The sequence below is a fragment of the Sphaerodactylus townsendi genome, linkage group LG13 (assembly GCF_021028975.2).
Source record: "Sphaerodactylus townsendi isolate TG3544 linkage group LG13, MPM_Stown_v2.3, whole genome shotgun sequence".
Classification (NCBI taxonomy): domain Eukaryota; kingdom Metazoa; phylum Chordata; class Lepidosauria; order Squamata; family Sphaerodactylidae; genus Sphaerodactylus; species Sphaerodactylus townsendi.
The window spans coordinates 14,277,281-14,348,138 of NC_059437.1; the positions used below are offsets into that span (position 1 = coordinate 14,277,281).

Consider the following 70,858-nt stretch of genomic DNA (forward strand, 5'->3'; position numbering starts at 1 on the left):
GGGATTTCATTTATTGTTACCTTTTTAAAACAAAAATTATACCCTGCCTTTCTGCCCTCGTAGGGACCATCAAGTCAGCTGACAATTTAAAACATCCCTAACAAAATCATTTCTAAAAAATCATTAAAACTGACAAGAAACACCTGAAGAAAATAATTAAAACCGGATTTTAAATACCTACAAAAATGTGAAAGCCACAGTTAAAACACTGGGCTTTTAGGATGGAATGCCAAATGCAACAAAGAAGTCTTACCCTACTGGCAGAAGAGGGCAACAGAAGGGGACATCATTCTCCCTGAGGAGCACGTTCCAAAGTTTTGGTGCCACGACCAAGAAGGCTTTCTCCTGGGTTACCATCTGCATAATCTCAGAGGGCAGGGGCACCCCAAGGAGGGCCTCTGAAGATGATTGCATTATTCAGATATTTATACCCATCGTCTTTCCTCCTCAATGGTACCCAAAGCAGCACACAATGATGTTCTTGCCTCCTCCATTTTAACCACATGACAAAAGTCCTGTGAAATCAGTTAGGCTGAGAGAGTGACATGCCCAGGGTCACCCCACAAACTTACACGACAGAGTGTTTGAACCTGGTTGTCCCAGATCCCTAGTCTGACCCACTAACCACTATACCATGCTGGCATCATTCTGGCCCCACACCACAACCACCTCCACATATACTTGCTCCTGAGCCACTCATTGTAATTGCCCCTCTGACTCATCCCTTCCCCCCCCCCCCGGTACCTGAGCAAAAGTACAGAAGTGATCTCACTAGGACCACCCCCGCCCCCGTGGATATGTGACCCCCCTTTCCCTACAGAGCCCTTAAAATGGATCACAACAGGAGTGTATGACCAGAAGGGGGGGGGGAATTAAAGGGCTTGATACTTTTGGGGAGAAAAACATTTGAGGCTTAGGTAGAGGGAGAAGGGCAGGCAATGAGTGTAATAAGTTGAGTTGGACTGAAATGCTGCCGGTTGGACTGGCTGAAAACCTTCAAGATTTGAGGACCAGGTATGGATTCTTGCAAGAGTAGATTCTTGCAAAAGCGGAGGACTTGTTATTAAAAGGGGGTAGGGGTAAGACCAGGTGGGATTGACCAGGACTTTCAGAAGCTCCAGGACTAGGGGAAGAAAGGAAAAGGGAAATTTCAGCTGCTGCGTCACTTAGGTTTTATCTTGGGATACGGTATCATTTGCACTCCAGTAAGCTGCTGGCTGTAGTGGGTGTTGATCATAGCTATGCAGAAAACCACAGTGACTTCTGAATGACCCGAGACGATAGTAATCGGAAATACCTCGAATTAAACAACCTTTTCAAAGTTGGGAAGAATGGGGCTAACTCTCTGACAATGCTGTTGGGCTTTTCAGTTGGGTAACGGAACTATCTTGGCACTCCACTAGAAGTGAAGGTAAGAGCTGAAAAAAGATGATTAATATTCTTTGGGTAGCAAAATGTCACACACACCGGGGGGGGGGGGATGGGGGGCAGAGATCGGCTGATGGAAGCACTTCCAGGGATTTGTGCATGCATTTCTGCACGTTAGCAAAGCCACAGGCTGCCCACAAGGAGCGGAGAGGAGGAGAGTGACGAAAACCTCACTTAATAGTATCTCTGAGTGAGGACTGCTGTGTCAAGTAGGGAAGAAATGGCACGTTGCTGCCCCCTGACTGCAAATGCCTTGGCATTGCCCACGGAAAGGAAAGCAGCTGACTCCCTCTTGATTCCTAGAGGGACTTCAGTCCGTGGGCATCGCTTGAGGGCACAGTCAGCTCTGGTGTAATTTGATGAGTATTTATTACACTTACATAACCTCGGCTGGTCATTGCCCTCTCTGCCAGCTGCCTTCGTGCGCAGCAGAGTCAGAGCAAGTCCCTAAAATCCCCTGCTGTTGAAAGTCAATCTGCAAAGGGCTGGGAGGGGGCTGGAGAGCAGGTGTCTGCCTGCCCTGCTTCTACACAAGCAGAGAAGAGGGAGGGGCCGACAGAGTGGCATGTACCATCCATAGGAGCCAATGGCAGGCTGCTGGCCCAGTTCTCATGGTAACAGCATCCCTGAAGATACTCTGAGCGAAGTTGTTCCTTTTTGCCCATCGAGATGTAAGTTGCAATCCTTGCATTACTGTCAGTGCTGGGCTGAATTTTGCCACTTAAGCCCCTGCTTTGGTCTTTCAACCATTGAGGTTTTTCAAACCCAATGAAGCCCAAAACCCCAAAGAAGAGAAAGGATGATCTCCCAGTGAAGCAAACCTCAACAGCTTCCATTCTCTCCCCACCCCCCTATTTATTGGGATTTTAAAAACTAAAATATGCATGACAATACCGATGTAGTAGTAATTATAAATTAAAATACAGATAAAGGTTATAAGGGTGGGGAAAATGAAAATTAGATTGTTGTGCACATTTAATAATAAGCCTTAGGCTAGCTGGTATCATCAAGGAGACTCCAGATCCAAACAAGAAAGGCAAACAGTGGGACAGCGATGGCATGGTTTGGGAAAAGCTTTCTGAAGATCAGAAATGGATATCAAACTAATTTTTTTTAAAAAAAAAAATCCACCATTCCTTGTCCTTTTGTATCTAATGGGCAATTTTTGTCCACCACAATGTGGTCCCAGATTCAGCGTGTGTGTGACATTTTCTATTGAGATCTCACCAGTAGACTGACCATTATCAAAATGTTTATCAAAGTTTTTTTTTCAAACATAAGGATTCTTGTTCCTTTAGAAAGATACCTAACTATTCTAAGGTTGTTATTTTTCATTTGAAGAGTTTCTGCTTTCATGGTCAGATGAAGGTTAGACCAAAAGACTGTTTTATTATAAGGCAGCTTCAATTTTTTTTTGTTTTTTAATGTATTTTTTATTAATTTGAATTAAAATTATACACTCAACATAGGTAACATTTACAGGTCTATATAATAATCAAATGAAAGTAACAATATTTTCCATACATAAAATTAGTAATGTACTAGACTTCCATGATTTAAATCAAGAGTTATTTTCTTTAGCTTTACTTTCTTAAACAATAAACATCTTATTAAAATTAAATAGCATTATGTCATATTTTCTTGCGTGAGTAGCTACGAAAGTATGTAAGAGTAAAAGCAAAGAAAAAGAGAAAAGAAACAAAACTAAATAAATTAAAAGAATTTTTGCCGAGTTCAAAATCAAATTAAAAAGCCAATGGTAGTAACATAGTTATCTATTTTTAACTGTTTCACAATGCATAGATATTGCATAACAATAAGTATAGTAAGAACCAGAGAAGAGGAACCGCAAAGGGCTGGATATTGTCCTTTTAATTAAATTTGGTTAATATTATGATAGCATTGCTGATTGCTGATAGCTTGGTTGTATTGATATTTAGTGATTATTCATTCTTTTTTTCCCCTATGAATTGGTCAAAAGTCATCCAGGTATCTTCAAATCGAGTAATCGGTAGGTCCATTAAGCGGGTAGAGAGTTCATCTGTATTTTTGAAATCGATGAGAGAGGTCATCCAAGTCTTCAGTTTCGGTACTTTTCTGTTCTTCCAGTTTTTTAGCTAATTGCATCCTCGCTGCCGTGGAAATATATAAAAACAGATTCATGTTGTTAGGGGGGAGGTTATGTTGAAAGATACCTAACAGATAATTTTCAGGCAGCATTTTAAAGTTATATCCCCCAAAAAATTGTACCAGTTTTTGAATTCTTCTCCAAAATGTTTAAATCGGTGGACAGCTCCACCATAAGTGGTAGTATGAATACTTCTGGATTAGATTACTGTAATGTGCTGTGCACGGGGCTGCCTTTGAAAACTGTCTGGACATTATAATGTCATGATTTTAATGGGTGTGTTTATGTGGGTGACTTTCAACTGAGAGCTGGGTTGGAGGGAGAAAGGGGTGAGAGAGGAATGAGAAAGCGATATGATCAGTTGATTTAGAGCGGGCGTGTGGGAGGGCTGTGCTAAACTGATAGAGTGTGACGGGGTTTCAGAGTCAAAAGAGTCAAAAAGCTCTAGTCAGAGGGAGTCAAAGTTCTGTGTGAGCATGGCAAAATGTACTAGGGCTTCTGAGTGAAAAGACCCAGTGTGTAAAAGCTCTGTGTGAACAAGTCAAAGTGTGCCCACGCTGTGTGTGACCAAAAGAGTGTGCTAGGGTTTCTGAGGGAGAAATCAGAGATGGTCAAAGTTCTGTGAGAGAATTAGTTAGTGCAACAGAGTGTATACAGAGGAAGTCAGAGCCTCAATAAATTGTTAGACAAAATGACCACAGAGAGTCTGAGAGAACTATAAGAAAGCGAAGCTGTCAGAAAGTGTCAGAGAGAATTTATGTTGAGTGAAGTCCTCAAAGTATTTGTTGCCTCAGTTTGATTTTACTTTGTAAATACTTAGCTTGATGCCTTCAAGTTACCTATCAGTTATAAATAAAATCTTACTTTGTTTGAAGAAACACTGGAATCCCACCCTATTTTCCTTAGGACCACATAGAGACCACTTAGGACCACTTTGCCTTACGTGCTTGCACACAGTATCAAAAGGAGATAAAGGGGGATTTTTTTTTTGGAATTTATATTCCTGGTGGCAGCTACCATATGGGGAAGAATTAAGGGGACAAATATTAGTTGACACTGATAATTTATTTATTTATTTATTTATTTATTTATTTATTTATTTATTTATTTATTTATTTATTTATAAAAAAGAGGGGCATTGCATTTGGTGGCCACAGGTGGGATGGTCATTAAGAAGTGGAATTCGTTGCCCGAGACTGTAGTGATGGCCACAGGGAGAGAGGGCTTTAAAATGGGATTAAGCCTTAAAATGAAATTAGGTTTCAAACTGAGATTAGACAGATTAACGGGGGGATAGACCTATTGGTGGCTACGAGCCATGGTGACTAAAGGGAACCTCCACGTTCAGAGGCAGTGAAGCTCAGAATCCCAGTGCTGGGAGGAAACATCAGGGGATGACTTCTCCATGGCAAAAGGTTGACCACTGTATGAAACCTGATACTGGACTGAATGAACCCCCAGTCTGGTACAGCCGTGAAGAAAGTGTATTCATTCCTTTAAGTTTACCTAGAAATCATTCATCTAGCATGGCAAGCATTTGGTCCTTCTTGGCATGGCTAGGTCATACACAGTACAACTCTTGCCCCTCATTAAAGCTGTAAAGTGGGTTTGTGTTTACACAAACAGAAATAACCTTTTGCAATGACAACATTCTAAACTTGACAGGTAGGTGAATTACCAAGAGTGACCGGGTGAGAGTAATCTCTCTTTGAAGACTACAGGAAGAGATGCCATAAAAGCCCTGACAGAAGGCTAGAGAAAGATTCACATTTCACAGTTTCATTCAGACTTGCCACGAAGATCATTCTGAGATTCATGCCTTAAGCAGTATTGCTTTTATATGCTTGGAACGGTGTAGAGCTGAGAGAAACCTGCTTGTATTTTTTCTTTTCTTTCTTTTTAATAAACTTTTAAAAACTCAGCTGCTTGAGAGTACTTGGATCAAGGACCCTGTTTCTCAGTACATTACAGGAAAGAGGGCACCTGGCTCAGGGTAACCCCCCCCCCCTTTTCCTTCACCATAGCAGACCTATTCCTACATTCTTATACATATTTAACCCTGTCCAATGCTTCAAAATGACATACATGTTACGCATGCGCATTCTGCAAGTATTATGTGACCAGACGTCCCGGTTTGGGCGGGACACTCCCGCTTTTGGACAATTTCTCCCGCGTCCTGCGGGGTTTTAAAAAAGTCCCGATTTCCTCTTTCTCCCCAGCTGCTGCTTTTTCGCCTGCTGCTAATGCTTCCGTCGGACCACAGCCGAGCTCCCTCTCAGGTGAGGGGGAGGAGGAGTCAGGCTGTGGGTGGAGAGGGCCGTGCTTCCGAGTCCTCCCTCCTGCCTCCTCCCCCATTCAGGAGCAAGGCAAGAGGAGACCGCTGGCTCACCCATGGGAGCCTGGCCGGCACTTACACAAAGCAGCTAGCCAAGCCCCTGCCAGCCACCGGAGCCCAAAGCCTGCAGGGAGGAACAAGGAAGCAACTTACCCACTCACTCACTCACTCAGGCAGGCCGGCCAGCCAGCCAGCCAGCCGTGGGGGGGGGGGCACTAAGGAGGAGGGAAAAAGCCCTCGTTGTCCCCAGCTCCTTCCTTCAAGATGAGAGGGAGGAGGAGGAAATCCCTGCAGAGAAGGAAGAGGAAGGGAAAAGCCCTCCTCCTCCCCAGTTCCTTCCTTCCTTCAAGATGCAGGGGGAGGAAATCCCTGTGGTGGTTTCCCAGAAGAAAAGGTGCTCATTCTCTCTTGCTCTTTTTCTCCCCCCTTTGTGTTAGTAAGAGATTATAGGCTGGAATTGGAGGTGGGGGTAATGTGACTTCACCGGAGTCAGAGCCACTTTCACTTTCCAAAGCAGCCCCGGCATGTTTCCCTTTCTGCAAAGGACTTGTTACTGCTGGTGCAGGACTGGCGACCTAGAAATAGCTGCCAGGGTTGGGGAGCCTGCCTGGGAGAAGAGAGTTGCTTTGGCTGACATTTGTAGGCTCAGGAGGTAGGAAGATGTTTCCCTTTGCATTCCAAGAAGTCTAGGGAAAGTTGGAAGGAAGTGCAACCATCAATGCAGCAGAGTGGATTTATTGAGGGAGGAAGAGGAACCCCCAGCATCTACCCCTTCCCAAAACAACTGCCAGGTTCAGATCTCCCCCAGCCTTCTTGCTGGGGGAGCAGTGGCAGAAACTCTCCAATTTCCCCTATTAAGCGCTCTCTCACACACACACACATGCGCGTGTGTGTGTGTGTGTGTTGGGGTAGTCCAGTGGTGGCGAACCTTTGGCACTCCAGATGTTATGGACTACAATTCCCATCAGCCCCTGCCAGCATGGCCAATTGGCCATGCTGGCAGGGGCTGATGGGAATTGTAGTCCATAACATCTGGAGTGCCAAGGTTCGCCACTACGGGGGTAGTCCAACAGTTTGGATGCAATTCCACCTGTTTGCCTTTTGTCTGTGGTGTAACTGCATGCCTTAAAATCACTAATAGTACAGATTAATCAATATGTTAGATATGATTATGTCTCTGCAGCATATTAAGTTAGAAACTTGCATGATATGACTATTTGTTCCATTTTTTAAAAAGCCCCCACGCCTCCCTTTTTTGCAAGGCAAGTTGCCTGCTGGAGAACTGGGTTCAGCTCTTCCCGCATCCAGCTTCCCGCATCCAGCCTGATATTATGTTCTTATTGGGGGGTGAGTGGAGGCAAGAGAGGCTGAGGGATTGCAGCCTTCCCCAGACTACTTGGTGATTTGCTAAAAGTGAGTTGCCTCCTGGCCTGGCGTCTTTCCAGTAGTCCTTTGTTTTTAGAAGAAGAGTTTGGATTTATACTCCCCCCCACACCTTCTCTCCTGTAAGGAGACTCAAAGGGGCTTACAATCTCCTTTCCCTTCCCCCCTCACAACAAACATCCTGTGAGGTGAGAGGGGCTGAGGGAGCTCCTCGGTGAGCTGTGATGATCAGCCTCCAAGGTCACCCCAACTGGTACATGTGTGGGAGTGCACAAGCTTAATCTGAATTCCCTCGAGCAAGCCTCCACACCTCAAGCAGCAGAGCAGGGAATCAAACCCGGTTCCTCCAGATTAGAGTGCTCCTGCTCTTAACCACTACGCCACTGCTTTGAACTTTCAAAAGTTTTCCTGGGCATAAAATGACCTAATTATTCTGACAACAACCCTGTAAGATAAGCCAGTAGGAAAATGCTACTTTCTAGCCATCTCTGCCCCATTGGCCTCTTTCTCTACCCCTCCCCTCACATATATGACAGTTTTCTGCCTCGGCTTCATCACCTCCCCTTTAGAATGTGAAGGGGCACCTCCTCCACATTCTCCCCGGCGACAGGTGGTGGTTAGAAATGTTGCTACTGGCCACTAGTGGGAAAATGGTGCTTAGATAAAATGGCACTGAGTCTTGTCTGGCAAGGCAGGGGCTGGCTTATCATTGGACTTCCAAGCTTGTAGAATTGGCCATGTTGAATTTTTTGCTTGCCTTGCTGGATGGTGTAAGGCATAAGAGTCCAAAAAAACATGAGGCTATTCCTGTTTGCAGGTGGGATCTTTTAAACTGGGAGAGGGGAATTTGATCTCATTAAAATAATAGGGCAGTGGACTGACAGCTTCTTTCATGATCCCTTTCTGTGGCTTTCTCCTCTCTCTCTCCATCCTCTCGGCCCTGAGCTCATTTACTGGGAAAAAAACATCCCCTCACCCCCCACACATGGGAGATGAAACATTATGCTATTTATTAAACCATCCGAAAGAGCACAGCTATTTGAGTGAGCTTTGGAGTTGTTTGGAGCTCTGAATCAGGCCAGATGCTTAATAAAGAGTTCTGAGGGGTAGGAAAGTTGGTGTTATGCTGAGTGTGGTGATAGGACCTTGAAAGGTGGATTCTAGAATGTAGTATCTGTATTGTGCAGTAAATACAGATATGTTATGAGAGAATCCTTAAGATATGAACTCTTGGTGTTTTTACTGAAATGTTTATTAAGTCAAGAATAGGGTGCTGTGTGGTTTCCGGGCTGTATGGCCGTGTTCTAGCAGCATTCTCTCCTGACGTTTCGCCTGCATCTGTGGCTGGCATCTTCAGAGGATCTGATATTAGGAATGGAAAGCAAGTGGAGTATATATACTGTGAGGTCAAAAGGTGAGGCCTTCTGAATAGAGTAGCCTGGTATGTAAGTCACAAAGAAGTCTGTAGCCTGGGAGTAACAATGAAGATAGCAAGGTCAATAGGTGAGTGCATCTGAATAGAGGTATCCTGGTCTTTGTTTCCTTGGTTGCTATTGTCTATAGTTGTCCTGTGATTATGTGGAGCTGATTAGTCACTGTCTTGATTCTAGAGTTTTTCAACACTGGCAGCCAAATTCTGTTCATTTTCATAGTTTCTTCCTTCCTGTTGAAGTTGTCCATTTGCTTGTGAATGTCAATGGCTTCTCTGTGTAGTCTGACGTAGTGGTTGTCAGTGGTCCAGAATTTCTGTGTTTTAAAATAATATTCTGTGTCCAGGGTTGGTTTATCAAGTATTTTCTGCTATTGCTGATTTTTTCTGGCTGAAATAGTCAGCAGTGCCTTTTTGTGTTCTTTTTGATTTGTGTCTGAGCTGCCAAGTGCTTGATGGTTCCTTTGCTATGTAGACTTGTCCACAGTTACATGGCATGTATGTAGACTCCTGCAGTAGCTACAGGACCCCTCTTATCCTTTGCTGAACGTAGCATTTGTTGAATTTTTCTTAGTGGGTCTGTAGATTGTTTGTAGGTTATGTTTCTTCATCAGTTTTCCTATACGGTCAGTGGTTCCCTTGATGTATGGTAAGAACACTTTCCCTCTAGATGGCTCTTTATCTTTGTTCATGTGGCTTGTTCTTGGTCTTGCAGGGGCTGGAAACCCCCATTCTTTGCTAAGGAGATGGGGGCTACCCTTTTGAGGGTCCATAACTTTGGACCCCCTGAGCCAAACTGCACCAAACTTGGGGGATCCCATCAAGACAGTCTCTAGATGATATCCTGAAATTTTGGTGCTGGTATATTAAAAAATGCACCCCCCTGCAGGAACATCCCAGAAACTTGCCCAAGAATCTTTGTTCTGCATTGAGGTTTCTCCATTGCTGTCAATGGGGGTTGCAGGCTGCAGAGCTGAGGGGGCAGCTATTTCAAGGCACCATACCTTCTCAAACTTTCATGGTCTCATCAGGAGACTACCCTAATGATACCCCCCAGGTTTGGTGCAGTTTGGTTCAGGGGGGCCAAAGTTATGGACCCTCAAAACTGTAGCCCCATCTCCTATTAGCTCCCATGGAAACAATGGGGGATGGGGGCACCCCCTTTGGGAGTCCATAACTTTGGACTCCCTGAACCAAACTGCACCAAACCTGGGGGGTATCATCAGGGCAGTCTCCTGATGAGACCATGAAAGTTTTGAGACTGTGCCTTCAGAAATGTGCCCCCCCAGCCTGCAACCCCTATTGACAGCAATACAGAAAATTCAATGCAGAACAAAGATTCTTGGGCAAATTTCTGGGATGTTCCTGCAGGGGGCGCATTTTTGGATGTATTGGCACCAAGATTTTAGGGTATCATCTGGAAACTGTCCTGATGGGACCCCCCAAGTTTGGTGCAGTTTGGTGCAGGGGGTCCAAAGTTATGGATCCTCAAAGGAGGTGCCCCATCCCCCATTCTTTGCTAAGGAGATGGGGGCACCCCTTTTGGGAGTCCATAACTTTGGACTCCCTGAACCAAACCTCACCAAACTGGGGGGTAGCATAAGGACAGTCTCCTGATGATACGCTGAAATTTTGGTGCTGCTAGCCTAAAAACTGCGCCCCCTGCAGGCCAAAAATGGAAAACCACTAAAAATACCCAAAACCAAACCCTGCATTTTGATGCCCCCCACAAGGTGGTGCCCTGGGCAGATGCCCACCTTGCCCATTGGGCATTATGCCCTGATGCTGCATCATTAGAATTAGGTAAATGATGGTATTGGTATTGGTATTGGTATCACACATTCAGATGTATCTATTTTGAATTTAACACGGACATTACTTAATGCACGCATTTCGTATTTTTTTAGCAGGTATGATAAATAGGTGGTTCAGGCTCAGATGTTCAGGAATATAATTATCAGTTCGCCAGCATGGCCAATTGGCCATGCTGACTGGGGCTGATGGGAATTGTAGTTCCTGAACATCTGGAGAGCCGCAGGTTCCCTACCCCTGATGTACAGGGATTGTGCATGTATTCATTGTAACTTGTGAACAGAGTTAGTGTCTGGGTGTAGAGAGAACGGACTAACACCTATTAGCCTCAGTCCTGTCTATCTGTGCAACCAAATGTCTTCAGAAGGACCTAGGTATGTACTTGGGCTTGGTAAACATATTTGGGAATGCTAAAAAAGGAACAAAAAAAGGGGGGGGCCAATCATCCACACAAACCCAATGCATCTCCTTTGCACTTTTCCTGTTTCCTTCTCCTCTTCCCATCTCCCAGCCAAATTATCTTTATCACTACCCGCTACTCCTGTTTTTTAGCTTTCCCTCCCTCCCTCCTCCTGGCAGCCTCTCTCTGGTAAAAGTCTTGATCAAGTTGTACAGTACTGATGAATGGGGTGGGGCTGGGGGGCTGGTAAGGACTTGAGGGAGGATTTGTTTTTCCTCTGTATTCCCTTCCACACTATTTTCACTTTCCCTTTTCTTAGAATCCTTCATATCCTCGCCTTTCTTCTTCTTTTTTTTATTTTTGGCCAGACGACATAAAAAGCACCAGAAGACGTTCCAAACGACAGCAGAATTTCTGCTGTCTAATGATAATGTTTGAACTTTGTATCAACATCACGTGTCCCATCTGTCTGTTTGCTTTATCTTGTGGAAAGAAGTTAATTTCCCAGACGCAGAGAGCAGTAGGGTCTGGAACGCTAACAGGACTCGCCTGCTGGAAATTCAGCCACTGATCCAAGGAGCACCCTGCCCTCAGGTCCTGCCAGATGTTTTGATCTTTCTTCACAAACCTTAGGGAGGAGTAAAATCTGCAACTCAAAGAAGGCCATGGCCAACTTCTACTGCATTTTGGGGGTCTGGATTTCTCTTCTTCACAGTAAGTATGCACCGAGAGACACAGACATCCTTCCCTGAAATGTGGAAATGGGTCTTGCTGGCTTGACCAGGCTAGTTCTAGTGCCCAAATTTACTTGAAGAGTCTGGGGGACTGAGTGGACCAGGGTCCATTTGGCACATGATATAACAGTGGTGGCGAACCTATGGCATGGGTGCCAGAGGTGGCACTCAGAGCCCTCTCTGTGGGCACGCGCAGAGTCACCCCCCACCCCCCAAACGCATCTAGGCTGGCCTGGGCCACTGGGCTCGATTATTAGCATTAAACCTAAGACCTAGTTTTGCGGAAGGAGGGTAGGTAACCCTGTTAAGTGCTGTTAAACCCCACTGATTTTCATGCAAAGAACTAAAGCGTGATCCTTTACCTGGGAGTAAGCTCGGTTGCTGGCAATGGGGTTTGCTTCTGAGTAAACTCTCCTAGGGTTGTGATTCACCCATTGGAAGAGTTGCACGGTTGCTTCAAAGCAAAGCCGACTACCACCAAGCTTGCTCCCGAGTAACGCACACCTTGGAGTCAACCGTTTTTTCTAAACGAAAACCTCAGTATTCAGGTTAAATTGCTGTGTTGGCACTTTGTATAAATAAGTGGGTTTTGGGTTGCAATTTGGGCACTCAGTCTCGAAAAGGTTCACTATCACTGACCTATCCCATGGCTGTTTGCTTCACAGTGGGTTTTTCCTGCACAGGGATTCTCCTCCTACGAAGTGTCCCTAGCCTGGCCAAGCTGAGTGGCCATTTTGCCTGCATGCCACTCCCTTGTTCTTTCTGAGCTTTTGTTGTTGTTGTTGCCTTCTTCGGTCTAGCATTACGAAAGGAAGGAAGGAAGGAAGGAAGGAAGGAAGGAAGGAAGGAAGGAAGGAAGGAAGGAAGGAAGGAAGGAAGGAAGGAAGGAAGGAAGGAAGGAAGGAAGGAAGGAAGGAAGGAAGGAAGGAAGGAAGGAAGGAAGGAAGGAAGGAAGGAAGGAAGGAAGGAAGGAAGGAAGGAAGGAAGGAAGGAAGGAAGGAAGGAAGGAAGGAAGGAAGGAAGGAAGGAAGGAAGGAAGGAAGGCCCTTCTGATCATTCTGAAATGGTGGCCTGAAGAGTGGGAGGAACTGCTGTGATGAGGGCAGGGAAAGGCAGGTAGGAACAAGAAAACCCAAATAAAGCTTAACACATGGTACTCCTTCACTTTCCATGCAAAGGGAGAGAAAAACCGCACTTTATCATGTTTCGGAAAACACAGGGATTCTCTGATCTGAGTGAATGGTGAGCTCCAAATAGGAGAAAACATGTGCATAACCAAGAATCCAACCCGAAGAACATGTACACTTAATGTGACAAGACCACAAATGCATAAATGGCCATAGACAAAAGCTGTTGAGCAGGAGACTTCTCTTTGCCCGTCTGCTGATTCTCCCCCACTGTTCTTTATTTCCACTCACAGTCTGGGAGAGGAAAAAACAGTGGGGGGGAGCAGCCAGGGGAGGGATTGCAAGGGAAAGTCAGTGTGGGGTAGTGGCTAAGAGTGCCAGACTAATATCTGCAAGACCCGGGTTCAAATCCTCACTTGTACCATGGAAGCTCGCTGAGTGATCTTGGGCTTGTCATATCCTCTCAACCTAACCTAATTCAGAGTTGCTGAGTTAGCAATCCTTCCTTGTGTTAGCATTTCAGATTTTCTTGTAATATGTAGTTCCTCCCATAGATGGGCCAAAGGCAGTCAAACCAGAGCCGAATCAAAAATATCTGCAGGATCAAAGGCTGGTGTCTTCCTATAGCAGTGGTTCTCAACCTTCCTAATGCCACAACCCTTTAATACAGTTCCTCATGTTGTGGTGACCCCCAACCCTAACATTTATCCATTTTACAGATGGAGAACACTGATGCAGAGAGTCTTAGGTGACCCCTGTGAAAGGGTGGTTCGACCCCCAAAGGGGTCGCGACCCACAGGTTGAGAACCACTGTCCTGTAGACTTTGTTTGACCTGCAGTTCTGGGCACCACTTAGCAAGAGTGATCAAAAGAGCTAGTTGTTCACATAGCCAGAGTCAAAGCTGAAAGGGAAGGCAGCAGACAGGCGAGGAGGCAAGCAGTTCAGGATAGAAGGCGAGGAGGTAAGAGGTCAGATAAGGAAGGTCTGCAACAGATGGTGTCAACGAGATAGCCGAGGTCAAGGCCTGCCAAAGGGCTTCTAGTTCTCAAGCCTGAAGATGGCATTCCCTTTCCCCACTTCATCCAGCAGCCTACAATGACTTGAAAAAGGGCATTCGCCATAAAGGGAGCCCATGGACAGACCTGCTAATTGTCGGTTCAACTCCTGTCTGCCTAGAGAACTTGGCCCATGGTAGACCAGTCACATGCATTCTCAACCTATGGGGTAAATGCCAATTGAACTGTGAGCTGGATGCAGTCCAGCTGATCAATCATATGTTTCATAATTTGACAAATGCCCTTCATATCTATCCTACCTGCATACCAAGCCTAACAGGTTGTGTGAATGGTCTTTAGATAGACCCCCAACAGAGGAGTCATAAAAATCATGTCTTCTTTAATTCATGAAAAGCAAACTGTAGGCTCCGTAGTCACAGGGCTGTGTAGAGATGAAGTTTAACCTTTCAGCTAGGGTTGCCCATGCCATCCTCCAGGTGGTGCCTGGAGATCTCTCAGAATTAAAACAGATCTCTAGAAACAGATCTCTAGAAACAGGGATCAGTTCCCCTGGAGAAAATGGCTACTTGGAGGGTGGACTTCATAGCATTATACCACATTGAGGTCCTGGATCTCCCCAAGCCTTTCCCTCCCCAGCAGGGGTCTGCAACCTGTGGCTCTCCAGATGTTCATGAACTACAATTCCCATCAGCCCCTGCCAGCATTGCCCATTGGTTCATGCTCATAGCATGTGAACGGGATATGGGTTAATATGTAGGTATGATTATATGACATAAGTACTCTTTATATCTATAAAAGATGAAGTCTTTGTCTGGTTAAGGCAGGGGTGGGCAATTATTTTTTCCATGGGGCTGCATAAGAAACAGAAAATATTGTGGAGGGCCGGGCCAAAAGGCAGGGGCTGAGCTTTTGCAGAGAAGCCCACTTGAAAGGCGGCAGCCAAGGCAGCCCGGCTTCTGGCGGGGCTTTCAAACATCGCCTAAAACACAGCGCGGCAGGGGGGCCAGTCAGGGTCATCCGGCAGGCCGGATGTGGCCCCAGGGCCATATAATGCCCAGGTCTGGGTTAAAGTGTCTCTCTCTCTCGAGAGCACCCTGTCAGATATCTATTCTGCACAGTAAAATCTGTCTTCTATTTCAAAACTTTGATTCTTGGGTTTCTTTCCTGGACAGTCTTTATAGAACCCCGCTGCGCAGAGCCATACACTGGGTTGTGGCCTGACAATGCACTAATAGATTTTTAAAACAGTATTTTCATTGTTTTGCTGATAGTTTGCGTTGATAAGTATGCCAATTTGCAACTCACTGACTGGATAGACATTTACAGAGGAATGAGTGGCTGTTCAAGAACCAAATGAGCAAACTAGGTCAAATCAGATCAAAAGCCGACAGCTTATTCACTAAATCCAATACTTGCAGCATGGTAGAGGTGTTGTGTTTTCAAATTAGAGCCGAAGGATAATTCATGGACATTTCAAATTCTGATGGGATATTAGCAAAGCCAGCTCAGCTTGGCTTCTGTGACAGGAATCAAGAGATGTTAGCAATGAAAATAAGGCCTTGTCTCCACAATAAGTATATTACTGAATGCCTTGAAAACCCATTGGAGTTGCCATAAGTCAAAGGTGACTTGACAGTACTTTCCACCACCATATATCACTTTAGCAATCACATTTAGAAGAAGCATCCCTCCAGTTGGATAAGAAAGCCCAAACTTCCAACTGTTGCTTTCAAGATTAGCAAGAAATTGTTGCGGAGTTTAACACTGTCTGCAAGTGTTAAACTGCAAGGGAAAAAAGCCAGCTAGTGGCAAACAAAACCCCATCACAACAGGGAAGAGGAAAATGATATTAAAATATATACATTTTAAAAACATTTTTTTAAGTGTAAAAACTCCCAAACCCACAACACAGCAAGGGAATCTCTACCCACTTAGGAAAGAGAGATGTTAGAAATATATAAAATCAAAGTATATAAAATAAGAACCCATAAGGATCTGTAGATTGAAAATGGGTCTAACTTCTTCCTTCAAATCTGGTAAGCTCGAGTATTTACTAAGGGGTCTGTAGCTAGAACAGCTGAGCTCAAAAGGTAAAAATTAAAATATCCAGCTGCTGCCTTGCCAGCCACGTCACAGATTAAAACATGTAGGACTTAAAAACAGGGGGGGGAAAGAAATAACAGGTGTTTCCACCCAATAAAACCACCCGATACTTGAAAAACAGAAATTAGATTGTGGTGGTGGTGGTGTTATTGAATTAATAAATGTTTTTAAAAAGTTTAAGAACTAAATAAAAAGCTAGAAGGCCAAAGGCTAGATTCCTAATTAACAGGAGAAACTCCCCCGTGACACTGGAGGTGAAGTAGCTACTCCCACTCCAAGTCAAGGGGTGTTAAAACCTGTTTAAAAATCTAATTAAAATAACATTTAAAATGAAGAGCTCACAAACTGTGGCGTCTCAGTTGCCAACAAATCAAACTCTGTAAAATGATTCTTGGGTTTCTTTCCTTGTTTCAACCAGTTGAAGCCTTATAATCAACAGGCATTCTAAATAGGCAGTGAAAAACAGCTGGGACGCTCGTCTCCACACGCAAGTATTAAAAGGCTGTACCCTTTGAACAGTAAAAACATTCTAGATAACAAAATTACATACTGAAAGATAAATTGCGATAAATGCACCTTTTATTCTGTGTTGGATTATTTGGGTGTTTTGGGGTGGCTAACACGTTCTTGGCTGCCTTGTTCCCTACGCAAACAGGGTTTATATACACAAGGAGTTTTTGTCTCTCCTTCCTAGGCCATGTCACAGGATATCCCAAACAAAAAAACACTGGATCAGGAGACATCAGGAACTGCACGGTCACCCCTCAGGTGAGTTCTTAAAAACAGCTGGAACCAGGCAGGGCCTGCTACGTATGTGTGCCTGCATGGATCTGCTCAACTAGGCCCAGAATACAGAGATGCTGATGAACTGTGACAGTTCTTCCCAGAGGGTCATGTTAGAAACCAGCCGAAGCATTACAGGTGTACTGAGAGCATGAAAAATCTGGGAACGGGTTGGATGGTTGACCTGGCCAGCTTCTTGTCCTCCTCCACCCCATGCTGTGTTGGTTCTATTTGGTTTTGTTTTTCTGTGATGTCAGTATCTGCCTCCCACGGTGACCAATACGACTGAGCGACTGAGCGCCCTGCGGCAACGCATGCATTCCCACAACCTGACAACTTACATTATCCCCTCCACGGATGCCCACATGGTAAGTCAAAAGTTGTATTCCTTCTGTAACCTAGAATGGCCTTCTGCCCCACTGAAGTAGGGTGACGGAACAACATCCTCCTAGCGTTGTGACTCACATGGGTAATTTATAATGCATCTTGCTGCAAAATGCTGATTTTTTTTCTTTGAATTCCACTTTAGTTTCTCCGTTTTCCTCCAGAATCTTTTTACCCTTCATTCTTCCTCCACTGTTTTCCCAAGCATTTTAATCACTTTTTAAAAGTTTGTTTCTGAGCCAGCTTCCCTTGAGAGTGTGATCATGTAGAAACGGTCTTTAGTTCTCTGCCCCTTCAAACACTGGGCCCTTATCCACATCCCAGTCTGACCTTCAGCCATTTCTCCTCCCCGAGCCCTTCCATTTTCAAAAGGATTTAAAAAAAATATTTGCCCCCATCCCCCATTGTTTCCAATGGGAGCTAATAGGAGATGGGGGCTACAGTTTTGAGGGTCCATAACTTTGGCCCCCCTGAACCAAACTGCACCAAACCTGGGGGGTATCATCAGCACAGTCTCCTGATGAGACCATGAAAGTTTTGAGACTGTGCCTTCAGAAATGTGCCCCCCCCCCAGCCTGCAACCCCAATTCAGCAATGCAGAAAACTCAATGCAGAACAGAGATTTTGGGACAAATTTCTGGGATGTTCCTACATTTGGTGCATTTTTGGATGTATCAGCACCAAAATTTCAGGATATCATCTGGATACTGTCCTGAAGGGACCCCCCCAAGTTTGGTGCAGTTTGATTTAGGGGGTCCAAAGTTATGGGCCCTCAAAAGGGTAGCCCCCATCTCCTTAGCAAAGAATGAAGGATGGGGCACCCCTGGGTTAATTTGACCAGCTTTGTCAGTTTCACATGGAAATTGCAATCTTAACTTTCAGACTGATACAAACCAGCATGATCGATTGGATCAGCTTTGTCAATTTCATATTGCACTACCACTGTAACGTTAGGACAGAGAGTGATTTTGAAACTGCGGGGAATTGCATCAGTAATAGAACGCTGAGGTACTGGGACATTTGATAATATTACTATGAGTAAGTCCTGCATTTAATTGGAATGGTTGAGACACCTTGGAATTGAAAGTTCAAAATGTAACTGTGCAGTAATGCTTGAGCGTCTGTGCAAAAGAATACGTGAGGAGGGTTGTTCTTCTGCAGCACGGATGACTTCCCACCACCATCAGGAATAATATGTTTTCAGCAGTAGTTGAAATAAATGCAACTGAAGAGACGGGGTGGGGGTCGGGGACCAAAATGATTAAGGGAAAGGAGATGTGCAATACACATGCTCTGACTTGTGTATTGGGGAACTCTATGGTGATCTGTGCATGTGGAAAAGGCCCTTCTGTCCCTAGAGTATAGTCTCTTTGCAAAATGAGCATTTCCATTACCAGGAGGTTCTCCAGAGTTTTAGGTGAAGCATATTTAGCATACTAGAAGCTTTTTAAATAGAAAGACCTTAGGGTGCTTCTGAAACTGAAAACAGGTATTTGGTGATTAAACATTTACATGTGCAGTCTTTTAATATCACTATTTTTAAATAGTTGCATTACCTGCCTTGGATTTGGGAGGAGTATATAAACATTGGGTTGTCTTGACTAACCAGCAACCTTCATGAATTTTCCCAGCCACTCTGAGCAAATGTAGAATTTGATATTCCATAGAGAATTCATCATTCTAAGTATTTCAGCTTTTGTTTAGCCCCAGATGGCCCCACAAGATGCCCATAAGGTTGCAAAATTAGGACTGAAAAAATGTGGGCAAGTCTAGAAATTCACTTGCCCGTGGAGGATTTCCTTGAACCTGGCCCATCAGATCCCTTATAGAAGAAGGGCCAATTTGTATATGTTGCAATTGGTACCAGTTGCAGAATTCTTCTCTTTCAACAAATAATTTGGTTCTTTCAACAAATAATTTGGTTGCTTTTCTGTTTCCCAGAGTGAGTACATTGCAGAACGGGACAAGAGGTTATTCTGGATGACAGGTTTCACAGGATCATCAGGTGACTATACTTTCCAGACCTGCCATCTACCTTCCTTGATCTACCTTGGCTTGTTCCCAAGCCTCATGTACCAAGGCTGAATACAACTGCCGTTCCAGAGGAGGAACAGGTCTTAGCAACGGATTTAAATGCCAGGGGCTCTGTCCTGGAACAAGAGCATATCTGAGCATGTAGAGAGTGCCCTTCTGTTTCCATTGCAGAGCTCCCCCACTTCATCCTATGGCTCCGGAGCAAAATGTGGCCCTGTAAAGAAAGAAAAGTGGCTCTTTAAAAAAGAAAATGAACTCTAAGGAGTGAAGGAGGGGACGGAATGCCGGAATAACCAGTCTATGAAGGAACTGGCAAAGATTTCACAAACAGGGAAATGGTAGAAGTGAACAGTTGCCAGTAATTCAAAACTTGCACAGACCATCCGCTAAAATAATCACAAGGGTGCCCCTGTGTATACATATTACTTATAATGTCTTCCATTTCCAAATTAAAGACTGGCCCCAAGCAGTGTTTGGGCTGGGGAAACTCTGTGGATTATTAATCAATACAGTGGAACCTCGGTTTTCATTTATTTCGGGTTTCATCGGTTTCGGTTTTCATCGATTTTTTCAGTGAAAAATTTGTCCCTGTTTTCATCGATTTGCAGTAAGGTGCAGGGGTTTGTGGAGAAAAATAAACCGGACAAAGCTGTTGCGGGCCGTGTCTGCAACTTGTTTAATGACAATGTCTTGCCCCATTTCAGACAAATCTTAAAGAGGCGTCAGAAACAGACCTCTTTGGACAGCTTTCTGCTGCGACATTGGTCCACTGGCTCTGAAGCTGGTCCTAGTGTTATTGTTTGTTACTGTTTACAGCATTAAACACTATGTTTATTCACCAAAAAAAATGTGTTTTTGGTATGTTTTTGGAGTGCCTTGAATGGATTAATTGGATTTACATTGATTCCTATGGAAAAGTTTGCCTCCGTTTTCATCGGTTTCGGTTTTCATCGATTCTTTTCGGACCGATTACCAACGAAAACCAAGGTTCCACTGTATGTCCATTATCAGCAATGTTGTACAATATGCAAATAGGCTTTCTCATGCTGGCTGTTTGCTTCTCTTTTGCCCTGAATGTTGACTGTTTTTACTCTGAAAGGTTGCTGTCCCCTGTTCCATCAGGTAATTACAGCTCACCTTTCCCACCCCAGTATTTTGCAGGCAGAAGACTGGCTTGAACCCAGGCCTGGGCAGCTCCCCATTTTACGGAGCAAACACCCTTGCTGTGTTTCTATTCAAACACTTGGTTTGAGAGCAGCATATTGTGCACTCAGGGGTAAATATCTGTGGACGTAGATCTGAGAATCCTAAGAGTGGCACAGTTCTCAGCTGCATGTGCGCCCCTCCCAGTGTACATGTTTCCTGCAGAAACCACTGGTTTACATATCGCATTTGTGTTTGCTGTCTAAAGCGAGAAGCTGTAAAATGAGTCAGTGAGCACTTAGACTTAGGTGGTTTTCCTGAATGTCACTTAAATCTAGTTTTCTACTTTTGATAACTGTAATTTGAGTGTCAAACTGCCATTGGCTGAAATGGGCATTTTGTTTTAAAAGGGCTCTAATCCACTCTTTGTGACCATTAACAACGGTCCCAAGTGATACACACCCAATTTTTTTTAAAAAAAGAACATTTATCTTATCCGTTATGAAAGTATTGTTTGACTTCTTTGGAAACTGGAATGGATTAGAACCAGGACTCAGCTAGATCGAGCCCCGGATTTTTATTTCCGCAGACTTCAAGTGATAATGAATTAGCCCATTCCTCAAGCCAGGGGTCAGCAACCTGCGGCTCTGGAGCCGCGTGCGGCTCTTTCAGCCTTATACTGCGGCTCCGCGTGGCCTGGAGGTCAGAGGGTAGTGTGAGCATGTCCCTCCAGCCCTCCAGAGCAATGCTGGAAGGAAAGGTGAGTGGAGGGGCCGAACCGGAGGCAGCTCAGTGCTTGAGGGCGCCGCTTTTCGCGTCCCCACCACTCACCTCTCCTTCCAGCGCTGCTCTGGGGGGATGGAGGGACACGGCCACACTGCCCTCCGACCCCTGGATGTCAGAGGGTAGCATGGACGTGTCCCTCCAGAGCAGCCGCCATTCCCCCTCTGCCATCGCTGCAGCCGCCATCCCCCCTCTGCCCCACAGAGCAGGTAGCTGCCTGCTCCATCGGGCAGAGGGGGTTTCCCTGCCCAGCGTGCTGCCTCCCGCAGCACAAGAGCCGGCGGCAACAAGCAGGCCCTACAGAGCAGTGCTGGAAGGAAAGGCGAGTGGAGGGGCTGAACCAGAGGTGGCACCGTGCAGAGCCGCCTCTCCAGCTCAGTAGATCTTCGGGGCCGTGGAAAATGGGTCCAAATGGCTCTTTGGGTGGTAAAGGTTGCCTACCCCTGCTCTAAGCATGTGCAGAGCGCTGTTCCCTCACTAGTGGGTAAACACAGCCAGCAAGCGCATAGCTGAGATGGAGGCTTCCAAACTGAAGGCGTTATCTACCAGTTGTGCATAGATTCCTCTCCTCTTAGAAATTAAGACCTTTTGAACCGTTCTGCCCGCTTGCAATAGGGACTGCGGTTGTCACTCTGCAGAAGGCCGTCCTCTTCACCGACAGTCGCTACTGGGCCCAGGCGGAGCGCCAGATGGACTGCAACTGGGAGCTTCAGAAATCAGGTCAGTCCCCATCTTAAACTGCGCCTTTGCATCAGCTGGCAAGTCCATGTAAAGGGGAAACAACTCTACGACAGCTTGTGGGGAAGTCTTGCTGAGAAACAGGTTGGCCAGCTGCAGAAGGGGCACCTGTACTTTTGGTAGGGGTGTAGAAGCAAGGTTTTTCGGGCAGGTGTGCTGCTTGCCATATTGCAGGGTGGCAGGAGTAAAAGAATGGGATCTTCCCAAATTCTTCTGTCCAGCTGTGTAAGTTACAAAAGCCCTGTCTTCTGCACCAGGGGATCTCATTGACAGGAACAGCTGGACAATTTGCTTTCTACCTTATTACTGCTTTATTCTCAGGCCAGGTTTTGTTCTGCTGGCAGGCTCTCTTGCAGGAAGGACTGACAGGTTGGCTGCCTTGGGGGGGTTGCTGCAGTGTCTTATATAGCTGCCAGGCCGCACCCTCCACAGGTGTTCCAAATGGGGTGGGTGGGGAAGGATTCTCACTCCCTCCCTGTGGCCACAGGTGCAGGCCACAGCTCAGCAGGTCGTGTTCAGGTCTTGTTCTGCTGGCAGGTAAGCAGGCTCTCTTGCAGGTAGGACTGACAGTCTGTTACCCTCGCTGATACCTCCTTTTTCTTGCAGCCTGGATTTCATCTATTGGGGAGTGGTTACTTCAGGAAGTTCCTGCTGGGGAGAACATTGGATTGGATCCCTACCTCATTTCCATTGGTAAGAAGTGCCTCTTGAATGGCATGGGTCCACAGCACAGGTCAACAGCACAGGCCCAGTTAGAGCCGATGCTCACCTTGATAGTATCACCATTTCCTCTGTATCTGCCTTTGTCCCGGAAGATCATGTTGACATATTTGGTTCCATTTCTTTGCTCTTGTCTATGATGGTTCATATCCCACCTTTCCACCAAGAAGTTCAGAGCACCATTACTGGTTATCCCTCCATTTTATACTTACAACAAACCTTGGAGGGAGGCTAAACTGCGAGAAAGAGACTGATTGGGCCTAAGGTTAATTTTATCGGGGTTTGAACTGTGGCTCCCCCAGTCCTAACCTGACAGCCAATACAGAAAAGTCTGGAAGTAGAGTTTGGATTTATACCCCACTTTTCCTCAACTGTAAGGAGTCCCAAAGTGACATACAAACTCCTTTCCTTCCTCTACCCACAACAGACACCTTGTGAGGTAGGTGGGGCTGAGAGAGTTCTGAGAGAACTGTGACTAGCCCAAGGTAACCTAGCAGGTTTCATGTGGAGGAGTGGGGAATCAAACCTGGTTCTCCCAAACAGAGTCTACTGCTGTTAACCACAACACCGCGCTGACCAAGCCAAAATGATGACCCATGCTGGATAATCTCTTGCCCAGAGAATCATGGCATAGCTGGGATGTGACTTTCTGGACTTGCCTGCTTAATAACCTCTTTCAATAGATGACTGGCGAAGCTACAATGAAGCCCTCAAGGATTCGAATAGGATCCTCATCTCCATCGAAGACAACCTAGTAGACCAGGTGTGGGGTGCCCAGAGGCCTCCTCCCCCCACTAGTGAGATCTACCAACTTCCAGACAACTTCACTGGTACGTTCTTATTTCTTGAATGGCTTTTGCTGCTTGCCGTGCTTTATTTTTGGCAGCCAGTACTGGCCTGCTTTCGGGATTATTATTTTTTTGCCATCAAGTCACACACACAAGCCTTTATTGGCATATAAAATGGGACAAAATTTTAAAACAAAACAAGGTTAAGAAATACAGTTAAAATTGCTAAAATTACTAATTTCCAGTATAAAATTTGCAACAGTTTCACAAAAGAGCACATCAGAGCTGTTCAGGAGATTGGGTATCTCATAACACTCATGCCACTGAGAACATTGCAAGAAAATGGAATTCATGTATTTCATGCGTATCTTATTGTATTTAGGGCATAGAAACAAAGAATGGTCAAGTGTTTCAACCGTAGTCCTATCACATGAACAAATTCTTTTAGAACGTTCCATATTCTTAAATCTTCCCTCCAGCAGAGCTGATGGCAGCACATTACATCTTGCAGTAGCCAAGGCTCTCCTCTGGGTGGGGCCATCAAGTCACAGCTGAGTATGGTAAGCCTGTAGATTTCTGCATCACGCCCCTGGTATTCCTTGAAGGTCTCCCATCCAAATACTTTCCAGGGTGGAGGCTGAGAGAGTGGGCCTGGCTCAAGATCACCCAGCAAGTTTCCATGGCAACATGGGATTTGAACTTGGGTTTCCCACATCCTAGTCTGAAACCTTAACCCAGTGGTGGCGAACCTATGGCACGGGTGCCAGAGGTGGCACTCAGAGCCCTCTCTGTGGGCACGCACAAACAAAGTCCCCCCCCCCCCCAATCTAGGCTGGCCTGGGCCGCTGGACTCGATTATTAGCATTAAACCTAAGACCTAGTTTTGGGGAAGCAGTGTAGGTAACCCTGTTAAGCACTGTTAAACCCCACTGATTTTCGTGTAAAGAACTAAAGCACGATCCTTTACCTGGGAGTAAGCTCGGTTGCTGGCAATGGGGCTTGCTTCTGAGTAAACCCTCCTAGGGTCGTGATTCACCCATTGGAAGAGTTGCACAGTTGCTTCAAAGCAAAGCCACCGACTACCACCAAGCTTACTCCCAAGTAACGCACGCCTCGGAGCCAACTGTTTTTTTTCTAAACTAAAACCTCAGTATTCTGGTTAAATTGCCGTGTTGGCACTTTGTGATAAATAAGTGGGTTTTGGGTTGCAATTTGGGCACTTGGTCTCGAAAAGGTTTTCTGTCACTGCCTTAACCACTACACTGGCTCAACCAAGAAGAGGCTGACCTCTAAGTGACAAAGATCAGTTGTTCCCCTGAAGAAAACGCCCACTTTGGAGGATGGATTCTATGGCTTGATACCCCATTGAATCTTCTCCCCTCCCCATATCCCACCTTCCTCAGGCGCCACCCTCAAAATCTCCAGGTGTTCCCCAACCCTGAGCTGGCATCCAGGAAACATCAGATTTCCACATACAATTTTATTTTTTTTAAAAAAATCACTGGCAACACTAAAGAAATACATGAGCCAGTATCTAAAAATGTAGAAAAGAAGAATTTGTATTTATACCCCGCTTTTTTTCCATTTAAGGAGACTCAACGTGGCTTACAAGCTCCTTTCCCTTCCTCTCCCCACAACAGACATCTTGTGAGGTGGGTGGGGCTGAGAGAGTTCTGAGAGAACTGTGACTAGCCCAAGGATTCATGTGGAGGAGTGGGGAAGCAAATCCGGGTCATTGGATAAGAGTCCGCCGCTCTTGTGGAGGAGTGGGGAATCAAATCCACATTAGATTCCACTGCTGTTAACTGCTATACCATGCTGGCTATCCATGCTGTCAGAATTTGACTCCAGCTTCAACTGTTTACAAAAATTGCCTGTGATATCAGCGAGGCGGGACTTCCCTTGAGAGAGCACTCCAGAGCCACTGTGTGTCTTGTTCGTGTCCATCCACCATCCTTCAGTCAGGGGGAACACCCAGAATGGGGCTTTGATGATGGCCTCAGTGTGCCCAGGCAGGTCTACATGCGGACAGATGTCCCTAGAGATCTGGCAGCCTCAGCCCATTTGGGGCTTTGAAGGTAGTGGGGTGTATCCAACCATTGACTCACTTTTCAAAACAGGGACTTATTACAACAACTTTCCCTTCCTGCTGCAGTCCACTGAACCTCCTGAAATGTTGTTCCTGGGGCTCAGCAGATAGTCAACAGTGAGGGCAAAGTGCAGGGTCTACAGTCGTAGAATCTCACTGACCTCTTCTGCAAATTTCAGAGAAATGCTGTGGTTGGACACATATCAGTGAGCAGCACTTGTAACTGGATCCAACTTGTAAATGGATCCAACTGGCCAGCAACCAGTGTTGATGTCACAGAATAAGGCTGACGTGCTCTCAAAAGTTCACTCCTATTGGCCATTCCAAACACTTGGCAATCCCACCCAGAATGTATTATGGTGGTTTAGCCTGAATGATGCTGAAACATGAGTAATGGCTGCCAGATCATAGCTGTCTGGAAAGGGGCGTAGCTCGGTAAACAGCTGAGGCTGATTAAAAGCATTCCTGGCTGCAGCATCCCTGCAGGAGAAGCAGAAATGCTGCCAAACTGTAGATCTGGGTTTTCCGAGGAAGTTCAGTCCCATTTGACAGATAGACAGCACACATGAAGCCAGTCACACACAGAGACAGTTCAGTCATGTTTCTGACCCAGATTATTTCTATCTAGGGTGTTGTGGGTTTTCCGAGTTGCATTGCCATGTTCCAGTAGCATTCTCTCCTGACATTTTGCCTGCATCTGTGGCTGGCATCTTCAGAGGATCCTCTGAAGATGCCAGCCACAGATGCAGGCGAAATGTCAGGAGAGAATGCTACTGGAACACGCCATACAACCCGGGAAACCCACAACACCCTGGTGATTCTGGCCGTGAAAGCCTTCGACAATACTATTTCTGTCTAGCTTGGATCAAGCAAAGCAGATGCTTGAATTTACTTCTTGTTAAATTGGCCTTGAATGCACCCCTGCAAACGAGTTACCTTTCCATTTGGCACATGAAAGAGATCCAGGTATTTCCCAGGGAGCTCAGAGCAGCACACCCATGCCCATTATGCATGGAGTGCTTTCTGTAGTGGTGCTCCTAGTCACGTGGTCCCTTTGCAGTGGGGTCTCATTGCATTTCCCTGTTTAAACGTGAGGAGGAGCCCCACTGTCTGCCACGCTCGTGGCTTCCTACCTTCACTCAAAAGGCAAGGTATTACCCTTTAAAGGTAATATTGATATTGCTTATATATCGATATTGTTGAGGCTGTTTTTCTGTTGCTTTTACATTTTAGAGAAGAGTCAGCCATAGATCCCTGAGGGGGAACAGTCTCCTCACCCTCCTCTCAGGGATCTACGGCCAACTTTTCCCTAAAAATGCAAGAGCAACAAAAAGCAGCCTCAGCAATATCCATATTGGAAATATCGCTGTTACCTTTAAAGGGCTTTAAAGAAACAAAACAGGAAAGCTTCATCTTGCCTTTTTGATGCAGTGACCTGGAAGGAGGGAAACCCTGCAGCGAGAGGGAAACCTCTTGTGGTTTCCCCGCTCTCACAAACTGTGGGGTGGTCAGGATCTCCAGTGATGCAACTCTGGGCCTTTCCCCACTTACCTTAAGCCCCACGCTACTCTCCTCAAGTAGCGCGGGGTCCCCAGGCACTCCCCACGACAGGGGCGGCGACAGCACAGCCGCCCCGACGCTGCCGCTGTCGCGCCCCCTCAGCGCGCGGCATCCCTGGCGCTCTTGTAAATGGCACCTTTTGATGACCCCGGGGGACACCCGGGCGCGCGCTGCATAGGGGGGATCGTGGAGAGTGGGGAAACGCCCTCTAATGGCATCAGTACAAGAATCTCTGCCTCGCAGGAACCATATGCTTGCTTGAAGGCAGAATACCAGCATATAATCAACCCTAGTTCTCCTCCCATTCTGACTTCACAATGACCCTGTGGAGTAGATTTTCCTGAAAAAAAGTGGCTGTTCCAAGACCAGTTTATGGCGGAATGGGGATTTGAACCAAGATCTCCGGGATCCTGATATGACACTCTGACTGCACTGGCTCCTTGTGACAGTCAAAAACATATGATCCTCTCCCCTAATCTACTTTGCCTCTGCCTGCACTTTAACAGTGCTTTTATCAGATCCAGATTAGATCCCTGCTGTTTGTTTTTAAATCTCTTTGATTCCTACCTTCTTATATCTTGCATATCTTGTCTTTTTAGTTGCCCGGTTGTTGTCTCCTCTCTGCTAGTACGTTCCACTTGACCAGACATCAGGTTACCTCCTGTTTTATGGCTTTCTCCCTCACTGTATCTTTCCTCAATAATTCATGGCCTCTCCACAGCGATCTCTCTCCCTCATTACAAATGCTGAAGCTGCCTCGGAATCCTGGGCCCCGTTTTGCATGGAGCGCTTCCCCTGACACTCCTAGCCCTGTCGTGCCTTTGCAGGGGGGTCCCCTTGTGTTTTCTTGTTTTCGTGTGATGAAGTGCCCCGCTGCCTGCTGCGTGGCTTGCCTGCCCCCACTTTCGGGTTCTTCCTTCACCCAGCGCTACACTGAAGATTGCCAGCTTTTTAAAAAAATGAGCTCTTTAAATGCAATATCAACATTACTTATATCAATATTGTTCAGGCTGCTATAATTTTTGTTTTTCTAGGGAAATGCTGGCTGTCGATCCTGCAAGGAGTGGGAAGGAGAAGGTGCTCCCCCCCCCCCACTCCTCAAAGCGATCGAAAGCCGGCATTTCTTAAAAAAAACAAAAACAATGTTAGCGACCTACACAATATCAATATAAAGAACAGCGATAATACATTTCAAAAAAAGCGCTGGTAATCTTCAATGTTGCGTTGGGAGGGGAGCAACCCAAAAGGAGTGAAACCCCAAAGCTAGGGGAAACACAGGGGGTTTCCCACTCTCCGGGCTTCCAAGATCCTTGGTGCCTTAAGTGGGATCACATCAGTTCAGAAATCTCTGCCCCAGAGGAAACTTACCCTTGCTGAAGGGAAGAGCACCAGTGAATAATCAGCCCTGGTCTCTTCTTGTGAGCTTTTAACCTCAAATCCCTCTTTCTCCTTCTCCTTTTCGACAGCCAGCATGGTGTAGTGGTTAAGAGCAGGTGGATTCTAATCTGGAGAACTGGGTTTGATGCCCCATTCCTTCACCTGACTGGCAGAGGCTTACCTGGTGAACCAGATCCGTTTCTGCACTCCTACATTCCTGCTGGGTGATCTTGGGCTAGTCACAGTTCTCTCAGAACTCTCTCAGCCCCACCTACCTCACAGGGTGACTGTTGTGGGGAGAGGAAGGGAAAGGAGCTTGTAAGCCACCTTATATATATATATAATAGAATTACATAAGATCTAGATTTAAAGAGAAGAAAAAGAAGAATAGGTTTTTACACCTCACTTTTCTCTACCTTTAAAAAAATCTCAAAGCAACATACAGTTGCTTTCCCTTCCCAAAACAGACATCTTGTGAAGCAGGTGGGGCTGAGAGAGTCCTGAGAGAACTGTGACTGGCTCAAGGTCCCCCAGCATGTGGAGGAGTGGGGAAACAAATCCGGTTCACCAGATTAGAGTTTGTTGCTCATGTGGAGAGGAATAGGGAATCAAACCCAGTTCTCCATATCAGAGTCCACTGCTCTTAACTATTATATAATGACTAGAAGAGCAGATAGAATGGTATCGATTGCAGAAGCTAACCAGCATCTGTACTTGGAAGGGAGACCACCAAGGAAACTCTGTACAGGAAGGCAATAGCAAACCCCCTCGAAACCCCCTTGCTGGGGTCACCATAAGTCAGCTGCAACTTGAAGGAACTTTACACATGCTTAAATAATGGCTATGATCCCATGGAAGATTTCCTCAAGCAGAAGGGAGGGCAATTTTGACTAAGTCTCCCTTTCTGCTGCAAGCCTCCAACCCTCCCATGCTGCTCCTGGAGTCCCCTGTCTGTCACCCAAGCGTAGCACATCAAGGGGCTTTTTGGAGGAGGGAGGCGAGAAGGAGGCACTTTGCGAATGTAATACTCTTCTGTCTGCAGAAATCTTCCCTGGGAATCAACTAAATCTAATTATTCCATCATCTGTCCTCTGGGATCAACATGGCAGCCGTTGTCCACATGGGAGGCAAGGGGGAGAAAACCACACAAGGGGCTCTCACCTATTGGACTCTCCTTTCCCCGTTACCTTCTTTTACCTCGTTCAGGAAGCACCTGGCAGGAGAAGGTGTCCAATATCCTGAACCAGATGGAGGATCATCTCAAGAAACCCACTGCAGTCTTGCTGTCTGGCCTTGAGGAAGTGGCCTGTAAGTATTATTTTGAACTCTCTTATGGCTGTGAGGCTATTAATAGTAGGTTGATAGTGACTGTAGCTCAGTGGCAAAGTGCAAGGTGTGAGTGCAGGAGATCTCAAATTGAATCAGATCATCCCTTCCAGAGGCTGTGGCAAGGATGCAGCCGCTGCACCGGTCCTTGGGTGGGAAACGGATGCACGCAGGCGCAGACTGCCACGCACGCCGGTGCACCTCCTGCTAGACTGCTTCAAGTTCTGCGCGCTACTGCTGAGAGGAGGGCGTAACTAAGGCAAAAATCACGTGGCAAAATCACCAATTAGTAACCCCCTCTCAGCACACACAAATAATTAGTAACCTACTCTCAGGAACCTGTGAGAACCTGCTGGATCCCACCTCTGCCTAAATCCAATGCTCTGTTTTCGTCAGACGTATCCCTCATACTTCCAAGCGTGTCACTGCATCTTGAGAACCTAAAAATGTTTTTTTTAATGAATACTGGGACTTTAAGTACATGTTATCACACTGAGCAGCCATATCTCCCTCAAGGTAAAAGTAGCTTGGAGGAAGGCTATTTGGAGATGGGAAAGGAAGGGTGAAAATGTGCCATGTCTCCCACCCAGCATGGTTTTCCAGTAGAGACTGCAGCTCTTAGCAATTGTCTTCAAGTAAGAAAGAACTGTTGTGAAAAAAACTATATGTAATTAAGAGTATGTCATTTTTGAGCATGACATTCTTCAAGCAGTCAAGATCCAAATCTTAGGATATTCAAAGGTCCAATCTTGCCAGTTCATGCCCTTTTGTTTCGCTCTGTTCCTCCTAAGCTCACTGATTAATAGGTTCCCTGTCTCCTACTCCAGTATCGGGGCCTTTTTCACGTGGCCCCTTATGTCTGCAACCGCCTCCCTTTGCAACCACCTAACATGTGAAATGTGTTTATTTCCACAGGGCTCTTCAATCTCCGAGGAGATGACATCCCTCACACACCTGTCTTCTATGCTTACGCGCTTCTTACTAGGTGGAATATCAGGTACGCCATCTTAACGATTTGGCTCCCATTATAAAAGGATAAAACAGAAAACTCTTTGCATGTGCTCAGAGGAATTTGATTATTACTACTCTCTTTGTATATGCCAGGACTGGGCACAGATTCAAGTAAAGTGCTGCCATCAAACAGGAATCAGGTTTTTTTTTTAATCATGCTGTTAGAATTTAATAGACCCATGGGTTATTATGGGTCTATGAACAGCTACTGTCTGTGATAGCCAAGTGAAACCTCCACATTCAGAGGCAGGATCCTTCTAAGGACCTGGCGCTGAGAACAAAATGAAGCAAACGCCATTGACAGCATGTCTGGATGAAGCTTTGAAACAAGATGAAGTTGTGGCTGATCTAGCAATACGATTCTTGCATGCACAGTGTGGAAATGGGTCACTTGTGAAATTGCTGATCTAAGGGGGAAAAAATGGGGGGGGGGGGAAGCTGTTTTTCAGTCTCCTGTATGTCAAAGCTGATATGTCTTCCATTAAAACTACAGATGCAGAATCAATCAATCACCTTTATTGGGCATAAGTTAAAATTTAAAAACAGGAATAACCAAAATAAGATCCAAGTCAAAGTGACTAATGTTTTAACAAAGCCAGAACTAAAAACTTTGCTACATCTTCAGTCAGTTTAGGGTGCGGTCATTAGGAAGTATCTGAGTCTTGGCCCTATCAGAGGGGACAAAATTCATAAGAGGGTTAGTAGATTATTTACGTAAATCAAGGTGCTATACAACGCAGTGCAATAGAACATGTTTCAGACAAAGTCGAGGAGCCTTTCATGTGAGGGGATGCGGAGGTATCTTCCTCAAGTTATTGCTGTGGGGAGGATATTAAACCGAGCCTGAATGAAGTCACGTCTTAAAACTGGGGATGTGAGATTAAGAAAATAGTCTGATAAAGATCCACGGGGTGACCAAGGAACCCCAAAGGTCAATGGTGAACATGGTCTATTGCTGTGAGATAACAAAATGTGTGTTTTTTTAATATCAAATGTTCTTTGTTTTATTGTTTGAAGGATTTGGGCCTTGCCTTGATTTGTAAAGGAATCCAAAGAGAAATCTAAGGTCTTAACTTGATTAAGTATTTTAGAGTCCCAGTTAGAGTGATAGGAGTCATTTAAGCTGTGCCGCATGCAGAATCATAAAAACCAATTCATAGGTCACTTGTTCTTGAAGAAAAGACCCTGACCTAATTCAATGGGTCTTTATAGTTGCTTGTTTCAAAACAAGGGTATCAAGCTCTGGCCCTCCAGATGTTCATGGACTACGATTCCCATCAGCCCCTGGGGCTGATGGGAATCATAATTCATGAACATCTGGAGGGTCAGAGTTGGACACCCCTGGTTTAAAACATTCCCCAAAGGGAGAATTTAAAAACTGCCCACTGGATGGTCATGCATATTTCAGTTCATTTAAAGCCAAGACTGCTTAGAAGGGAGGCAATTTTTTTTAAAGTACATTCTCAATAGCGGCCTGGTGGCGAACCTATGGCACTCCAGATGTTCATGAACTACAATTCCCATCAGCCCCTGCCAGCATGGCCAATTGGGAATTGTAGTCCATGAACATCTGGAGTGCCATAGGTTTGCCACCATGGGACTAGGATCTTGAAGAATCAGGTTCAAATTCCAACTCTGCCATGGAAGCTTGCAGGGTGACTTTGGGCCGGTCACATGCTCTCAGCATAGCCAATCTCTCAGGGTTTTTTGTGAGGATAAAATGGAAGGAAGGAGAAGAGGTAGAGTCTTATCAATTTCCATGAATTTCAAATAAATGGATGTATGACAATCAATCGTCATTTTATTGTTGAAGGCTTTCATGGCCGGATTCAACTGGTTCTGGTGGGTAGTGAATTAAGAGCAGGTGCATTCTAATCTGAAGGAACTGGGTTTGATCCCCCGTCTGAGCTGTGGAGGCTTATCTGGGGAATTCAGATTAGCCTGTGCACTCCCACACATGCCAGCTGGGTGACCTTGGGCTAGTCACAGCTTCTCGGAGCTCTCTCAACCCCACCTACCTCACAGGGTGTTTGTTGTGAGGGGGGAAGGGCAAGGAGATTGTCAGCCCCTTTGAGTCTCCTACAGGAGAGAAAGGGGGGATATAAATCCAAACTCTTCTTCTTCTTCTTTTCTACACTCACCGGAACCAGTTGTCATTTTTTTTCCGTTTACAACTTTGCTTAAAAAGAGGGGTCCTTCAAACGCAGAATAAGCCCCGTTCCATTTAAGCGTTCTGATCTCCTTTGCTTTGTCCTCAGCCTCTTTGTGGATCCCTCTCGGCTGAACGAAAAGGCTCTCCAGTCTCTGACATCCCAGTGCCCGAGGGCCTCGTGCGTTCAGGTGGAAAGCTATGACCAAGCAAGTGCCCGAGTGGCATCTTATGCCCAACAGGACCCTGTTTTAATTTGGATCGGAAGAGAGTACACTACTCTGGGGTTGTATCGGCACATCCCTCAGGTAAGAAAGAACACAGAATGAGAGACTGCCACGTGGGGAAGCGAAGCATTGCGATGGAGAAAGACCCTCTTGACGAGGCTTCCGCTTTTTACTCCCAACAGGAGAAACTCCTGGAAGAAAACTACTCTCCTGTCATGATAACCAAAGCAGCCAAGAACTCCAGGGAGCAGGAAATGCTGAAAGCCGCTCACGTAGGTGCAACTATAGCAATTAGACTGGTAAATCGGGGAGACCCAGGTTCAAATTCCGTCTCGCTGAGTGACCTCAGCCAATCACTCTCACTCAGCCTAACCTACCTCGCAAGGCTGTGGCAGCTGAGGAAGTTGTCCCTTGCTGCCGTGAGCACCTTGGAAGGAGGGCAAGTTAGAGCATGTGAGTCTAAACAGGGCGTTGTTAATTTTATACTGTGGCAAACGGGGATCAGCCTTCCTGGAAGCCACACCCTGAACTCTGCGGGCCTTCACCTTTGATCCCGAATGTGCAGGAGAGAACTTCTATTGCTCTCTTGAGAATCTCATTCTCTATTTATTGCAAGCGCAGGTGTTAAGCCCAGTTTTTGACAGAATAGGGCATGGAGTAGCTGGATTTTGAATGGGGAAGAGTGTGTATGTAAATGTGCGCAGGTGTAAAGGGTAGTCAAGTTGCAACTGACCTACGGTGACCCCAGCAAAGAGCTTTCAAGGCAAGTAAGAAGCAGAGGTGGTTTGCCATTGCCTTCCTCTGCAGAGGCTTCCTTGGTGGTTTCCCTTCCAAGTACTGGCCCAGCTTAGCTTCTGATATCTGGCAAGACTCGGGCTTTATTATGCCATCTTCCCTCCTGTGTGTGTAAATACACACACACACACACACACACACACAGAGTTCACACGCATACAAACACAGCAGTAATTACCCACGCTGTTGCGTTTGGTGCAACTTCACAGTCTTTGTGGCTAAATCTTGGGGGTGAAAACGGCTCCTGGGTCGAAGCCTCAGTGAACAAGGGGCGTTTCCCCACTCTCCGTGATCCCCCCTATGCCGCACGCTGCTTTCAGTGCATGGCATCCCTTGAGTGCGCCGAGGGCATCCCCTTTAACGACCCATCGCTCTGGCGCGGCGGGTCATCACAAGCGCGCCGTTTACGCAAGTAGCGCCAGGGATGCAGCAGCGGCTACGGGGGGCGTGACAGCGGCAGCGTCGTGGCGGCTGCGCTGTCACCGCCCCTGTCGTCGGGAGTGTCGAGGGACCCCGCGCTACTTGAGGAGAGTAGTGCGGGGCTTAAGGTAAGTGGGGAAAGGCCCAAGGGCTCAAATTTTGCCTTTATGCCTAGTAAGATCAGTCAGGGCATCATGAAGGCTGAAATGAAAGCCTAACACTTGGTTCAAACTGGGCTGATTCAGCTGGCCCTCCTAGCGCCATCTCACAAACTGACCCCGGTGATAATCTGTTATCTCTTCTCTGTGTTGGGCTGTCCTAGATACGAGACGCTGTAGCCGTGATCCGATATTTGGCCTGGCTGCAAAAGAACGTCCCCACCGGTTCTGTGAATGAAGTCTCCGGCGCACGCTATGTGGATCGGTTGCGTGGGTCAGTCGAAAGAAGACAGTCTCTTTGAGTTGTGTTTACACACATTTGGGAAAGAAAAGGGACAATTGGAAGAAAAGGCCAGGGGACTAAAATTCTGGAGCACAGAAATTAGACTTGAACGGGTGTAGTGTAATGCCTGGGAAGCAGAGGTGAGATCCAGCAGGTTCTCACCAGTTCCCGGGAGTGGGTTACTAACTATTTGTGTGTGCCGAGAGGGGGTTACTAATTGGGTCCGCTTTTCCATTAGAAATTCCATTAGCTCCAAAAATCATAAAGTCCTGTTGTTTCCTATGTGGCTGGTTAGCGAAGGTAGAAAACAGGATAATTCTCCCTGTTGGGCTGTTTTAAAAACATGTTTTAGAAATATGGTAAAGTTCCTTGTTTAAGGAAAGTATCCTTCTTCTGATTTCTAGAAACAAAATTTAAGTATTTGAAAGTATTAAGTATTTGAACGGAGCTGGCGGTCGTTACCAGAGGAGAAGATTGATAGTTGTTTCTGTTTGGCAGTAGAAATAGGACTTATATGATGAATTTAAAATTATGGACAAGAAAAGATACCAGCTGGAAATTAGGGCACTTTGCGGTAGAGTAGAAATTATTAATGCCCCGCCCCCGGAATGCCCGGCCACGCCCCGTCGTGCCACGCCCAGCCCCATTGGCGTTACGCCATTGTTTGAATCCCACCACCATTGGAACCTGTTACTAAAAGTTTTGGATCCCACCACTGCTGGGAAGTGTGTGAGCAGAGTTCTTGGTTCAGATCTTTCCTTGATTCAGCCATAAGGAAGGGATTTTTCTCTCAGTCCCCAATCAGCAGTGTGAGGTTGTTAATGCTGAACGGCCTCACGAGGTTGCTGTAAGGCTCACTGAGGTAGTGTACGAAGTCAGACCTTTATGCCAAGGAAACTTAACTATGATTTCATATGATTTCTGAACTAAATCTGTTCATGAACGAGATATGGGAACAATTGCTTTGCAAACCATGGCTTGCTCTAATTACGGTATGATATCGTTTTTGAATTAGCATACTGTAGTTACTGCTATCATCCCATATCTGTAATTGCAGAGCAGATGGAAATTGAAAGCAGACCAAACAGCACATGGTTTGCTTGCATGCGTGGAACTTCAACCATGATTTAGACTCTAAGGCTCATTCCGCACATGCAGAATAATGCACTTTCAAACTTCTCTCAGTGCTCTTTGAAGCTGTGCGGAATAGCAAAATCCACTTGCAAACAGTTGTGAAAGTGGTTTGAAAATGCATTATTTTGCGTGTGCGGAAGGGGCCTAAGTTATGGTTAATGCAAACCATGGTTTGGTATGATGTTTAAAATGAAGCCAATGAACAATGCGCTCAAGATGATTACGACTTCCTGGAGAGGTAGCTGTGTCAGTCTGTTGCAGCCCAAACAAGATTGTCTTGTGTCACCTTAAAGTCTGACAAAGGTAATGCAGCATAAGCTTTTCAGGAATAGAACCCACTTCGTCAGATGCGTGAAGCGGTTCCTTGCGTGTGTATGTGTGGGCATGCACAAACCTCGAACAAAAGCCAAAAGGTCAATCGATGCAAGTGATAACATGTCATGGAATTATCACAGGACAACAAATGAAAACAAAATCCAATCAAATCCAGACAAGCTTTTGAGCTTTTTCTCCTTTCCTCCACAGGGAGGAGCTGTACTGCCATGGGACCAGCTTTGAGACCATCTCTGCCAGTGGTTTGAATGCAGCTTTGGCCCACTACAGGTATCAGGAGGTGGGGTTGGCAGCATAAATATGCCGAGCTAAAGGCAGAGAAGAATTCTCTGCTCCCTTGGAGGGAGGAAACACATCAAAGGTTATATAAATTGACCCGTTAGAGAAAGTCTAACTCCAGTGTAACATCTTTTATCAGATTCAATTAAAATGCCACAAAGCAGGGACACTTTAGGCTGAATGTTCATTATAAAGGGAGGGAGGGAGAAAAGTCTGCAGTTTGTAAACAGACGGAGTACAGGAGATGTCACGGAGACTTAATTAGGTTAAGCCACTGCAAGCTGCACAGAGCATCTCCACAGTGGCCATGAAAACAAACGGAACAAAGCCTCTCTGGCAGCTCTTCGTGAAGTGGTTAAGAGTGGCGGACTCTAATCTGGAGAACTGGGTTTGATTCCTTGCTCCTTCACATGAGCGGCAGACTCTTTATCCGGTGAACTGAGTTTGTTTTCCTGCTCATACACATGAAGCCTGTTGGGTGACCTTGGTCTAATCACATTTTCCTCAGCAGCAGTAGTGGGATCCAAAAATTTTAGTAACAGGTTCCCATGGTGGTGGGATTCAAACTGTGGCGTAGCGCCAATGGGGCTGGGGGGGCATTCCGGGGGGGCATTCCTGGGTGGGACTGTGGCAAGGATGCAGCCACTGCGCCGGTCCTTGGGCGGGAAACAAATGCACGCAAGCACAGGCTGCCATGCATGCCGGTGCACCTCCTGCTAGACTGCTTCAAGTTCTGCCCACTACTGCTGAGAGGAGGGGCGTAACTAAGGCAAAAATCACGTGGCAAAATCACCAATTAGTAACCCCCTCTCGGCACACACAAATAATTAGTAACCTACTCTCGGGAACCTGTGAGAACCTGCTGGATCCCACCTCTGCTCAGCACTCTCTCAGCCCCAGCTACCTCACAAGGTGTCTGTTGCAGGGAGAGGAGTTTGTAAGCTCCTTACAAGAATTAAAAGTGGGGGTATAAATCCAAAGACTTCTTCTGACCAGCAAGGGCCTTCATTTGGAGGTAGTTTTACACTCAGCAGAAGAGCAAGGGTACCCTTCCTTCTTCCAGAGGGGCCCAGCCACCTCCTGTTTCCTCACATCCCCTATACAAACTGTTTACAGACTCATTTGGCTACAGTCTGTGTGAATGTGGCCTAAGAAATCCATGGGAAGAGGCCCAGCCTAAAAGTTGTGTGCTGCCCGCTACAAAGGAAAATGCAAAATGCATACTGTTCACAATCAAGGGCTCAGAGGAAAAGAAACCGAATCTTAAAAATCCTAGAGCCCAGATATAGACTACAGTTTGGGCATTTGGATTCCTGTGCTTGGGGGTTACCGGCTAGCTTCCCACATTTTGGATAATGCACTTTCAGTGTACTTTTACTGATCGTTTTCAAGTGGGTTTTCCCATTTCACACAGGGAACTCTTCAGAGGTGGGATCCAGCAGGTTCTCACAGGTTCCCGAGAGTAGGTTACTAATTATTTGTGTGTGCCGAGAGGGGATTACGAATTGGTGATTTTGCCACGTGATTTTTGCCTTAGTTACGCCCCTCCTCTCAGCAGTAAGCTGCCAAGAGAACTTGAAGCAGTCTAGCCGGAGGTGCACTGGCGTGCCTGGCAACCTGCTTCGCGATGCATTCAAGTTTCCCGCCTAAGTGATCGGCGCTTGGCTGGCTGCATCCTTGCCACAGCCCCGCCCAGGAATGCCCCGCCCCCGGAATGCCCAGCCACGCCCCGTCATGCCCCGCCCAGCTCCATTGGCGCTACACCACCATGGGAACCTATTACTAAAATTTTTGGATCCCACCACTGGAACTACCGCCAAAGTGGATTGAAATTGCACTACCCAACATGAGTGAAAGCAGCCTCTGTACCGCACAATAAATGCCCTGCTGGATGCAGAGTAGAGAACCAGCTCCTTCGCCATCCTTTCCAGTCTGGCAGGCCACATGCTTCTGAGGAAGCTCCTGAGCTGAGCATGAAGTCAACAGCCCTTCCACTCGCTTCACCCTCCCCAGCACTTGAATGTCCAGGTATACTACTTCTGAACATGGAAGTTCAATCTTGCTTTTTGGAACTTCCAGTGTGTCCCCATTTTAGGGCAGGATTTTTTCTTAGTAGCCTCTTAACACTTAGAGCAGTGATGGCGAACCTTTTTAAGACCGAGTGCCCGAATTGCAACCCAAACCCCAGTTATTTATTGCAAAGTGCCAACCCGGCAATTTAACCTGAATGCTGAGGTTTTAGTTAAAAAAAACCTGGTTGGCTCCCTCTTCCTCCGCCCCACCCCCTAGAGCAGGGGCCAGCCTGCTCTAGCCTCCAGCAAGTCCTGCGCGCACCACTCTGTGCCTCTCTAGCATCTCTGCGTCCCCCCCCCCCCCCAGAAGCCACCCGGAGCTCAGGCACCAGGCCCGCCAGCCAAGTCCTCCCTGGTCACCATGGTGCGTGCATGTCGTGCTCAGTGGCCCAGGCCAGTCTAGATGTGTGTGGGGGGGTGTGATTTTCCGCCCCCCGCATTATGAACTCTGTGTGTGCGTGCCCACAGAGAGGGCTCCGAGTGCCACCTCTGGCACCCATGGGTTCGCCATCACTGACTTAGAGTAAGTGTATCAAAACAACCTCTGTTGATTTCCATGAGATCAGAAAGTACCTACGGCTGTCTTGTTTTTTTGGTATTTTCCTGTAGCTGACTGCTGCATGCTGAGACCGAAGACCCAGCTGCCTCTCCAGCCTGGCTTCTAACATACCTCTCTCTTTTTTATACTTCCAGCCCCTCCAATTCTACCAGCCGGACACTGTCTGTGAATGAAATGTATCTGGTGGACTCTGGAGGCCAGTATCTGTGAGTACGAGTCATCTAGTAGCTTCTCACCTGAGGCCAGGCTCAGGTGCCTGCAGTTTGTGGAGACATTCCTGGGGTATCGTGGGTGTGTTCAGACAGCAGCTGCTGTTTATGTTGGGTTTGAGTTTATTCATTTATACCCCACTAGCAATAAAACCCATTGTGGGGGGGAAAATACAATAGGCTATTAAAAAAAACATTGCTGGTTATTTCTGTCATTGTGCATGAAACATTAAAATTCAACATGTAGAAGTGTTTGTAGGAGGCTAAACTTCCCAGGGTAAGAAGAGACTTGGACCCCCTTCTGCTTGCATGCCTGCACTGCTCTTTAAATAGTGAGTTGTCACCAATATGCCTTGCCTTCATGGTAAATGGCAGCAATCGGTGGGCCCCGCCCCTTTTACGTTATACAACATTCTCACATCAGCATGGCCTACCCCCTCTGCTTGCATGCCTGCACAGCTCTTTAAAAAGTGAATAGTCGCCAATATGGTTGTTGTGGGTTTTCCGGCTGTGTGGCCATGGTCTGTTAGATCTTGTTCCTAGTGTTTCACCTGCATCTGTGGCTGGCATCTTCAGAGGTGTATCACACTCTATGTGATATACCTCTGATACACCTTTCTCTCTGTGATACACCTTTGAAGATGCCAGCCACAGATGCAGGCGAAACGTTAGGAACAAGATCTACCAGACCACGGCCACACAGCCCGGAAAACCCACAACAACCAGTTGAATCCGGCTGTGAAAGCCTTCGACAATACATGTTTTGTCTTTTATGTTATGCCAGTATGTTTTGTCTTTTATGTGGATAGATGGTTCAAATGTCGTCAGGCAAACTACAATCTTTCTAAAACATACAGTGTCAATCACAATGGAATGGCCAAGTTAAAATATAATTCTGGAGATTTGAAATTCTGAAAGCATCCCTTGGGGTAACAGCTGGCTACAAATGAGAGAAATTTAACAGAATGTCTCTGCTGTTGAATTAAACCGTGATCACTAAAAAGGGATGACAACAACCCACTTAATATAAGGTGACCAGATGGTCACCTTTGTGATCCGGGACAAGGGAAGTGGCCACGTGTGCGCGCAGCCGCAGGAGCGCATGGCCTTCTGGGGCTTGCTGTTTGCCGCCCTGTGACAGGCGGCAAACGGCAAGCCCCAGAAGGCCATGCGCCCTTGCAACTAAGCTCTCTGAAGGAAAAAAAACCGCAAGGAGGCCTTAATGCCCCAGAAGGCAGTACAGCAGCCTCCCAAAAAATCGGGACAATTTGCAGAACCAGCAGGGCGCTTGGGACAAAATTATCTAAAGGCGTCAGCACGGAATCCCGCCAAAAGCGGGACGGCTGGTCAGCCTAACTTAATATAATAGTGCTGGAGAACAAGGCCTGATTTTGCTTCCCAAGAATGTTCAGCTGAAGGTAACAGGCCCAGCAGTTGACAAAAATTGCAGGGAGTTGTGTGGATCTGTAAGCAGCCAATGCAAAAAGCAGACTAGGCACTGCTAGATTCAGGGGGGTAGCCCCAGTGAGCTGCAGCAACAGAAAAAAAGTTTGGGTCCAGGTGCACCTTTCAGACCAGCAGAGTTTTATTCCTGGTATAAGCTTTTGTGTGTGTGCATAAAAACTTTGTTGGTCTTAAAGGTTCCACAAAGGTTTTCTAGCCACTGCTGGGACTAGCAGGCAAGCTTAGGAGTTCCCCAGAACTCTTCTTCCAGATAGTTACCCAGTAAAAAACAAGCCGGTTAAGTGGGCTGGTGATTTAGAGAAGCTGTAAAGTTTGTCATCAAATTAAAGCAGAGGAGGTTGGTGCAGTTTAAAAGGGTGGTTCAGGAAGGTGCCTTTATAAAGAGAACAGGACTAGAGTCTGTGCCACTATTTGTTGTGTGTGTTATCGTGCTCTTTCTGCATTTTCCCTCCAGTTTCATAGTTCTCTTTTCTGCATCGCTTGACATATCGTGTTTAAAAATCCGAATCCTGTTGCATGGCTTATTAGATCTCTGGCGCCATTTGACTAAATTGTTTCATGCCGCGTAATCTGCCTTGGGTCTCAGTGAGAAAGGTGGACTGTAAATGAATTAAATAAACGTTAATTAATTATTCTTAAGAAATGGCTTCTCTCCTGTCCTCCTGAAGATGAAAAAGGGAAAGGTAGTCATGTCTAATGTTGTTGGTTGTGTTCACCTTTGATATTCGATCTGGAATAGGTATCCTCTATTCACTGGGTTTTTATAGAAGAACTAGACTTTGGGTTGGATCCGACTTCCTTTTCGGCTGGGGGTCTGCTTTGCCCCAAAAAAAGGCTGTGCTAGTGATTATGGTACCTGCTTTGACAAAAGTAATGTGGTATTGGGCTGCAATAAGATGAAATCAGGTTAGATTGAGCTAAGAAGCTGGCTGGATCTAACCCAGTATTGCTGACAGCCAGAGGTGGGATCCAACCAGTTCTCACCACTTCTCTAGAAGTGGTTACTAATTTTTTCTGAGTGCCGAGAAGGGGTTACTAAAGCAACCTCCCTGCCCAATAGGGACTGGAAGTGGAGTGATAGCGTAAGCGATACCTCTGTTTGAATCCCACCACCATCAGAACCTGTTATTAAAATTTTTGAATCCCACCACTGCTGACAGCCCATTCCATTCTAGCATGTTCAGTATTATTTTGCTATCTTTTGTTATATATCATTTTCACATAAAGGAGAATTGCAGGACCAAGTTTTCACATGTACTCTGGCAAAGAGCTAGTGAAGGCATTACCTGTTTAAGATTTCCCCTGTTGCTTTACAGCAGATTCTGTTTCTAATTGCTCCATCCTTGATAATGGCATTCCTTAATCAGTTCTTGCCGGGAGGGGCGTTGTTTGCTTTTAATCACTGCTTTTCTCTTTGCAGCAACAATGACAGCTAATGTAATTATTTTTTTAAAAAAAATTCTAGTAGTCATGCAATGATAGAATTAAGAAAACAATCATTTTGGATTCAAATAGAAAAGCCGCAAGTGAAGTTGCACCTCCTTTGGGAAAATGAGTTGATTGAGGATCCTCTCCAGCACTGAGTTAATCAGTGGAGCAGAAGTGTTCAAACAAAAGAGTAATTGCATTATTTAGAGGGGACAATCGCAGGGCAAAACGGAACCTGTGCTCAATGGGATTGACTAACTTTATCTCAAAGTAAATAGTGGGTTCTTGCCTTTGGCACCAGGCATTGCTGCATTTTTATAGGGAATATATAATTACTAAATGGGTGCATAGAACTGCTGAGTCTTTTGCATGGAGATTTTCCTGCAGTTTGCCTGCTGGGCTGCAGCATTTTTCCTCCTGGCGACATCGTTGTTTCCCCATTGTCTCTCCTTGCTGTTCCTCTGTGCTTTCTCAAAATCTGATGGAAAGTGGTTTGAGACAGCATAGAGAAAGGACGAGGAAACCCTGGAAATTCATCAAAAGCGGACAATGCGTGTGCGAGGAAGCTCACAAGAGCGCTGCCGGTCAGCTCCCCAGATCCTGAGGAAAGCCTCTGTCAAGGACGCACGCTGTTTCATTCCACTCCCACACAGCTGGTTGTGGGAACGCTGATCGAGTACAAAGCCTCAAATGTAGAAACATAACCTAAGTAGCGTTCCCAACTTGACATTTGTTTGGCAGACCGGCACCGCTGCTACACCTGCAGATCCTGCATTCCATTTGGAAATGGTTGTAAATTGGAGGCTTTTAGACTTCGCTCCCCACCTCCACCCGCTGCCCCTGTAATTTTTAGATCAGCCCTCCTACCAGAAGAAGAGTTCGGGGGGGGGGGGTTTCAAAGGTTTGTACTGCACTTCTGCTTTTAGAATATAAAATATTGAGACCCTAAGGAATTTGTCAGGTGATCCTCTGGATACACTTGACGTGACATGGAGCTTAGGGAAAGGAATTCTGTCCACCTGGCCACACCCAGCAAATCGCTCTTCAGTCGGGATTCTCTTTCTGCGGCAGGGATGGAACAACGGACATAACCCGGACTGTCCACTGGGGGGAGCCCACTGCTTTTCAGAAGGTAAGACTGCTTCCCACTCACCTGTATTGCACATCTGAGCGTGCTGGGAGATACAGAAGCCCCAGCATTCTTGCTTCCTTGCTTGTATGTCCCACCCACCCCCGCATGTTACTCCTTTTATTGCTTTTCCTTTCTTTTGAAGCTGCCATTGTTAGGAGAAGGCCAGGACCTCTAACCAGAAGCGATCCAGTGGGGATCTCTGTCTCTCATCTCTTGTGACATCTGCGTCTGTGATCCTCTGCCAGGGGGCTGCAATAACTCTGCTTGCTCATTTGCCCTTGGCGGAAGATTTTGCAGGCTCCTTCGTTAGGAGCCAAAGGTTTTGCCTAGTCCCATATGGAACTTACTGTGGCTGTTTACTGAGAGCCAGCGTGCTGTAGTAGTTAAGAGCAGTGGACTCTAATCTGGAGAACTGGGTTTTGCTTCCCTCCTCCACACATGAGCAGGTGACTCTGTTTGGTGAACCAGGGTTTGTTTCCCTATTTCTCATAGAGCCTGCTGGGTGACCTTGGGCTAGCCTAGTCATTGTTCTCTCGGAATTCTCTCAGCCCCACCTACCTCACAAGGTGTCTGTCTGCTGTGGAGAGAGAAAGGGAAAGGGTTTTGTAAGCTACCCTGAGTCTCCTTGAAGGAGAAGCAGTGCCATGTCAAATCTCCTCTTTCTCCTCTCCTTCATCACAGCTGAACTGGGAAGCCGACTTCCTGCTCGATGACTTAGCCCTGACCAGACAACTGAATGAAATGGAAACCTCTCCTTAGAAGAGTTGGTTTGCTTCCTGCAATGCCTTCCCACCCCACCCCTGCCCACCACCACAGCAAGGCTGTAGGTAGGTAGGCTGGAGTTCTGAGAAGGGCTGTGGCCAAAGGTCCCAGGCTGCCTGTGGAGGCTGGAGTCAAGCAGTTCTCCCAGGTTAGCATCTGCCACTCTTTACACAGGCTCTCAATAAAACAGAGTGGTTCTTCGCCAAACTAGAAGCGTGTGTGTGTTTAAGAGCTAGGAGAGCTCTGAATGAATTAACTCTTCCAAGAATCTTGGGAGATCTACTGCTTGAACCCTTTCACCCCCATATTGTACTTGAATTTAAATCATTGCCACCAAGTAATTTCTATTGCCATCAAGTAATTTCCTGACTCATATGGGTGAGCCACTATGACTGGCTCAGTCTCCAACTGTATTTATCACATTTTAGAAGAAGAAGAGTTTGGATTTATATCCCCCCTTTCTCTCTAGTAGGAGACTCAAAGGGCTTACAATCTCTTGCCCTTCCCCTCACAGCAAACACCCTGTGAAGTGGGTGGGAGCCTGAGAGGCCCTCAGAACTGTGACTAGCCATGAGGTCACCCAGCTGGCATGTGTTGGAGTGCACAAGCTAGTAGTTCTGGACCAGCCTCCACATCAAGCAGCAGGCTGGGAATCCCTGCAGTTCCTCCCAGATCAGAGTGCACTGCATGATCCATGCATGCACTGCAAACGGAAGGCCCTGGTTTCCATCTCACCTTGGGTCTTTCTCTTTTCCCGCTGCCTTGCTCTTGATCTTGAATCTACTGACAATCAATTTCATTTGCTTGACTGCAGGACTACAAGTATTGAAGGAGAAAAAAAAAATCTCTCTCACACCAGAAATTGGCTGGATCCGGACCAAAGATCTATCAAGTCCAGGACTTTATCTCCAACAACAGCCAGCTAGATGCCGCTGGAGAAATTTGCAAGCACAGCAGGTTGGCTATTGCCTGTGTCTTGTCATCAGCATTTGGTCAGGACCAATGATTCATTTTTCTGACAGTCCCTCTCCACCCCTATGCTTTAAATAAATCATATACATTTCTGGAGCCTTTCCTTTCTGGCTATCGTGGCTGTTTGCCATTGAGAGGGAGGGTCCAGCATGTCAAGCAAGAAGCAATATCTTTGCCTGTAAAGGCCTCGAATTCAGTACTGGCCTTCCATTTGCCGAGGATCTCAGGTTTCTTGCCTGAAGAAGATCCCTCCCCTGAATTCCTGGGGAGCTGCCACAGTGCTGGCGGCTAACAGTTCTGGTTGAGAGGATCCAGCGGTTTGACTCAGTGTTAGAGCAACTTTGTAAGGGAGAGTTCTTTTCTGTATATTCGTTGCATCCTTTCCTGCTTTCCTTTCATCTCCAATTTGGTGTCATGCTTAGAGTGACATACCCAATGGAGAAGCTGGTGTGAAATTCTCACTTGGCAGTGACACTCACTGGCTAACTTAGGACTGGTTGCTGACAGTCTGACCTATTTTGCAGGGTTGTTGTGCAGATAAAATGGGACCAGGTGAGAGCTTTGTATGCTGCCTTGAGCCCCTTGGGGGAAAGGTGGGATGAAAAGGTGATGAATCTCTTTTTCTTCCTAGGAAGCATACACCCGGGTGCTGATGGGAAACATTGACCTTACCAGACTGACCTTTCCATCAAGAACATCAGGTGAGGCTCTCCAAGCAAACTGGTTTCCTGTGCCCAACTGATCAAGGAGAACCAGTAATTCTTGTGTCCAGAATCCCTGTCCCCCACCAAATTAGTTTAAGCAGTCATGGAAACCCATTAGGAAAGGGTTTGTCCCAAAATCCTCCATCTAGAGAATAACATGTAACCTGTAATCGCCAGATGTCTCTATTTTTATCCTTTGGAGAGGATAGCAACCAAGATATATTCTTCTAATGAAGTCTGGGGAAACAGTGTGAGGGGAAAATATTAAATTCTTTCCCTTTCATGCCATCTCCTAGATCAGGGGTAGGGAACCTGCGGCTCTCCAGATGTTCAGGAACTACAATTCCCGTCGGCCCCAGCATGTGATTGTGCTGGTAAACTGATAGGGTATGGATTCCTAATTTATCTAGGCGTTCTAATCCTCTCAAATTAACAATCCTCCACATTTGCATTTATTTTATTTTATTATTTTATTAAATTTATACCCCGCCCTTCCCAACCAAAGTTGGGCTCAGGGTGTCTGACATACAGATGTAAACATAGAATATTACTAATAATAGAATACAAAATGTAGCATTAAAATAATACCAAATTTGAAATCCACAAATGGCAACTTTAATAACGACAATCCCAAACCTCCAGAATTATAACATCTCTTCTGCTGACAAAGTCCAGTTACCAATTTTCAGTTGAAGGAGGGGGCTCATAATTAAGATGTGCATGTTTGAAAGGAGGTACAAAATAGAATTTAGCACAAAAAATTACTACAAAAGAAAATGGAAGTGGGAACTCTCTTGGCTTAACATGTAGTTTGGTCCTTAGTTTATAAGCCTTAGAGCAGGGGTCTGCAACCTGCAGCTCTCCAGATGTTCATGGACTACAAATCCCATCAGCCCCTGCCAGCATGGCCAACAGGGCGACCTTGCCAATTGGCCATGCTGGCAGGGCTGATGGGAGTTGTAGTCCATGGTGGCTCAGGATACAGATCCTAGAAGATTGGATAGGCCTTAATAATACACTTAGGCATGTGGCAAGTTTTTCTAAATCTCTGTGAAGCCCTTTGCTCCTTTCTAAGGGGGGTGCACAAATAATGGTGCAAGAGACCCCCCCCCACCCCCCCATTCTCTGTGTGACATGGCTTTTGTGCTTCAGGAAGAGTGGTGGAGGCCATTGCTCGCCAGGCCTTATGGAAAGTGGGACTCAACTACGGCCACGGCACGGGCCACGGCATCGGCAACTTCTTGTCCGTCCATGAGTGTAAGTGCCGTCAGAGCAAGCTGGGCTGTGTATTTTCTGCTCTTCCTAAAAGAAAAACGAGCCTTTTAAAAAGTTCTGTGTTGGGACAACCCAACTCCAGCAGGATGCTGCAAGCTGCATAAATTGGGCAAGTTTGCCTCTTTCCCAAATTGCAGGCTCTGCTCACTGTCGCCAAGGGCAATCTGCAGCATCCAGCCCCTCTGGCCTCTGAGAATTCTGCCTGAATTAACTCTTGAGGTCCTTGAGTCTGCCTGCCTGTTGCAAATTTAACCAGCGCTTGTGTGCTCACTTTCAACTGTATCTTTACAGTCCTGAGGGCTGGAAACTTTTGCTTGAACACTGAAATCCTATGCAGCAGTGGTGTAGCGGTTAAGAGCAGGTGCACTCTAATTTGATTCCCCACTCCTCCTGAGTGGCAGAGGATTATCTGGTGAACTGGTTTTGTTTCCCTACTCCTAAATTCCTGCTGGGTGCCCTTGGGCTAGTCACAGTTCTTCGGAACTCTCTCAGCCCCACCTACCTTACAAGGTGTCTGTTGTGGGGAGAGGAAGGGAAAGGAACTTGTAAGCCACCTTGAGTCTCCTAACAGGAAAGAAAGGTGAGGTATAACTCCAAACTCTTCTTCTTCTACCTGTGTACCAAAGGATTCCCTTACAGTTCCCGACAGCATGCTGCACTCTGACTCTTGGGTCATGTTATACAGCTGCTTGTTGGCAAACCGCCTTGGTAAAGAGGCTGCTGGAATAAAACAGGAATTCCCATGTACCAAGGCTGCTGATAAGCCGTAATAACATTGTAGTCATAAGAGTCTTTTTTTTTTTACAGAGTTTTTGTCAACTGTGCACAATTGTGTACACATGTTTTCAGGATTCAGTTGACAAAACCTCAGTAGAAAAGACTCTTATGACTACAATGTTATTATAAGCCAGCTTATCAGCAACCTTGGCACACGGGAATTCCCATTTTATCTGAACTATACTGGGTGTTTTTTTAAAAAAATGTTTACATTTGGAATCACTTGAAAGCCAGAATGGTGAAGAGGTTGACCCAGAGAGATCCGGGTTTAAATCCCCACATGTCCTGGTTGGCCCACAGAGCTCTAGGTTCGAATCTTCACACATCCTGGTTGACTTAACCTATTGAGTGCCAAGTCAAGCTGTTGGTCTGTCTAGCTTAGTATGACTGACAGTCGCTCTTCTGGTCTTCAAGGAGAGGAGGGGTCTCTCCCAATCCTTTGTTCCTGAGACCCGAGGGGCCAGGGTGTGGTCCCTGTTGTCGAGCCACTGCCATTTCCCACAGTATCATCTCACCAAGGCTCATTCCGCACATGCAGAATAATGCACTTTCAAACTGCTTTCATTGCTCTTTGAAGCTGTGCGGAATTGCAAAATCCACTTGCAAACAGTTGTGAAAGTAGTTTGGCAGCATTATTTTGCGTGTGCGGAAGGGGCCCAAGTTTGGGGAGGAAGAAAATGATAAAGAATGTAACTTTGTTAAAACTATCTCTCTCTCTCTTGCCTCTAGGGCCTGTAGGCTTCCAAACCAATAACATACCCTTGGAAAAGGGCATGTTCACCTCCATAGGTCAGTACAAACTAATCATCCCTATGGTACACAGGGGATTGTTTGCTGTTTCTGGAATTGAGGCTGGGGAAGATCAAGGTGTTCTCTTTGTCCTGTGGCATGCTACTCATTCTTCACTTGTTTGCTTATCAACGTTGTAAACTGGGCCGGCCTATCCACTATCTGCCTGGGGCACTAAAGAGGTGCAAACCAGCACTATCATGCCCACCCACCTGGGGTGTCTGGGTTTGCTGCTGCAAGCATCAGCTCAGGTGTCACACACACACACACCCGTCAGCCTAGTGGCTAGTCATGAGCCAGCATGGTGTGAGAGTCAGTTTAGGAGCAGGAGGTCTAATCTGGAGAGCTGGGTTTTGATTCCCCTCCTCCACCTGAGTGGCAGAGGCTTATCACAGTGAACCAGGTGGAGCCACTCTACATTCCAGCTGGGTGACCTTGGGCTAGTGCTTCGGCACTCTCTCGGCCCCAGCTACCTCACAAGGTGACTGTTGTGGGGAGAGGAAGGAAAAGGAGCTTGTAAACCACCTTGAGTCTCCTTACAGGAGAGAAAGGTGGGGTATAAATCCAAACTCTTCTTCTCCTCCCCGCGTTCCCCTCCCTCCCTCCTTTGGGATAGAGCGAGGTGGGCAAAGACTGGTCTATCCCTCTTCCTCCTTGCTTCTCCCTTGCCCCCATGCCAGGAGAAGAGGAGAATGGGCATCTGCTTCCCCATGGTGTGCCATGGCATGGGGGTGCTGTAGGTCAAATATCACTTCCTTGCCCACGGCACCAAAAGCCCTTGAGCCAGTCCTGGTTGTAGAGAACAGAGGAGCGGGCAAAGACCCTTTATCCTCAAAGGCACAGCTCTATTGGGCAGAAGAGGATGGAAAGAGAAGAGGTCCAGGGGCTGTCAAAGCCTGTATGGACCAGAGGGTAGGAACCTGTGGCTCTCCAGATGTTCCAGGAACTTCACCGTTACATGCAGCCCCTACCAGCATGAAAGCCCAGTGTATGCTGACAGAAGGAGCTTGATGGGAATTGTAGTTCCTGAACATCTGGAGAGCCGCAGGTTCCCTACCCCTGGGCTGGACAGTGGAGGGTCGAGTGTAGAAAAGTCAGCATGGTGTAGTGGTCAGAGCAGGCATGTCCTATAGCAGTGGTGGCGAACCTATGGCACGGGTGCCAGAGGTGGCACTCAGAGCCCTCTCTGTGGGCACGTGCAAACAGAGTGCGTCATGTGGGGGGAGGGGGAAGCACTGTTAAAGCCCACTGATTTTCATGCAAAGAACTAAAGCCTGATCCTTTACCTGAGAGTAAGCTCAATGGGGCTTGCTTCTGAGTAAACCTTCCTAGGGTCATGATTCACCCGTTCGAAGAGTTGCACGGTTGCTTCCAAGCAAAGCCACTGACTATCAACAAGCTTACTCTTGAGTAACGCACACCTTGGAGCCAACCATTTTTTCTAAACTAAACCCTCAGTGTTCAGGTTAAATTGCCGTGTTGGCACTTTGTGATAAATAAGTAGGTTTTGGGTTGCAATTTGGGCACTCGGTCTCGAAAAGGTTCGCCATCACTGTCCTATAGGCTGCTACTGGTAGCTTGCTGGCTGCTGCAGCGTAGCTCAGGCACCCCAAAAACAGAAAAAGGGTTTCCTCGATGCTTCTTTTTTTTAAAAAAAAAAAACCACTTTCGTTTGATAGGATTTTCTCTGTGTTGCTTAGTTTTGTTTCCATGTTGCGTTTCCAAGACAGAACAAAACTTAATAACATAGAAGGAAGGGGAAAGCGGCTTGGACTATTTATTATTATTATTCCGACGTAGTTCTCGTTGAAGAAAATGTTGACGACCTCTGGGTCGGACTGTCCAAGTCAGATCAGAGAGACCCAGATTCAAATCCCACTTGCCAGGGCAGTCCACTGGATGATCTCAGCCCCACCTACCTCACAGGGTGTTTGTTATGAGGGGGGAAGGGAAAGGAGTTTGTAAGCCCCTTTGACTCTCCTTACCAGAGAGAAAGGGGGGATATAAATCCAACTCTTCTTCTTCCTCTCTTCCTGGGCCCAAAAGTACCTCTTAGGATGGCTGTTGTGAGGATGGAGCAGAAGGAAGAAGGGAGTGGTGATACCGTCAGCCACTTGGGGAGGAAAGCTGGGTATACATTGCTAAAGAAATGAAAGCAAGGCAAGTTGTGGGGGGGGGAGGGGTGGAAGCAAATGCTTTGCTTGAGGCTGAAGAAGAAAAAGGAGACAGCTGGCAGGGTGGGCGGAGGTGGGGGAGAAGGAAGAACAGCAGGGCAGAAGGCAAATTGACGGTGATCAGAAAAGAGACAAAAGGGGCCCAGGCGGCTGATTAGAGGCTGCAAAAGGGAGAGACGGATCTGGATGACGTGTTACAACCTCACGGGCGATCTGCTTCTGTCTCCCTCGTAGCATGCAGCAAGACAAAACATGTGCTGTCCTTGCGATACCTCCCTCGCAGCATTCGCAAGAGGCAGCCTGTGAAGCAGAGAGGGGTCACCGGCAGCTCGCAAGAGGTTATCACGTAGTCGGCCTCCCTGGGAAGGAGGGATGTGGCTTGCTGTGTTTGGGGGCGGCGCCATGAAGGATAGTTACAGCTGCCTGAGAAGAGATGTGCCAAGAGAGATGGACAAGAGAGAAGTCGATTTATGGCTACCAATCTTGATCCTCCTTGATCTCAGATTGCAAATGCCTTAGCAGACCAGGTGCTTGGGACCAGCAGCAGCAGCAGGCCATTGCTTTCACATCCTGCATGTGATCTCCCAAAAGGCACCTGGTGGGCCACTGCGAGTAGCAGAGTGCTGGACTAGATGGACTCTGGTCTGATCCAGCAGGCTAGTTCTTATGAAGGAGATCTGGCATGGGGGGGAAAGGAGTGTCCATGGTCTGCCACATTCAGCCGCTGCACTGTGACCAAGGAATGGAACCTGACCTGCAAATGCAAGGATGGAACTATGTAGAAAGGGTTGAGCTCAGTTCTCAGTCAGGTCTACAGCAGTCTGTAGGACAAGGTGAAGGAGCCATAATCTGCCAAGCTGTTGGGAAAGGCCATGGCCGATCGTACACTGGTGCTCCGCCCCGCACTGAAGGGAGGTTCTTTTGGGGGCAGAGCTTCGTATAACAGATGCCTTCCCCCACACACACTTACTGTGGGGTAGATCCCATCATCTCCATTGTTCATTTTTTATTTCTGGCTTTTTTGCTCTACCCCCCCCCCCCCGGCATTACTTCTACCTTTCCCAATGATCAGGAGGGCTTTTAAAATCTTTGTTTCAACTTCAAGCATTTGTGCCATATTTGACTTATTGAAATAATAATAGCTTTAATGCAGGAATATTGAAATGCCAAGGAATATTGAAATAAGAAGCCTCTCTCTTCCACCGCTGCAGCAGCAGCAAGAAGGGTGTGGGTGTGCAGCAGCACCAGCAAGAAGTGTGGGGGGGGATTATTTTTGGAACAGGGCTACAATATTGATATAACAGCAATTTAAAGTTCTCCCCAATAAACTGGGGTATCCAGTGATCAGAGAACAGGCTTAGCTCTCCCTCTTCTTCATATGCATCTTTATTGATCCTCCTTGATCTCAGATTGCAAATGCCTTAGCAGACCAGGTGCTCAGGAGCAGCAGCAGCAGCAGAAGGCCATTGCTTTCACATCCTGCATGTGAGCTCCCAAAGGCACCTGGTGGGCCACTGCGAGTAGCAGAATGCTGGACTAGATGGACTCTGGTCTGATCCAGCAGGCTAGTTCTTATGTTCTTATGTTCTTATGTTCTTTCCATATGAGCATTGCCTGCTATTATTTCCTGGTAAAACAGTGGTAGTTAGGGTGAAATCTATCCTCTCCAGCACTGGATGACTCTGCTGCCCATAGAAGGGATCACAGCAAGTTCTACAAAGTATGGTCCCTCTATCTAAATCTCTCCTTCTAAGGGAGGGCATTTTTTTAACTCAGAGAACAAGCAGCCTTTTCCCTCTATCCACCTTGGGGTAATTCTCACACCAAATTTCAGCCTAGGAAAGCCTTTTTAAAGAATGGGAATTTTTGCAGGTGAGCATCTTGCTGTTTTTTAATACTGCGTAATGGTCTGGGTACTGAAAGATCTCTTTTAAGATCTCTGGCTGTGAGCAGGATGCAGAAAAACTCTGGCTTGTGTGGGCGCTGGAGGGGGAAAGAAGCACTCTTTTGACTCCTTATCCCATTCTTTTTTCCCCTCTCTAGAGCCTGGTTATTACCACGATGGCGAGTTCGGGATCCGCCTGGAGGACGTTGTGCTCGTGGTAGAAGCAGAGACTAAGGTGACGCTCTCTTGCCTCTTGGTGGTTGATTCTGCCCCGGTGTTCAGACTGCTAATGGTGTGCTTGGCACAGCAATGGGGTTGTGTGGGTAGAGCAGTGGTGGCGAACCTATGGCACGCCAGATGTTCATGGACTACAATTCCCATCAGCCCCTGCCAGCATGGCCAATTGGCAGGGGCTGATGGGAATTGTATGATCCATAGGCCCTCTGGAATACCATAAGGATTACCGCTTTCCTACATGAAGATAGAGGCTTGAAGCTGCAATGGCAGCAGCAGAGACTCTGCAATTTACAGAGCCTTCTTTGGGGATTTGAGGTCTTCCTGATTTTTTGCCCATGCCCATTTTGTTTTGCATGACTAGTGAACATTTGCCCCCATGAGTGCTACTCCTGCAACCACGGCTCATACAAATCTGGATGTGGTCCTCCCATTCGGCACAGAGGTTCCTCATGCAGGTGCGACCTTTCCTTTTTCTCTGTTGCAGTACCATGTGAGTGAAACGCCCTACCTAACATTCAAGGTCGTCTCATTGGTGCCCTATGATCAGAACCTCATTGATGTGAAACTTCTATCACAGGAGCAGGTTTGTAGAGCGCAGGGCAAAGTGGTATGGGGCAAGAATCGAGCATCTCTTTCAGCTACTACCTTCACTTCCTTTCTTTCTCCAGATCCAGTACCTCAACAGCTATTATGAGACCATCCGCCAGCAAGTTGGGCCTGAACTGCAGAGACGCCGCCTGCATGAAGAGTACAATTGGCTGCAAGAGAATACAAAGCCTTTTTCCCATGCCACTCTGATGGCAGCCTCCCTGGGTATCCTGGCCTTGAGCGCCCTGACTTTTACTCTTCTGACCGGCATGTAAGGCTGAGGGGCACCGAACCCTGACTCATTTCCCCTCACCCCTACTCTTAGGCCTTGCCCGTCTTTGCTTAACCACTTCAGACCCTGCCTGACTTTGACTTCTGAACATTTCGGCCTACCTCACCGCGACTATCCCTTTTCTTCAGCATCAAATTGTAAACTGTTTCCCTCAAGAGCCAGCGTGGTGTATGAGCAGGCGAATTCTAAACTGGAGAACTCGGTTTGATTCCCCACTCCTCCACAAGAGCGGCAGACTCCTATCGAGTGAACTGGACATGAAGCCTGCTGGGTGACTATGGTTTAGTCACAGTTCTCTCAGAACTCTCTCAGCCCCACCTACCTCACAAGGCGTCTGTTGTGGGGACAGAAAGGGAAGGAGTTTGTAAGCAACCTTGAGTCTCCTTACAGCAGAGAAAGGTGGGGTATAAATCCAAACTCTTCTTCTTTTCTTCTTCAAAGATAGAGGTTGTACCAACCATATCTTTGCTTCTGAACAGTTTCTAGCTGAGTCAAGGAGGAGGAGGAGGGGGGAGGAGTATGCCTGTGGTTACCCTCTTCCCTGAGTATTTGGAGGACGTCTTCTCCCTCTTCTTTGAACTAGACAAGAACACACACTCGAAGCTCCCTTCTCTTGAATCAGGTCATAAGTCTATCAAAGTCAGCCTTGTCTATTATTGACTGTCAGTAGCTCTCCAGTGGAGTTTTTCACATCCCCAGTCACCTGATCCTTTTATTTGGAGATGCCAAGGATTGAAACAAGGACCTTCTGCATACAAAGCAGATGCTCTGCCACTGAGCTGTGGCCCCTCTCCATAAATACGAAGCAGCCTTACCTCCAGACCGCTGGTCCATCAAGGTGACTGGCAGCAGCTCTGCAGGGTCTCAGGAAGAGATCTTCCACATCACCTCTCACCTGTTGTTTTTACGAGATTGATCCTGGCGCCTTCTGCGTGCTCTACTACCAAGCCATGGCCCCGCTGCATGAATAAATTCACAAAGGAAGCCGACTTACCTAAAGGCCAACATGTCTAGTCTTGTCTACTTTGAGTGGCAGGCATTCCCCGGGGTCTCAGCAGGCAGGGGTCTTTCACGTCATCTGCCACCTGATCCTTTTAACTGGAGAGGCCAAGCATCGACCTTCTGGACGCGCAGCAGATGCGCTGCCTCTGATGTTGCCACGTACCCGAATGCAACATAAAACAGCTCTGCAGAAAAAGTGGCCCCCCAACACATTCCCCATCCTTATATCTTACTGCATTTTTTCAGCAGCTGTCCTGCTTTATGGCAGAATACTTCAAGCCACCAACAAATCCCAGTAGTATGAAAGCAGCCCTGTGATTCAATAATAGGTGCCGTAGTCTGCGTCTGCAGTTCCCACAATGCAATAGAGTGCATACCTCTCATACGTGTCCCTGGTTCAGTCTGCTTAAAGGATTACAAGTGGACAAGGATTGTCTTAGGGTTCCAGTGACATGTTGGGAAATATCTGGGGATTTGGGGGGAGGAGCCTGAGGAAGGCGGAGTTTGGGAGGGGAGGGATTTCAGTGGGGTATAATCAAGGACATAGGTAAGTGGGGAGTTCCTGGGTTTAAAAAAACCCCATTATATGTCTGAAGCTCTACCTTAGTTTGTGTTTTTTTTTTCAATTTTTGGCCTGCAGGGGGCGCAGCACCAAAAATCTCCAGGATTTGTTGAGAGACTCTCCTGATGATACCACCTAAGTTTGGTGAGGTTTGGTTTAGGGGGTCCAAAAATATGGACTCCCAAAGGGGGTGCCCCATCACCCATTGTTTCCAATGGGAGCTAATAGGAGATGGGGGCTACACCTTTGAGGGTCCATAACTTTGGACCCCCTGAACCAAACTTCACCAAACCTGGGTGATATCATCAGGAGAGTCTCCTAAAGATACCCTGAAAGTTTGGTGCTGCTAGCTTAACAATTCCACCCCTGACAGCAGGCACCCCCCCCCAAATTCCCCAGATTTTCCTTTTAAATCCACCCCCTTTGGCATGGATTTAAAGGGAGAATCTGAGGTCCCCAGTTTAAACAGTGATGCTGTTTCAGGGTGGGGGAGAATCCACCCCCAAACAGCATCACTTTCAATGTTGTTTTAACTGGGGACCCCAGATTCTCCCTTTAAGGTGGATTTAAAAGGAGAATCTGGTTTAAACACCATTGAAAGTTATGCTGTTTGGAGATCGATTCCAGCATCACAGAGCTGCCCGTGTGTGTGTGTGTGTGTGTGTGTGTGTGTGTGTGTGTGTGTGTGTGTGTGTGTGTGTGTGTGTGTGTGTGTGAGACGTGGCCACGCCCCCAGGGGTGGGTGTGGGCATGGCCTCACCCCTGAATCACCCCCATAAAAAAACCAATACCTATGTCCCTGGGTATAATGCTTCCAAAGCTGCCAATTTCTCCAGGTGAACAGATCTCTGTCTCTTAGAGATCAGTTGTAATAGCAAGAGATTTCCAGTCACCACCTGGAGGCTGCAATTGCTCAAAATTGTCCAGACCACTTGGTGAGCTTCTGCCCAGTCTGAGCAGAAGATTTGAACCATGTGGTCTCTTGAGTTGATACACGATCAGTTACTCGTAACATTTGAGTTCTATGATTTGCTCTCCCGTTGTACTTTTGTCCCCAGAAAGTAGCTATCGTCCACAGGGCTGCAGGGCTTGGAAAGATGAATACGTGGACTGTTTACTGTAGTCAACCCCGCAGGGTCGTCGCTAAGGAATAGGCGAGACGCGGAGGAGGTTTCATCTGGCGGAGAGCGTCAGCAACAGGAAGCGCGGGATTTCGTGATCCTGACAACTCTCTCCTGTGCTGGTCTCTCGCACCTTTTATTAGGGTTTCCTTGTGGGCGTGTAAAGGAGGTGGGTAGGGAGATGAGCTGGAGACCTGGGAGACCTGGAAGAATCATCATGCTTGATTACGCGCATGATCTCACCTGGCTGCCCTACGCGGGCGGAGAGGAGCATCAGCTGCCTGGGCCTAATCCTCACCTGGGGCAGATCATTTGTCCCTTTGTCTGGGGCATGGTGACTGAGCCAGATAGTTCATGACCCGCGTGACTACATGCGGGGTTGAGGAGTGGGGGTGCTTGGTGCACCAGAAGGTCAGAGGTGGAGTCCATGGTGTTCCAACGTTCTACCACGGTGCTGCTGGGTCAGCAGTGCATCACTACAGTTTACCCTACACCAAGGGTGTCCAACTCTGGCGCTTCAGATGTTCATGGACTACAATTCCCATCAGCCCCTGCTGATGGAAATTGTAGTTCATGAACACCTGAAGTGCCAGAGTTGGACACCCCTGCCCTACACCATTTTCCTAGTCAACACTGGGGGGGAAGAGGTTGCTATTAGCCCCAGCGGGGGCGGGGGGGGGAAGCAGTTTCCCTCTGTCTGACTATGGTCTATTCTGCACAGCACAAATAAGACGTCTGAGGGAGGTCTTCAAAAAAAGGGACTACGTAATTTCACTCCACACACCCAAGATAAGATGTCCTGGGGGGATGTCTTTAAAAAACCCTCTCATTTGTTTTCTGGACAGCACAGGCATCAGAGGAGGGAAGAGGCATTTTCCTGCCTGACCAGTAAGCTCTCTGGTCAGTTTCACCTTCTGCTTGCACGGGACATTTTGTGTGCAGCTGAAGGGATTCTCCCTGCCTCCATTTGCTGAAGGTTGCCGCACGATGTCTGCTCTACAGTCTCCGATGCTGGGTGCCTTTTCACCCTGAAGAGTATATAGTTGTACTCAGCTCTTTGCAGACCCAATGCTTTTCAATGGGAGTCCTCCGAGCGGCTAAGATTCTCATATTCACGTCTGAGTATTTTCGAATACAGCTCCTCCAAAATTAAAAAAGCAAAACTATATATTCCAGAATCTGCAGAAAGAGCTGAGTACAACTACATACTTTTCGGGCTGAAAAGGCACCCAGGATCAGAGCCTGTAGAGCAAGCATCCTGGGGCAACCTTAGGGCTTAACAGTGTGAGGGGTGGGGGTGGAGAAGACGCCACCTTAGCTCTGCATTCCGCACTGTTAGGCAGGGAAAGTTTTGCAGGCTGCTTAGGAAAAAAGGTGCACTTTAAAGTGTCCTCAAAATAGGACTGCTTCTGCAGAAATAAAGCGTTCTGAGAACGTCTTGGAGGGAAAAGCTGTGCGAAGTTTCTCCTCAAGATGCATTTTTTTTGTATCTTTAGGTCACCTTATTTGTGCTGTGTAGAGTGGACCTGCATTTTTACTATAAAGGGGCTAATAACAGCCAAGGAAGAGGGGGAGGGGAAGAGACTGGGGAAATAGCATAGGTAGAGGGGAATCTGCCTTCCCTGGCTGAATAGCCCCAGTCCAACTTGGAAACCCTTCCTGGTTGAGATTTCAGCCTAAGAAAGTCAGTCCTGGACCCTCCATATAATGTGTCGTTTGGGCTGAACTTAGATACCGGATGAATGCAAAAACGATCACATGTAACGTTGTAATTAATACCATCCATATTCTAAAATTAAGATGTTTAGTTTTCATAAAGGCAAAATTATAGTCATTTGTGTGCATATCACGTTCCTCCCCCTCAAATGTGGTAGAAGGGACATGATATACATATAAGCAATTATCTTTGGTACTCTGTGTTAGCTAAACATATTAATTTTTGGAAATATTGATGCTGTTAATTATTTGGCTACATTTGATTATTTCTATAAGTATCTTGTATATTTGGATTATATTTCTGATATATATTATGCCCTAATGGGATGATACTTTTATTGGTGTATGAATTGTTTTTACACAATTTGTTCCTTGAAGCTCTATATTTTCTTTTCAATTAATTAGTAAACCTTGTTTGTGTTGTGTCTTGTTAGCAGCACAGTGTCCTCCTTGTGGCTTCGGCTAACTTAATATAAAAGTGAACATTTAGACTGAATTCACACATGCTGCTTAAAGCAATTTTGATCTCCCCTCTCCCATTGTCTGTGTGCACTTGAGAAAAATGGCAAGTTCTAAATGGACTTCTGTTGGCTTTCTGAAATAACTCATGCGGAAAGGTTAATTTACAACAGCATTTCAATACTGAACAAATTTGAGTCCAATATCACCTTAAAGGCAAACAATATTTCCCAGGGTATAAACTTTTGTGAGTCAAAGGTCACTTCATGAGACAAAGCCCGTTTCAGGAATTCATAACAAATCCTGCTTCAGAGACTTATACAATTAGAAACTGCAGATTTAACAATGGGTATACATAGTTACTTATGGAGGAGAAAAGCTGATCAAAAGACAGAGCTGATTAGAAAAGACTCCCATGTAATAAGAAAAGGACTCTTTGAAATCTGGAAAAAAAACATAATGACGACTTAGTCCTCTGATTTCACCTCTGAAATCTCCTGCAGAAGCCTACAGTGATATGGAAACACAGAAAAAGAATGATAATATCCTCTATAAGGAAGTGATCAACAAGCAAGGAAGAATTAAATCATGGCAAGAGATAAAGGCGGAGGGCAAGAGAATACAATGGCTGACTTATTTTCAATTGGCATCCAGACTTAGAAGAGAATTAAAATTACAGGGAGGAATATTATGTGAAATGTCAGACTTTGAAAAAGAGATATACGGTACTTCACAGAAACAATATTTGATGGGAAGAATATATAAGATTTTGCTGAATTACAAAACAGAAACGGAACAGGTAAAGGTATGCATGGTGAAATGGATGCAAAGCCTTAAAGAAGACATAACTTTTCAACCATGGGAAACATTATGTTCCAAAAATATTAAACTTACTGAGTGCCAAATGTTAAAAGAGAGCTGGAATAATTGGTTTTACAGATGATATATAACTCCAGAAGTTTGAATCCATCTGAGATCAGACAGGGCGGGGCGACGGGGGAAGGAGGAGGGGCGTGGGTGCAGTTTTCCACCCCCCCATGTGACCCCAACGGCATCTGCCCAGGGCGCCTGTCCCCACCCTGCCATGTGGTAGCTACGCCGCTGATCTTGATGAGCAGTCACTCACTGATGGCAGAAAGTGATGACATCCTGCAGCGTACTCATAGAGACCCCGTAAAGTTTTCAAAGCAAGAGGCAAAAAGAGATAATTTGCCATGGCCTGCCTCGGCGTCACTCACTGATAGGACCTCCCAATTTAGGCCCTGACATCTCCAGTTAAAAAGCTGTCTGGTGGCTGAGATGAGGGAACAAGACCTTGGAAAGCTTCTGGCCAGTCGTAATAGACTGGACTGTATGGATTCAAGCTAGAAAACCCAGCTTCTCGTTTATTGCATGCGGTCAGGATTCCTGGCTGCTAATATTGCAGATTCCTGGATTGCGCAATTGGGACTTGTGTTGACAGATCAGTTGGGGGGAAAAACTCAGTAGGGATTTTTGAGGGTAGTTACAATGATCCTGTGACATTTTGCCGAAGCGTTCTTTATCTTTTGCTTTGTGACTTTGCTGGAGATTGGACTGAATATGTCCCGGGAAGTTAGGTTGAGTTTGTGGCCCATTATAACCTTACAGGTCTGGCTCTAGCAAAACCTAGGGTTAGGGTGTTGACTTTTCCTGTGTGTGTGTGACAATTACTCAGGGCTATGTCAAAATGCAAAAGGGGTTTGCCTGGTTCATTAACTGTCTGCATCCTGTTTCTCTGGGTCCACCTTTAGCATAATCTAATCTTTTGTTTCAGCAAGCTTGTGACTTAGACAATGGCTTCAGGGAGTAATACATTTTACAGCAGGAAGAAAAACCTTTTACAGAAAACCAGAATAAAACCTAAATTCTACTAACACTATATGTCTATCAAAACTATATTAAAAACAAAACAATTATTATTTGTCCCTCTGGCTACAAAAGGAGGGGAGCCATCCAAGGTCTAATCACTTGAAAAAGGGAGCCATCCAGAGGTGGGATCCAACCAGTTCTCACCACTTCTCTAGAAGTGGTTACTAATTTTTTCTGAGTGCCGAGAAGGGGTTACTAAAGCAACCTCCCTGCCCAATAGGGACTGGAGGTGCGTGAGTGCGGCGGCGCCACTGTTTGAATCCCACCACCATCGGAACCTTGAAGTCGTTACAGATGACGCAATGAAGAGATGAGATGCAGCGATATCAGGATCCGGTGGAGAGAAGCCAGTGGCGATCTAGCGTGATCCGTGGATCTGGCTAATCTGCCAAGCTGGGGTCCCTGGCACCTTTTATTAAGGGTTTGGGAAGGTGGGAGACGGGAGAAGGTTGCTACATTCATGACTCCAGCCGAGGGCTGCCACGCGGCGGGAGGAAACGCTCCTGGGTTCGTCAAATCCACATCTGGGGGTCTTGTGACCCTTTGTCTGGGGCATCTTATAACCCGTGAGTCAGAGGGGTCTTGTGATGGGTGTGCGTGTGAGCCCAGGAGGGGACAGATGGCGCAGGCATTCCTGTGCACTTTCTGAGGCTCTACTGGGTCTGCTGACGCACCCCAACAGAACCTGTTATTAAAAATTTTGGATCCCACCACTGGAGCCATCCAAGGTCCAATCACACATTATTCAAGCTACTGATTATGCTGAGGATTCTGGCCAAGGCAGGACAAAGGCTTACTACCTCACACCCTACTGCTTGGTCACACCCAAAAGGGAAAGAGGCTGCTAAGAACCAAATGGCTAGAACAGGGATGTCAAACACGACACCCATGACCAGATCCAGATCTTTGAGGGGGCTTATCAGGCCCATGAGCCAGCTGAGGCAATCCCTGCTCAGTCCCAATATGGCCTGGCAAGCCCCTGCAGCCTTGCGAGGCAGGATTGGGAGTTGGGGGGTGGGGTTGATTCAACTGGCCTGATAAACTGTCTCAAGGCAGTCAACCCACCCCACTGTGGGTTCGCCAAACCTGGCACCTACCCAGTGTTGTTCTGGGGCCTGTCAAAGCAGCCACCCCCCTCTCCGTGCCTGACTCAACCAAGTCACATTTATGTCATATGCGGCCCCATAACAAATGAGTCTGACACCCCTGGGCTAGAAAGTAGATTCCTTTTGAGGCAGGAAAACCCAAATGACTGCCTGTGGAACAGACTCCCCATAGTAGATTATAAAAACTCAGATCTCAAGGAAGATCTCGCCACATCTCAAAAAGGATATCGAAGAGACAGAAAAAGTGCAGAGAAGGGCAATGAGGATGATTGAAGGATTGGAGCACCTTCCTTGAGGAGAGGCGTTTGGGACTCTTTCGTTTGGAGAGGAGACATCTGAGGGGGGATATGATTGAAGTCTATAAAATTATGCATGGGGTAGAAAATGTTGACAGAGAGAAATTTTTCTCTCTTTCTCACAATACTAGAACCAGGGGGCATTCATTGAAAATGCCAGGGAAGAATTAGGACTAATAAAAGGAAACACTTCTTCACCTAACGTGTGATTGCATTGGAATATGTTGCCACAGGAGGTGGTGGATAATAAATAAATCTGGATAGCTTTAAAAGGGGCTTGGACAGATTTATGGAGGAGAAGTCGATCTATGGCTACCAATCTTGATCCTCCTTGATCTCAGATTGCAAATGCCTTAGCAGACCAGGTGCTCAGGAGCAGCAGTAGCAGAAGGCCATTGCTTTCACATCCTGCACGTGAGCTCCCAAAGGCACCTGGTGGGCCACTGCGAGTAGCAGAATGCTAGACTAGATGGACTTTGGTCTGATCCAGCAGACTAGTTCTTTTGTTCTGATGTTCTTAAGACCACTTTCTTATGCACTTGTTATTGGATGCCCACCTGCCATGTAGGACTCATCTTTTATGCAGGACTCCCCATTTTGTTCTTGCAGCAGGGGACAACAGGGAAGTTCACCAGGAGATCTGAGGTAATGCCGAACTGTGAATGACTGCAACTTCAAGAACAGCTAGCCTGTATTATCATAAGGATAAGCGCAAAGTGTAGAGTAGGGTTGGGAAGGGGTACTGTGTGTTTTTGTCTTCTCTTTGTTCCCTTCCTCAGCCTAAAATGTAATATTTCCATTCATTTATTAAACTTTCTGATATTTTGAATGCTCTAAGTATGATCTTCGGAAAAAAAACCCTCTGTGTCTGTGTGGTCTGGTAAGCAGCAGCAACTCTGCTAATCTCCCCTGGAACTTGGTAGCTGAAATGTACAGAGTTGTGGTCAATTTCCCCAAGCTGGCTTGTGGAGCGAAGTGGGCAGGCACCGCAAGTAGGCCGCAGGAGTCTCCTGAAACCAGAGTCATATTCCAGGTGTATCAGTGGAGAGAGCTCTCAGTCTGGCCTGGTGGCACGGGTGGATACCATGCCTGGTTCAGGCATTCCTGGAAGCAATAGGAAGTGAGCATCTATCATCGGCGGCATATGGGTCTGCCCCAAGGTTTTCCTCCTGGAGGTCTGACAGCCAACAGTATGGTTCCAAAACTGTATTCTGTTTATGCATGCCAAACAAGCCTGTGGAACCAGTACTTCAGCCATTTCATCTCCCAGTCCCAACCACCAGGACAATTCTTTGTATTAAATAGTCACAAATTAAGCTGGAATGGGTCCCAGGAGGGCAACCAAAATGGTAAAAGGTCTGGAATCCATGCCCTACAAGGAGAGATTTAGGGAGCTTGGGATGTTTGGTTTGATGAAGAGGTTAAGAGATGACATGATAGCCATGTTTAGATATTTGAAGGGATATCATGTTGGTGAAGGAGCAAGCTTGTTTTCTGCTGCTCCAGAAACTAGGACCGGGAGCAATGGGTTCAAGGTGACGGAAAAGAGATTCCACCAAAACATCAGGAAAAACTTCCGGACAGTAAGGGCTGTTCGACAGTGGAATGCACTACCACAGAGTGTGGTGGAATCTCCATCTTTGGAGGTTTTTAAAGAGAGGCTGGCCATCTGTCAGGAGTACTTTGAATATGTGTTCCTTCATTGCAGGGGGTTGGACTTGATGGGCCTTGCAGTCTCTTTCAATTCTATGATTCTAAGGCCCCTTCCGCACACGCAAAATAATGCATTTTCAAACCACTTTCACAACTGTTTGCAAGTGGATTTTGCTATTCCGCACAGCTTCAAAGAGCACTGAAAGCAGTTTGAAAGTGCATTATTCTGCATGTGCGGAATGAGCTTAATGTGGACAATATTTGGTGAAACTAACTTTGGGGACTATTACTATTTATGAGACCTATAGCTCAGTTTTAAATAATTGTTTTCTTGACGTAAGCAGCATTGAGCAGAACCAAATAGAATTGTTGGTAGGTTTGCTGAGGGTTGCTCTCTTAGCTACAGTCACAGCACAATCCTAAAAAGAGTTAGGACGGTATAACTCAGTTTAGGACTGTGATAGTGGATAATTTTGCCAAACAATTGGTCCACTATCCCTCTGTGCAGTTTGTTAGTTTTGTCAGTTAAGCATTAGGTTGAAAAGAGCACATTCCAAAAGTGTAGGAAGCGAGAATAGATGGGCTTATTTTAAGTGCTGGCAAGTGGGCAAACATTCCTTCAGATAACAACCTTTCTGCGGAAAGTTCTAACTCAGCATCCCACTTCAAGGACAGCCGCTGAGGATGTCTGCTATCCTCTGACGGCATATCTCTCGCATGGACTGATGTTACAGTTTTTGGCTGCCCCTGGTGATCTCCTGGGAGAGGAGCAGGTGACTTCCCCCTAGGATGGCCCCTTCCTTTGCAACCTCACCAGCGTTTTACACAGCTGAAGAAAACCAGTTCAAATTCCAATTATTTTTTTAAAAAATGTGAGTTTGTTAAAATGTGCTCAATAAAGGATAGTATTTGATGCTGGGCTTTTTAGATAAGGGGGAAAATCTGGTTGAAATACTGATTAGATAGCTTTAAAAATCAAGATTTATTTATGGCATCTGAATGCCACTTTTCTCTGTGAAGGAACTTGCAGAAACATCCTGAATACAGGTTGTTGTGGGTTTTCCGGGCTGTGTGGCCGTGGTCTGGTAGATCTTGTTCCCAACGTTTCGCCTGCATCTGTAGGCTGGCATCTTCAGAGGTGTATCACAGAGATACACTCTCTGTGACATACCTCTGATACACCTTTCTCTCTGTGATACACCTCTGAAGATGCCAACCACAGATGCAGGCGAAACATTGGGAACAAGATCTACCAGACCACGACCACACAGCCCGGAAAGCTCACAACAACCAGTTGAGTCTGGCTGTGAAAGCCTTCGACAATACATACTGAATACAATTAACCAATTTAGCAGATCATACAGTAAAAGAAAATAAACCAGCTCATGGGCCAGTCCTGATGAATGAGTGCTTGCCTAATACAGGCCTTGGGCTAAGGGCCAAGAGATCTTTGACTCTTGCTCAACAGTAACCAAGGACTCTGCCCCCTCCCAGAGTTTACTATCAGCAGGGAGAAGAGAAAAAAAATATTTCACTGGGTTTCTTGGAAAGCATGCTTCAGAAATCAAAATTCTGAAATTTTATTTGGAGATTTGACAATGCAAATTTCAGCAACTACTAAATACACACACACCCTATCAGATATAAGCACCACGGATGTCTTTTTGCCTTCCTTCTTCTGGAAATTCTTCAAATCTGTGTCTACAGAGCTAAAATTAGTACAAGATGGATGAGATAGTAGATATCTTTCCCTCCCCGCCCCCTCCTAGTGGTGTAGTGGTTACGAGCAGGTGGACTCTAATCCGGAGAACTGGGTTTGATTCCCCACTCCACGAGCGGCAGACTCTTATCTGGTGGATCAAATTTCTTTCCCCACTCCTTCAGTCCTGATGGATGGCCTTGGGCTAGTCACAGTTCCATCTGAACTCTCTCAGCCCCACCTAACCACACAAGGTGTCTGTTGTGGGGAGAGGAAGGGAAAGGAGATTGGAAGTCCCTTTGAGCCTCCTTAAAGAAGAGAAAGGGGGAGGGTATCAATCCAAAGTCTTCTTCTAACCTTCTTCCCAGATCTGTCCCCATGGAGGCAGGTAGCCCAACCTTGAATTGTCTGGGCCCCCTCCATCCCCGTCTTGCTCTTCTGGTCCCCTTGCAGCTTTCAGAAGTCATCATCAGCACAGCATCACCACTTCCTTCCTGTGCAAGCGTGGGGCCAGGCCCATCTTCTGCGGCTTGAGGCTCACTTGCTGGAAGAGCTGCCCCATGTGACGTCGAGGTTTCCTGTGCATTTCCTGACTTCTGAGGTTTGGCGTGTGACGGCAGAGGGTGGCTCACCTTCAATCTCTGGTGTTGCTCTGCCCTGCCGGCTGGTTGATCCACTCTGGAGGGACAATCATGTTGCGCCGCAAGCCGTCCAATGCCAGTGAGAAGGACCCAAACCATAAGCGGAAGGTGAGTGTGGGAGGCAGAGAGAAGACCCCCTAAGACCATTACGCCTCTGCAAATGGGGCCCTGGCACCTGAAGCATCACTGACCTGGCTCAACAGTACAAGCAGGCCAAGCGATCTCTCTTGGGGCCATAATTCCCCTTGCCAGCAAAGCAACGGGTAAGCCAAGAGGTGCATTCCCGCATCTCTTGCGGTGCCATGCAGCTGGAGAGGGCAGTAAAAATGTGCTGATTTGTTGGCCCTGATTTGAACAGCGGCTCATGGATCAGGGTTGCCAGCTTGATTTGTGGGATCTATTTGCCCCTAGGACAGCTCCCGTTTTGCAAGGGAGTGAGGGATTGCTTTTGCAGCGGCCCTGTTTGTTCAGTGGGATGGCAGGCGGTAATTTAACAGGGAAACAGGAGCAGCAGTGGCGTAGGAGGTTAAGAGCTCGTGTATCTAATCTGGAGGAACCGGGTTTGATTCCCAGCTCTGCCGCCTGAGCTGTGGAGGCTTCTCTGGGGAATTCAGATTAGCCTGTGCACTCCCACACATGCCAGCTGGGTCACCTTGGCCTAGTCACAGCTTCTCGGAGCTCTCTCAGCCCCACCCATCTCACAGGGTGTTTGTTGTGAGGGGGGAAGGGCAAGGAGATTGTAAGCCCCTTTGAGTCTCCTGCAGGAGAGAAAGCGGGGATATAAATCCAAACTCCTCCTCCTCCATTCCTACTGCAGTTTCACACCATGGGAAATGGCACCAGGGGAGTAAATGGGGCCAGCTCCCCCTGTTTCTTAGGACTGCAGCACTGGAAGCAAAGAGTAAAAATGATCTTACGCTAGAAGCCAGAGAGGTCAACATTCCACTCTGCCTGGTTTCCCCCAGGGGTGGGATTCCTTGTTGAGGGGATGCTGCCGTCTCCTCCACATCCGTGTGTCGTCCTCTTTCAAACACGCTCCTGGCTTCTCCAAGGTCCACGAAAATGCAGCGCAGAACTCCCAAAGAACAGCGCCCTTTCAAGAGTTAACTGGCTTATGGAGGGCTGAGCTTTGCTAGGCAACCGTTTATTTCATCAGCCGCATCCACGTAGCATCATTTCAGGCCACTGGCTGCCTCTGATGAAACAGGCAGATCTCATGGTGCATTAAACCCCTTTCGGCGGAGTACAGGCAAATAGCTTTGCAGAGACTAGTGGCTATCATGCCCCGCACACACTTTCATTCTGATTGTCCCACCACAGGATCACGGTCAAAGAAGCTTGATAGTTTTTTGTAGCGATCTGGGCTGTAACCCTGGCAATGCTGAAACCAGCTTGCAGAAGTATGACCAGTGCAACAGATGACTGTATGGTTGGGTGTGCTGGTCTGTGGTTCCTCTTCTTCCAAAGAAGAGGGCATGCCCAGTTCATGCCAGGTCATTGCAATTATCAGCTTTTGCACTGGTGTGTACGGAGAGCTGTCTGGTCTTGGCGTCTGTTTGGGGGGGGGGGGGCTGCTGCAATTCTCTGTTTTGCTGAATGCATTGAACTGTGCGTTTCTGGTTAGCTGACATTTGCATCCCCGGGCTCCGAATGCACGTAAGCTTGAAGGTGTTTGCAGTTCCTCTGTTGTGGAGTGAGTAAAAAAAACAACAACCCAGCTCAGCTACTTCCCCTACATTCGCTGCTGTCCCAGGTGTTTGACTGTCAAGGGGTGCAGGCCCTAAGCCACTTCCTCTGCTTACTGCTGATTAAGTGTCAGCTTTCAGCTACTTTCGAAAAGTGTGGGGCCTGAGGATGTGGGGAAACAGTCGGTGATCTTTCTGCCTATAGCCCGGTAGCCTCTTTCTGACTGCAGGCCGCAGCAAGGGCTCTAAGACAAGTCTTAAACACGGCCATAGGGAGTTTATGCTCGCAGAGAAAGAAATGGTTGGGGCCGGCCCAAGACGATTCTGACTCATAGCAAAATAAGGGGACCAGTACAGGAAAACTATTTTAACATCAACCAACTGTACTGTAGTGAACACGACATATATACACACTATGTTTTAGATTACTGAAACATGGCTGTATTCCAGCAATGGCGAACCTTTTTGAGACCGAGTGCCCAAATTGCAACCAAAAACCCACTTATTTATCGCAAAGTGCCAACACGGTAATTTAACCTGAATACTGAGGTTTTCGTTTAGAAAAAATGGTTGGCTCCAAGGCGTGCGTTACTCAGGAGTAAGCTTGGTGGTAGTCGAGGGCATTGCTGAAGCAACTGTGCAACTCTTCCAACGGGTGAATCACGACCCTAGGAGGGTTTACTCAAAAGCAAGCCACATTGCCAGCAATTGAGCTTACTCCCAGGTAAAGGATCGTGCTTTAGTTTAACAGTGCTTAACACTACTTCCCCTAAATTAGGTTTAATGCTAATAATCGAGCCCAGCGGCCCAGGCCAGCCTAGATGTGTGTGGGGGGGGGGCACTCTGTGCATGCCCACAGAGAGGGATCTGAGTGCCACCTCTGGCACCCATGCCATAGGTTCGCCATCACTGCTATATTCTCATGTTTAGTCTAAATATTGTATATAGACCATTGTAATAACTGTTTTCTTACAATGTATTGTAAGCCCCTTAGAATCTCCTTACAGGAGATAAAGGGGGGATATAAATCCAAACTCCTCTTCTTCTATATGCCTGTGTTTCCAGATGTGTTTTACATCACAAGTGTTGAACCTTAATAACCTAAATGCATCTGATCCGCACTGATTGGTTGTAAGGCATTTGCATCACGCTGCACGGTGGGAAATTTGAACCAGGATTAGACCCCTGATCCTCCCCTCCGAACTGGATCGAAGACGTGTTTTTTGAAAAAGTAGTACTTTCAAGCACGTTCGACAAAGACGCGGGATAAGGGGGAGAATGAGCGCCAGAACCGGGATGAATCCTTGTTCGTCGATCAGGCAGTGGGGAATTCTTCCCGAATCCTTGATATTTCGCACATGTATCTCACGATAAATTGACCGCGGGGAATCGGCCAAAGTAGACCAGAGTGAGAATGGAGGCAGGCTGTTTAATCCGTTCATCCTTTGCAATGACTTCTGTTTTCATTGGGTGGTCTCATTTGTTCCTATGTTCCCATTGATCTCTCGCTCCTTCTGCCCAGCTGACGCTGCAACGGTCCAGCAGTTTCAAGGACTTTGCCAAGACCAAGCCCAGCTCGCCCATCACCAGCGAGAAGGAGTTCAGCCTGGAGGTGGAGGTGAGTCTCCCAGCTCTGCCCGGCCTTGGCGAGTTCAGCCACATATCTCTAGCTTGATTCTCCTCAGCATTAGCCGCATGATCCTATGGCCAGCTTCTTCTTACCTTGCTTGAATAGTCTTCAGACCAAGCAATGGCAGTGGTGGAGAACCTATAGCACGGGTGCCAGAGGTGTCACTCAGAGACCTCTCTGTGGGCACGTGCAAACAGAGTTGCCCCCCCACCCCCACATACATCTAGGCTGGCCTGGGCCCCTGGGCTCAATTATTAGCATTAAACTTAAGACCTCGTTTTGGGGAAGCAGTGTAGGTAACCCTGTTAAGCGCTGTTACACCCCACTGATTTTTCTGCGAAGAACGAAAGTGCGATCCTTTACCTGGGAGCAAGCTCGGTTGCTGGCTATGGGGCTTGCTTCTGAGTAAACCCTCCTAGGGTCGTGATTCACCCGTTGGAAGAGTTGCACGGTTGCTTCAAAGCAAAGCCACTGACTGCCACCAAGCTTACTCCCGAATAACGCACGCCTCAGAGTCAACCATTTTTTCTAAACTAAAACCTCAGTATTCAGGTTAAATTGCCGTGTTGGCACTTTGCAATAAATAAGTGGGTTTGGGGTTGCAATTTGGGCACTCGGTCTCGAAAAGGTTCGCCATCACTGGTCTAGAGCATCATGCTGGCAGGGGATGATGGGAACTGTAGTCCATAACATCTGGAGGGTCGCAAGATGACACCTGTGGTCTAGAGCAGGGGTCTGCAACCTGCTGCTCTCTAGATGTTCATGGACTACAAATCCCATCAGCCCCTGCCAGCATGGCCAAATGGGGATGTGAATGGATGTGAAAGTATCACCTTAAAATTATTACCCCAAATATGGCGAACGTAATGAAAGTATGATCTGAAGAAGATTGTTTCGAAAACAGTTAAAATAGCACAATCCGTTCATTCTACATATCCGGATTTGGCACAGACCGGTCTGCTCATCTTTCAGACGCTAAGGAATTTAGCACAATAGAATATTGGCTTGACATATTGGAAATGCAGCGCACCGATGCATAGATGCAGGCTTGAAGAACGATACACTTTGTACCTTTGAAAATTGTGGATATGGAATTTCGTCTCAACTAGAGGCAAAAGAGGACATTATTGAGACACATCGGAAGTATAATAAGTGAATGCTGCAATTGTAACTATCGTGTGCTGTATCTTTTAGGAATATTAAGAGGTGTTTTGTAAAGTTGATATTGCACTGGTTTCACTGTTTATGAACTTTATTATTTGTTATGCACAAATATATATAAAAAAGCAGTTGATGCAATGCGTCTTTGTATTGTAGTTGAAATCAATGTTGCATCTTTAGATTGATTGTCCCCTCACCTTTCCCACAAGGCCAGCTTCTCCTAAATCAGGGGTGTTGAACTCATTTGTTGCGAGGGGCAAATATGACATAAGTGCAACTTGGTCAAGCTGGCCCGGGGTGGTGGTGGTTTGGCAAGCCCGCAGTGGGGTGGGATGGCTGCCTTGAGACAACTAACTAGGCCTGTGAGCCAGCTGAGACAAACCACCCCCCTGCTCCCAATCTGGCCCAGTGATCCCAATGGGCTTGCTAGGCTGAGTCAGGAGTGAAGGGCAGGGAGGTTGACTCAGCTGGCTCACGGTCCTTATAAGCCCCCTCAAGAAGCCAGATC

General features: G+C 46.7%; 2 protein-coding genes across 3 annotated transcripts in view; both read left to right on the forward strand.

The window, feature by feature from the left end:
- Positions 1-6,246: 6,246 nt before the first annotated feature.
- XPNPEP2 (X-prolyl aminopeptidase 2) lies at positions 6,247-54,555 on the forward strand. 2 transcript variants are annotated; one of them, XM_048515134.1, is made up of 22 exons: positions 6,247-6,285; positions 11,412-11,629; positions 16,591-16,664; positions 16,937-17,047; positions 19,005-19,068; positions 21,639-21,743; positions 22,368-22,454; positions 23,165-23,311; positions 29,502-29,603; positions 30,537-30,618; positions 32,891-33,089; positions 33,191-33,280; positions 34,546-34,655; positions 36,324-36,401; positions 39,176-39,247; positions 43,214-43,274; positions 45,640-45,709; positions 46,865-46,969; positions 48,494-48,553; positions 52,771-52,847; positions 53,334-53,432; positions 53,518-54,555. In XM_048515134.1, exons 2-22 carry the CDS (start codon positions 11,581-11,583, stop codon positions 53,710-53,712), a joined length of 2,037 nt encoding a protein of 678 aa, XP_048371091.1. In that variant the 5' UTR covers positions 6,247-6,285; positions 11,412-11,580; the 3' UTR covers positions 53,713-54,555. The 2 variants fall into 2 exon arrangements, with proteins under 2 accessions (XP_048371091.1, XP_048371090.1); XM_048515133.1 differs by having other exon boundaries at positions 6,251-6,285; positions 11,409-11,629.
- Positions 54,556-65,878: 11,323 nt separating this feature from the next.
- SASH3 (SAM and SH3 domain containing 3) overlaps positions 65,879-70,858 on the forward strand; it is a 13,896-nt gene continuing 8,916 nt past the window's right edge. Inside the window, exons 1-2 of the mRNA XM_048514634.1 lie at positions 65,879-65,982; positions 69,082-69,177. Coding sequence (XP_048370591.1) covers positions 65,926-65,982; positions 69,082-69,177 — 153 coding nt within the window. The 5' untranslated portion in view covers positions 65,879-65,925. The remainder of the gene's footprint in view (positions 65,983-69,081; positions 69,178-70,858) is intronic.

Coding starts and splice junctions, on each gene's coding strand:
- XPNPEP2 (XM_048515134.1), top strand. CDS start 11,581: ATGGCCAACTTCTACTGCATTTTGGGGGTCTGGATTTCTCTTCTTCAC. Junction 16,665..16,936: donor ACTGCACGGTCACCCCTCAG/GTGAGTTCTTAA, acceptor CTGTGATGTCAG/TATCTGCCTCCCACGGTGAC. Junction 34,656..36,323: donor TATGTGGATCGGTTGCGTGG/GTCAGTCGAAAG, acceptor TTTCCTCCACAG/GGAGGAGCTGTACTGCCATG.